Source organism: Megalops cyprinoides, chromosome 14, assembly GCF_013368585.1.
Source record: "Megalops cyprinoides isolate fMegCyp1 chromosome 14, fMegCyp1.pri, whole genome shotgun sequence".
Classification (NCBI taxonomy): domain Eukaryota; kingdom Metazoa; phylum Chordata; class Actinopteri; order Elopiformes; family Megalopidae; genus Megalops; species Megalops cyprinoides.
In genome coordinates this window covers 25,141,300-25,203,488 of record NC_050596.1, presented here as the reverse complement: position 1 = coordinate 25,203,488, position 62,189 = coordinate 25,141,300, and the positions used below count along the sequence as shown (strand labels likewise).

Below are 62,189 nucleotides of genomic sequence, written 5' to 3'. Positions count from 1 at the left end.
CTGCACTGAGAGGACAAACTCTCCCTCTGTTCCTCCCAGAGAAGAAAAATAAATAAATCATCACCCTTTCATCCTCTCTCCAGCAGTCATTATCATAATGTCCGCAGAAGAGACACATGACCGTAACTTGAAGGATCCAGCTTCTCGACAACTGAAAGCTGTGACAGAACAGTGCAAAATGTCCAGAAGACCAAACATCCTTAACTCGCTAATGAGAAAACGCGGGTCCAGAACACATCCTGACCCTCGTACTGAGATGGATGCCGACTGAGTTACGACACGCCGAGGCCCGGAGGAAAAACACAATGAGGGAGGAGTGGGGACCACGCCGAGTGCGCTGGAGAAGGCACCTGGACCGAATCAACGCGTCTTGGGTCACCAGAACCGGGATACAAGGCCAATGCGGTTGCATAGGGGTGAGCGACTCAATTAGCACTTGGCTTCCATTCGGTACACACAATCAAAGCACCACGCCTGACCTTAGAGGGAAGGAGCAAGACTGAGCTAACCAAGACCGATTGATTATTGCCCCAGTACGGATCAAGCGGCGGGAAGGCGGCATTCAAAAACAACTAGGGAGAGATGCAAGATTGACACCATCTCTTCATCAGGCTCGCTCTGTCATTGCAAATTACAAAACCGTTGGCAGCGGCAGCAGCGGCTTTGGGTTTCTTGTAAGAGGGTTTTGCTCGTGGGACCGGGCTGTCGTGGAGCCCTGGGCTGTAATTTGTGACTTCTGTGGGCGCGCGGATTCTGTGATGGGGTTTGGAGCCGTGGTGACAGGGGTGAGATTTCGGGAGCGCGGATTGAGCTGCTGCTGGCCGGCAGAATGTTCCAAATCGGTCTACTCCTCAGCCTCTGATAGGACAGTGCAGGCCAGGCCCATTCCAGGAAGATCCCTCACCTCCGCCAAGCCAAACACCCCCCCCCCCCCCTCAGATCCCGGCAGTGAGTGCGTATGTGTGGGATGCAGAGTGTGGGTCAGTGAGTGATGCGTTCGGAGCTTTGTGACAGGATTCCTGTGGCCATCTTGATCACAGGTGTCCCCACATCACCTCCTTGGACTCCTCTCACTGGGGCATGTTTTTGGTGAGGAGAAAAAAACGACAATGTTCTGGTGAGTCACACTGAACTCACGTCCCACAAATTCCCTTTCTCAGTGTGATGGACAATCCCTGTCAGTGACCTGAGGTCCAAGCAAAGCCACTGTAGTGCAAAAAGTAAAAAAAAAAAAAAAAGAAACCAGCAGGAAAGAAAATGGGCTGTAAATTTGACCCTTGAACAAAAAGCCCGGATCAGAGGGCAAGGAGGCAGGGTACACAGGTGACTGCAGCCTTGTGTGGCCTGATCTCACGTGAGGAAGACAGAGCAACTGCACGATCCAGAGTCTGGCTCCATCATGTCCCATACTGCGCAGCCAGGGTCACGAGCCAGCCATCTCACTATCCGAATAAGAGGGCCTATCGGCAAAGGGCGAGCAGCAGAAACCCAGGGAGACTGAGTCAAAAAAGCAACACAGAAGACAGTGGATGGGCGAGCATCGTGTATCTCTGCCCACGCAGCCTCTACTATTATTCCATGGCAGCTGAGCTTTGTGGAGCACGGACCCTTTCCCTTTTACCTCCCGTGTGTGTGTGTGTGTGTGTGTGTGTGTGCGCGCGTACGCGTGATGTTGCTGGACCCAGCAGTAATTTTCTAGATGAAAGGAGAGGGTAATTTGGTCTCATTATGGAGCAGTGCTTCTTGAGGGAGACTTGCGAAGTGTCTTTGTGTACGTCTCTCTCTCTCAGGTGAGAGAGGTCTGCAGCGGGACAGGTCTGTGGGCCAGAGATCCCCCCATCCCCCTTCACTCTAAACATCCACCAGTTCCATCACTACCTGTATACCGAGGAGCCTCTGAACACAAACACACACATACACTCACAGTCAGCTCTCTCTAACAAATGGACACAAACATACACTCATTCACACACGCAGTGAACTCTCTGTGATAAGTGCACACAAACACACACACACATATACACACACACACGTCTTTGATGGAGGCTATTTTATCCTTCTGCTCGGTTCTCTGTGCACCACAGCTGAAATCCCCTGGGCCCCCCTCCGCTCTCTCCTCTCCCCTCTCTCTCAGGTGTCCTGGTAGGGCAGCTCGAAGCTGCTGAAAGTGTCATCGGTGGGGCTGTCCCCTGGCTCCAGGTTCTTCCAGAAGGACGAGGGTTTCTGGTGCAGCTCCCTGCGGACGCAGCGGGGGCAGGGCTGGGCCCGCATCCGGCACTCCGAGTGGAACACTGCCCCGCAGCCCTCACACCTGCATACACACACACACACACACACACACACAAGAACACACAGGGGGGAACCATCAGCAGGCAGTGCGTGAGTGGTTACGGTACAGCAATGACTGGCACTTCCTCAACTCTGCCTTTCTTCAGCAGCTTTGATCCGACCAAACCAAACCAGATCCATGAACCGCAGGTGATCTGATTACTTCTGCGAATGATGACTTCAGTGAAGTATCAAAGATCAGAGGGGGACAGAAACCAGAAGCACAGGCCCCGGAGGACTGGAGTCTCTGCAGCCCCCGTCACAGAGTCTGGATTACTCAACGCCGGGTGCACTTCGCTTGGATTCGTGTCCTTCAGGTACACAAGGCCTGCACTGTAATGCTAATGCTTTTCACTGATGAGCTACGATTTTAACATCCAACCCAGAAGGCAGAAATGGTTACCTGATGCCACTGTCAGAGGGAATGGAAATACGACTTCACCTTCAGCGGGAACCTACACCACTCTTAGGCTTAACAAACCACAATGTGGGCTTTGGATTTAGCTCCTGACAGGTACTGCATACTTTGTGTGTGTGTAGTACAGTACACTGAAGCAGTCCACCAATCACTGACTGCATACCGAGCACATCTATGGACACACCACTTTCAGATTCAGTCTCACTGCCAATGTAGGGTCCTGCTACAGGGGTATGGAAATCACTTCAAGGAAGAGGTTAACACACGGTTCACAGTTCACCTGTCCTTTGCTTGTGCTCCCAGTAAACCCTGAGACACTCCCTGCTGGCTGAGGTTCACAGTGCACTGCAGTCTAAGTGTCCCAACCTGTCTCTGTGACAGTGGAAGGAATGTATACATGACTCTGTGCTTGGGCATGTTCATATCTTTACCTGATAAAATATGATTGCTTATACAGTATCTTCCCTCAAGGCAGAGATAATCGCACACTCAAGACCGGAGGGGATGCCACAAGCACACCCAAAGGTTTCTAGCGAGAGCTCTGTGGCATAGCGGTGATATCACACACACACACACACAGTCTGACACAACTGCATAAAGGAAGGCAACCTCTGAGGCTGCATAGTTCAATGGGTGAGGCGTCTGATGACACTAACTACTGCTTTATACATAAGCATTCCACCTCTCCCTGGTGGCTGGCCTCTGAGCATGCCTGTGGAAAGAGGATGCCTTATCATAACCCCAGGATGACAGCCATAAATGAGTGATGGGTGTGCCCTTAACTATGGGCAAAGGTGCTACAGAGGTTATCTGTGTTCAAAGAGATGCTACAATGTGTGGTAAGATGTTTACACGCCATCACAAAGCACTAATCAGTCCCGCTCAGAGCAGCCCAAAATTGGACATTACAGTTTTTTTCCCCTAAAAAGCCCCCTGTTCTCCTTTACAACACCATTGGGTGTGGATGATTACTTTTAAAATCAGTGAATCAGTGCTAACTGGAAAAAAAACATCGACTGTGGGATTGTACGTGTAAGTCAGTAGTCACCCTCCGCGGAGCCAGGAACAGACCACACTGCAGTTATTTCCATCACTGTGGTCAAGCATCCCCGTCCCACCCAGGGCCTCGGCCTCAGAGGCGGGCCCGCCGCTGCCAGCCGGCGGGGCGGGGCGTGGCTCACCTCTTGGTGGCGCTCTCCTGGAAGGGGTAGATGACCTGGCCGTTGTGGCAGAGCTCGCAAATGAAGCCCTTCTCGCTGCACAGGCTGCAGCTGTAGACGTGGGAGCTGGCGAACTTTATCACCTTGGAGAGGAAGGGGGCCAGCTTCCCATCTATCACCTGCACAGCGAGGGGAGAGAGAGACAGAGAAAGAGAGACAGAGAGAGGGGAAGATTAAAAACGAGACAGTTTGGAACAGATGGGGAGGGTGAAGGGAAGAGAAAGTGGAGGTGGAGACAGGTGATAATTGTGAGACAGGAGAGCAGGAGAGAAGGCAGGAAAGAGTTGAGGTTACAGCAAAGGGGGGGAGGCAGAGAGGATGGAAGGTGAGCCAGAGGGGGCCAGAGCACAAGACAGAGGGGACAGCGCGGATGGCGTGATGGCACAAACAGGGATGAAAAAGACAGAAATAACGGGGTAAATAAAACTAAAAACAATGATAACAGCTCTGCTTTTGTGGATACTTTCCAAAGCCCTTTTTTCCCCGTCATAAAAAAGTAAAAGTAGTACGCAATAAGCACAAGGTTGTTGTGTGACCCACGCCAAAAACATCAAAGGTTGAGTATTAATACGAATTCGGTGTGTCCACCCCTAAGCCCCGACTCTCACTGACACGCATACACAAACACAAACACACACATCCTACAGCCTTTGCGCTTTGGTCCCTTTTTCACCCATTTTGAATCGTGCATTAAGCTTGCCTCTCTGCAGCATCCTCTGCGCATACACAGGAACACTGAAAGCTGATGAATGCACCCCTTCGATATACTTGCCTGCAGCCAGTGCCTATTATTCGCACTACGGGTCCCACAATGCACCACAAGGAAGCAAAAACACTGACTCGAGGAAAGGGCTGGAGGTTTTAGTCCCCAAATGTATGCACACAGACAAGCAAGACTAACAGATTATGTTTTATGGGACTTGTACATTTTAGAGGACTTAACAAGAGTGAGGAGAAGCATGTCGGACACAGAATGCTCTGATCATGCAGAGATATGAACACATAAGCAGGCACACACAGAGCAAAGCAGCTGAAGAGGTTTGCTGTCACATTGCCTGGCTTTTTAGGGGCTGGTTCCCAGTTAGGGACCTGCTATAAGACGGCCCGGGAAAAAAGCCTCTCCTCAACCAGGATTTTAGTGGAAAGCGGCACAATTTAATATAGGTCCTGAAGGAAAGCACCGCAAAAGAAATCAACGGAATTCACACCGCGACTAATGAAGGTTAAAAAAAATGAAGATGAAGGGGGTAGTCTTTTTTTTTTATGGGAGCTAGAAAAAATAATATGTGAATGCCATTTACTGGCCAGCTAGTTAAAAATCGGCAGCGCTTTGAAAGAGGGGGCCTGAAGAAAGCGCATTGTGACCGCTGAATGGGCCGGGGATGGGGCCCGGACCTCCGGCGCACATTCACCGAGGGGGCAGAGACAAGTGGCCACACCTGGCAGAGCTGAGGCCTACCAATTAAAGGAGCTGTGAGCATTCTTCAGCCTCAAGAATGAGCAGAGAGAAAAGAGGGAGAGGGAGGGCGGTGGAGGAGAAGGAATGGAGGGAGTGGGGGGGGGGGGGTGCAGGGCAGCGAGAGAAAGGAACCCCCACCTTGTCCTGAGTGGTATGGGGGGGGGCGGTGAAAAGGGCCACTGTAGGGGCAGAATGAGGTTCCCTTGGTCGGGCCGCATTGGCCCTGGGCTAGGGGAGGTGTGGGGGGGGGGGGGGGGGGGGGGGGGGGGGTAGAAGGGGGGAGGCCAAAGGGGACAGCACGTGCACACTATGAGGATGCAGCTCCTTTACCTGAAACAAACACACCGGCTTGCCACTGCTGTATTGATTGCCTCTCTTTTTTTTGTCTTCATTTCATTTTACCTTGTTTTAGCAATGGCTAGTTTGTGGTAGAAGTCTCTGGTAAATTACAAACTAGTATAGCTAATGTGAGCTCTTTCTAACTTTGACAATTAAAAGCTGAATGCCATTCTGTTAAATAACGTTATAAGTAATGTGTTTACCCCATGTGGTAGAACTGAATGATTGGTCATTAGGAAAACATGTTTCTTGATCTGTAACTGCCTATAAATGTGTGTGCTGGGCTACATGTGTAGGAAGGGTGGAGCAGTGAGGTTTCCCTCCATGCATTGTGAATGCGAGCAATATTTGTTTAGTGTTTGAAAGGAGATCACATTTTCCATACACACGCTCTATCTTACAGTTAAATATTTTAAATGACTGATGTGGTGAGGGCAACGGCAGGCTTTCTCCCACTCAGAGCTAAGGGTTAACCAAAGAGACTAAGAGGAGGAGGAAAGTGCAGTGAGAGGAGCCAGGGCATGGAGCGCGTACGTTCACTGATGTACACTGCATTACATTCGTACACATACTGTACACACACGCAGTCCCACTGTCTGCAGGGAACGCTGGTGTGGATGAGGTCTGTGCGTGTGGGCGCACAGGGAGATGGACCTGTACCGCCTCGTCTGGTCTGTGGCCTTCATAATGCAGGTTGTAACCATAAATGCGGGGGAGCTGGGGCCCACACAGCGCGCGTGCAGGGGGATCGGCTGAGCGGGGCCGCCCGGGCGACGGAGCTCACCTCAGCCCACACCACCCTGCCTCAGAGGGACCACCTACCGGGCCCTGCCACCGCACAGCACCCACACACCAGAACCGGCCAGAGCGGGCCGGACCGGGCCAGACCCGGCACACCCTGAGTCTGCTCACCGTCAAAACAACAAGACCTCTGCTGTTTCCAAAGTGTTTGCCTGATTTGGAACTGCGGTTTTGAGATATTATATGATTAACCTCAGAGACACTGCTAACTTGTACAATAAGGCAATCCATGCCTGAAGATTTTTTGATAATCTGTTACTTTCACTGTTATATGACTATCCTCCTGTGTGGGTGTAACAAACTTACAGGCCAACCACTCTCCTGTATTTTCAGGACTGACAAAATGAACCACCAGAAAAGCACATCATTCATGTTATGAGTGCAATTGTGAGTTAGCTTCCTGTCGTCTCAATAGCCTGCCATGATTATGCATGCAGAGCTTCACCCCGACTCTGCTACAATATGTAGTTCATTACATTACCTTGCAATCAAGCCTGGCACTTCTGATTTGGGCTTTGATCAAACTGATTTGATAAACCTGCACAACGTTCGCATAAAGACATTTGCGCTGATAGCATTATGAAGGCCAGCTCAAGCAAAACCACCAGAGAAGAACTAAATCTATTAAATTTCCCTAAACAGCATCACACGGAATCAGTAATGTTCGGGAAAAGGACATTCTGAGCAGGTTAGGTTTATCCATGAGGTCCGCGTGAGGGATTGTGGGATACTTCCTGTCAGCTGCATCGGTATGGGAATACAGGCATATTTGGGACACGTGTTGGGTGGTAATTCAACCTGGGCACACTCCTCCTCCCCTTGCCCAGGGGCCGTATTCTGGCCTTTTCCCTGGGGTCCCGGTCTAAACCTCCCAAACAGAAAACGAAATAACACCGTGGAGCGAGCAGAGCCAGGGGCTGCAGCCCAGCAATCAAAGCCCCTCGCGGGAGCTGATTTATGTCTCCTCCACAGATGAAATATACACCCCCTGATCAATGCTGACAGAGGGAGTAATTAAGCGTATCAATAATTTAGCTGGGGGAGAATGGGCACGGGGCGACAAGCTGGTGCAGAGCTCATGATTTGTGCTCAGCTGACGGGTGGGCGAGAGCCAAGGCGGGGGGGGGGGGAGTTAGCCGGAGCGCTCGCGGTGCCTCGTATCGGCCTCGCCGTGCAGCCAGGAACGGCGCGGTCACAAGCGGCCTCGCGCGTTTACATATGCGGAGACGAAAATAGATGGCACTGAATCTCATTTCATGCGCGAGAGACGCGACGCCAGCGACGCAGTCGGAGATTCGCCGCGCTCCGAGTGCGACATGCTGGAATTTCTGCTGGAATACGCGTCCACACAGAAATCCAGCTGACGCAACAGAACGTGCAAGCAGAATGCGTGTGCTCATTCCAGCAGCCAGAAAGCATGCATTCTAACGCCGTGATCAGCTGGGCGGATCGCATTTTTCCACACAGAAATCAAGCAGTAACTGTTCAGAAAAAAAAATAAAACATGAGGATTGGTTCAGGTGAATTTGCGGACTCTGGATCAGACAAATACAACAACCCCACCCCCTTATTTCAACCCCAGCATTCTTCCTACCAAAAAGACCCATTCCCCAGCTATCTTCCATGTACTACTGTGAAAGTCAGATAGAGACAGGCATGCATTTAAACATAAAATACAAAATGTACATACATCAGAAGTGTAAAATTTAATTCTGTTCTCATAGTTGAATGTTGAGTAAAACAAAGCAACCCTTTCAGAGAATGGCTTATAAGCAAAGATTTACAGGGAAATGCACTGACACACTGCTGTGGGTGCTGTATTCTAATACAAATACAGACTGCAAGGGCTGAGGAATTGTAATAACGCCTTCATCGAGGACATACAAAAAAACAAGGATGTCAGTGTGATCTTAATAGTGCCTAACATGACTTAGATTCAAGACTGCGGAGAAAAGAGGATGCAAGGCATTCTAACAAACATGTAAGACATCTTACCTGCGAAGAGCAAAAAGTGTAAATAGAAATACCAAAATAGAAAAATATGAACATTTACAATTTGAAATGCAGCTGAATATTAGTTCAATTTTTTACATCTGAAAGATGTTTCCACAAATGAAAGAAAAAAGAAAACTGCAGATGTTTATTTTGTATTGGCAGTCATTAGATATTAGGTAGGTTTAATCAAGGTAATAAAAAGCACTGGTATTGTTGACAGTTAAGTAATAATAACTACAAGTGATAAACTATTTATGAAACCAATTCAGAAAATCGCTACACGTTTCCAGAGAAAACAGCAGAATGAGTTTGGAGCAGAAACAACAATCTGAAACGAAAAAACTATCTGCTCCAGGTTCGCCATTTTGATCAGCGGTTGGGTCAAAGGTCACTCTATTCCCCAAATTCTCCTCAGATTGGGGGAACGCTCCAGCTGCCGTGGCGACATGCAGGTTTTTTTTGTTTTTTTTTCACCAGCAGCTGCCAAGGCAGCCGACTCGGGGAGGACAAGCGCCCGAACCGACCCCCCCCCCCCCAACCCCTTTACCCCCTGTCCTGTGCGGGCTTTGTTGTCAAACGCTTAATCCCCTAAAACCGCTGTTTAACACCCGCTACTTTATCCTTTCCACCGTCCTCTCTAATGAAGGCCCTAATGTCCTTGTCTGCTCCATTAAATTGCTCAGAAAGGCCCCGGATTAGACATATAAAGAGAGGGTGAGCCCTGTTTGGATAACGCTCTCTTTCGGACCAGCTCAGAAAACAGGATTACCATCGTGCCGTGCGTGTGCGTGTGTGTGCGTCTATGAGTGTGCACGTGTGGTGTTAAGGATAAAGGCTGAAACGCCGTAAACGTTTCCTGTAGGCGTGATACCGTCGTGCGAATACCGCCTGGGGTAATCAAACATTTCCAGTGAACTGTGAGGCTGGCACATTTACGGCTCTCAAATTAGACTGCAGGGGTATGGTGTCTATGCATTGGTATATTACATTAAGAAATTAGACACCTGTTCGGTTTTTCTTACAAAAAGTGAAATTTTTTCCAGCTTTGCATAAATCGGGTCACTTTACTGAGTGAGTGTGCGTGTTTGCACTGGTGCTGGTGCGTGTTAGTCTGGGGCGAGTGTGACAGTGTGACAGTGTGACAGAGTGTATGCCAGAGAGTCAGTGTGGGAATTTCTGGATCCGCACGTATGTGCGTGTTACTTGAAGGCGCTGAATGCCCCTTTGTCTCTTCCAGTTGTTTTTAGGTCGTTTGCAAGACTAACATGGCTGCCCCTACAATGTGAACAATACAATTAGCATTTACATAGCACTCTTCATGCAAGCCATCTTTGGGCACTTTTCAACTGGGAAAGCAAAAAAAAACAACAAAAAAGCTACAACAAAAAGCTAGTGACCAAACAAGTCAGGTCTCGGGGAAGCCAACGTAAACAAATATACTGAAAGATTTTATTTTTGAAGACTGAGCTCAGCCCCAATTTTGAGGATTTAATTAAATTTCAATAGCCAAGTGTGCGTAGTCTATTGAAGCCAATTTTAAAACTACTTTGAGACAGTTCAGCATTCACTGACTTCCCAGTAGAAAAGCACAGAGCCATGAAGGACCTTTTATTAAGATGGATAAATAAAAGAAATCACTTCTTAATAGGGAAAGCCAATTAAGAGACTGAAGGAGGGGGCGATGTGTTGTGAATGCAATCTCTTGGCAGTAGTCTGCGATAATCCAAAAAGGTCACAAAAACAATGGCTAATATTGACAGAAATAATCAATCACCGAAATCTGTACTGCAGCTCGATTAAAAACTGAGGAAAACTTTCGGGGAACATTTGATTAATTTTGATTGGTTCATTCTCACACCTCATAAACAGAGTGCGTTGAAAGAGTAATGGATTTTTAACACTTTTTACAGATCCTTGTCCCACAGTACCACTGAAAATATGATACTGTAGAATCATTTTGGACAAACCTACTGGATGCTGACCTGTCCCATAGGCTACTACTGCTGAGGGGGATACATCCACAAAAGCTGAAAAACAATGAACACTACACCACTATGATCAAGCAGAAGGGAAAACGCAACTGTAGCCTAATACTACTTTCTCCACCTTCTGCTTTCACCCAAAGCCCATCTAAGCCATGTCAGCCACCTTTATTTCCAAGCTAACATTTATCGGAGACTTTATCGCCCATCTTTTTCTTTCTTTCTTTCTTTTTTTTCCTCCTTCTGGTACCTCGGCGCTGTGAATGCAGTGTGTGGGTTTATGAGAATGACATCCGCACACAGAGAGAGCCAGTGTCAGGGCCAGAGAACCGGCCGGGAGCTGCGGGAGAATGGGGAACTGTCACGCTTTGTTTTTCTGCCTGTTGAGTTTGAATGCGTGTAATTAGTTAGCGGGCCGGGAGGGGGGGACTCTACCCTCCCACTGAGTGCAGGACTCTGTGGGTCAACGCTGGGCTTGGCAACGGGGAAAAGGGGGGGGGGGTGGGGGGCAAGTGAGGGGCATAGCAAGAGATAGCAGGGTGAGAGAAAGAGAGCTGCTCTCGAGAGCAGGGCGCCACCTCTTTAATGTGCCTGGGAAAGGAGAGCTGGCCAGTTCCCTGCACTGGGAGAGAGAGATAGGCTGGGGGACATGGCCTGACACTGGGCACAGCGATGCACTCCACAGCACAGGGAAATATGCAGCTGAACAGACAGGGCCTCCTGGCAGGTCCATCACCATTTCTCCGCTTGACAGATGACCTCGTTCAGCGACTCAGGCTTACAGTTTTACCCACTACTTATGGTTCTGCAAACCATTTACTTAAATGTTGTTTCTTTTTTCCGGCTGAGAAATGTTTTTTTTTCAGTGAGGCACAGCTTGTACAAGGTATAAACCCACAAGGCCACAACCTCAAGGCCCACTGTCCAGTATTCAGCACTCAGCATCTTGTAATGGAATGTGCTTAGTCTGTCCAGCTAAACACTTCTCCTGGGGCCCATTTTCAAACGCTTGTTGACCTCTTGTTTTAGGTAGGCACTATGACCGCTTTAGATCAAAAGTAACGGCTCAGGAACACTTGAACCTGAGGAACAGTCCAGTCAGTGACACATGGTTTAAGTGATGGACGTGTCGGGGTAGGTGACAGGTGAGCGTGCGGTTTCTCTTACCTGCTGCAGGTCAGACAGTGAGTACAGGTGGATGTGCTGAAGGAGGTATTCCCGAGGGAAAATCCTGGAGAAGGAGAAGTAAATGCTGTAAGAGCATTCCGGTGACATGGTTTCACTTCAACGCCTGCGGAGGCTGTACAGGCCACTGGCTGACTACATGTGACCATATGTGTTTTGTAAGGCTATTTTTACTGCATCCCATTGACATTCATAGGATTTATACTTATTTGTGTAAAGGACAGTAAAGTGTGTGTGTGAATACATGTGTGAGACTGGAAACATATTGGATAAATCAATTTTAATCATTCTGCAGTCTCAAGCTGTTTCAGTCATATTTCAGTCATGAAAATTTGTATACAACAATGTACTCTATTTCACAAAGAAATGTATCATTTATATGCGGGGAAACAGAAAGGGACCAGTCCTCAAACACACATGCGCACGCACGCACGCACGCACGCACGCACACAAACACACAAACACACACACACACACACACACACACACACACACACACACACACACACACACACACACACACAAACAAACACACACACACACACACACACACACACAAACACACGCATTTAAGCTATGGAGGACTGCTGTAATACCCCGTTACCACAGCAACCCAGAGCCAAATTGTCTGGGAAATGAGGGTTAATTGAATTGAATCCGAACAGCCTGTGAAATAGGTGTTTAAAAGCACTCTTCCTTATTAGGGGTGAAGTGCAGATGCTCCATCCCGCCTATCTGGCTATTAAAGCCCTCTTCAGCACTCCCCCCGGCTACTCTGCCCCTCACTCTTTCGCCAAACCAGGCTCCCGGTAACAGCCCACGGTGAATGGATTCCGGTGGGGGAAATGGGTTCCTTGATCCAAATGGCACCACGTTGTTAAAATCAGACACCACTAAATGTGTCCCGTGCAATCATCCATGTCAAATCCAAAAGGGTATGGTTGCAATCAAGGTGGCAATTTGCTGGTTTTTGGAGTGGAATATAATGATAGAGACCAATCACAGGGGGGATCACGGTCATGAAAAAAGAGCCTCCTGTCCCCCCCCCCCCCCCCCCCCGGGTCAAAAAAAAAGCTCCAGGAGAGCCCTGAGAACTGGCGGTGCGCACACCACGGAGACGGTGGCGGGGTTTACAGTAAGGGCACCACGACCTGCTGTGAAAGGGGCCCCCTAAGACAGCCTGTTCTGCGGCTCACAGCTGAACGGCCATTTACACAAGGCAGCGAACGCCGAATCAATTAGGCATGCAGTCATTTACGCAATCAAGCAGGCCACTGGGAACAAACAAGCCCGAGCAAACAGGCACACCCTTCACCTTCTCGCCACAGTCATTCCCAACAGCACACAAGAAAAGCCACACAGCTGTTCGGGGTCACCCAGTTAGGCAGCTGCTACAGCTGTGTGAGGGGTACCGTATAGGGAAGAGTTTACAGTTGTTTATGAGGGAGAAACTGGGCAAAAAAAACGGGCAGGGCAAGCTCATAGACACAGAAATTATGTGATACAAATTATCATGTGATAATACGGCGCAGAGAAAGAATGGTGAGTCACACGCTCTGCAGTAATGCATGCAAGTGGTGGGTGCTGTCTGACATTCAAGAATCTTCCATGACAGCCGGGGAGGGGGGGCTGTACTCTACGTATGCAGCGGATGGCTAAGGGCGTGTCAGCACAGAGATGACACGCAATGTCATCCAACAGAAAATCATTATCAGACATTACCCTCAGAGAATACCACTCTGGCCTGCAGATTGGGGGGGGGGGGGGGGGGGGGGGAGTGTCAGTTCTGGTACTTTGAATGTGTTCATCTATTCCATTTCCATACCAATCTAATTCAGTACAAAACTGAGCTTATAAGGAAGTGCTGTGTAAAGAAAAAAAAAAACACACTCATTTGTGTGTGTGTGTGTGTGTGTGTTTATATCTACGTTTTAGATTTATTCATTTTCAGGCAGTCTTATCCAGAGGAAATTACAAAAAACTGCATTCAATAGAGCTAAGCATGTAGCCATACAGATACTGATTCATTAGTGCCACACACATAATCTAGCGCCATTGTGTGGAACACTGCCACAATAAGTGCTATCAGAAGAACACAAACACACACTACATTCGCCGCTTCCACCTGCCAAACAGCAGCTTCTGTCACTACAAAATCCTCACCATGGACCTTTTTCCGTAGCAAAGCCCTACACTGTCACTAATGTTTGTGTGTATGTGTGTGTGTGTGTGTGTGAGAGTGAGATTCTGCTATGTCGACTTCATGCTGGGGTCAGGACCCTGTGTGGCCAAAATCATGACCCCAATGGTGACTGTTAGGAGCCAGGGATGAAGGCTGCTTACCAAGGCCTCTATACATCAAGCCAGTGACTCCCCACTAATGCGACCCCAAAGGTCTGTCTGTTTGTTGGGGCAATTTTAAGTGTTCAGTATAATTCAGAGCAGGCATACAGCGTGACAAGACAGCCCTGACTGTGCTTCACACTGAGCCCGCATGAGATGAACAGAATGAACCCTCCAGAGCAGTACACTTGATTTTTAAATTTGGCTCATGGTTGCTTGCTTTTGTTTTTGAACAGCAGAGGAAGATGCATGTAATTTCCAGCAATTTGTTCTTCAATCTCCTGTAAGATTCTGCTTGTATAACTTTTCTGCATTAAGTTGTATAAGGCTGGGTTTTTAAATCAGGTCCACGCTGGACCTTGCCCTTCTGTTAATAATTTTTGTGGCATGTTGTATAAAACACCGGACTCACATGGTGGTTTCGAACAGGTACGCCAGCTCCTCTTCCTTATCATCTGTCTAAATGTTTACCCTTTTTCACAAAGCACACGGAGTCAGGCTCGGGCCTTAATGAAGGGAATGCTTCAGTACATTGCTGTTGTGTGCGCTCTGCTTCTATTCAATTTGCCCTCCGGTGCCAACATCCTCCACTAGCAATTGACACGTTGTTGGTACCTCACGTGTTCCCTGTGTCTCTGATTGGCTCAGGGGTGTCCTCAGTCTTCAGGATTCTACATCTAGAGTCTGGACATATTGGATCCCCCTCGTCTCCTGTTCAATCCCAGCTGTCACTGCACATTGACCGGTTGAGTCTTGACAAAAGTCACGTTGGGTGTGGTCCGCAAAATGCCAAGGAGAGGGTTACACTAGGCTAGGACTACACTAGACAAAATTGAGCCGTTTTCTCATATGAACTCCAGACAATGCCCGGAGAATCAGGTCCAGACATTGTCTGGAGTTGCCCTTTCACACATGTAGCACACAACAGGAGATTACTCCGTTTGGTTTAGGTGGTGCCTGGGTAGAGCGTGCAGGAGGCAGGACATGATGCAAAAAGTACGCTGCGGAAATCACAGTGTTCTGTTTACAGCACATCGGTTCGTAATTTGGTCGTAACATTCGAGTCTCTTGCCGTTCCTTGAATTTGTGTGATGATTTTGGAGTCAGCCCTTACCAACAGAAGTTCCTGAATCTCTCTCATCTCTCCAGTTAGACATTTTCGTTGGCGTCACTGTAAATGACCCTTTTTCTTCACCCTCGGATGTTTGTATTCTTCCGGTTTTGCGCCAGTCGCATGATAGAAATGTCATCAACACGCCCACTCACCCGCTGGCTGTGAATTCTCTGGACAATCACCTGCTCTATTCACACATGGACTCAATCAGACATTACACAGACTTTGTACTAGGGAGCTGGCAGGGTAAAGTCCGTTTAATGTTCACTCCAACCGATTCGGACATTTGCGTTCTCACATACAGCTCCTCCGGGTAATATCTAGATAAGTTCAGGGTTGCAGTGCATGTCTGAAAGGACCTTTAGTCTGACTGAACCAAGCCTGTGCTCACAGGAAATGGAAAATCCATTCTGGTGTTTATTCCACAAAATACGTGCAATTACATACAGTTTGAAATCTGCTACAGTTGGCTAGGTAAAATATTCAACAGAGTTACAGCTAAATGCATTCAGACAGTGATCAAAGCAGAAATAACCGAAAATGTAAATTTTGTGAATGGATTAACTACTGTATTGTAACTGCTAGTTTTGCAAAGTGGCAGTGTGGAACCGCACAGAGTCCAGCCCTGCCTTATGGGCTCGTTCCTCCTGTTGTGGGTCCATGTCACTTTGTCATTCCCAGTCCACCGTACACCACTCGGATGACAGGTTCCATGTCCCCTATAATGCTCTCTTGGAGGGGGGGGGGGGGGGGGCAAATAGTACTTTGGGCTTGAGTGTTTGCCGTGGTAATGACTTCAGATATCAGGCCTGTGGACAAACAGAGCATTGCTATCAGTTGGTGACTTCCACAGGGGCTCGTATCAGGTACCACGTTTACCGACTGTGTTTATTCTTCATATGTGTAAATGTTGGTTTTACTTCTTTGAGGACAACACCTCAGTGTGTAGGTGGCCTTATCAAACCACTCTGCAAAGACGGCTTTACCACACCAGCGACGCTTGGGGCTGAGATGATGAACCGAAAAGGAAAATTCGTTTTGACGTGAACAGATCAATCATGATTTAAACCAAACAATTCCTTGTCACTCAAAGACAATTCCACAAGAAAGATCTTTTGCCTGCCCGTATAAGAGACTGAATCTAAGAATTAATTTAATTAAGTCTGGATAGTAAACCATGCTGAATGAGAGATATCTGCCTTGTGAATGGACAGTCCAGGCCATTCTGTGTGTTGTGTGCTTGCAGGTATTTTTTTCTGTTCATGTGGTATGTGCAGACTGCACATGCTCGTGAGTATGTGTTTGTGGGCGGGTGGCTACAGAATTCTATGGGTACAGCCATGTGTAGTATGTCAGCCTGTGTGTGTGTATCTGTGTAAGAGGAGTTTGTCAGTCAGTGTGTGTGTGTGTGTGTGTGTGTGTGTGTGTGTGTGTGTGTGTGGTGCAGTTGTAAGTCGGTCAGTGCATGTGTGCATTATGTGTAGTCTACATGTGAGCCTGTGTGTGGCTGCAGTAGATCAGCTCTGACAGACCCCCCTTCTCTCGGGGTCACAGTATAAACACACCCTGACTTATTCAGAAATGGCGAGCACTACACTTCCCACAGAATGGATGGCTGGGGTAATATTTTAGCGCCACCACCATCATTAATTCTCCACTGTTTTGAAGTGCGGGGCATTAGCCGCCATTGGCTAATGGCGGAGCAGTAAACACTGGCTTGAGTGCACTCTCTTCACGGGGGTCGGTGTGGCTGCCGTAAACAGAGCTGCCAGATAAAGCCCTGCCTGTAAAGCAGCTGCCACTGCTCACATGCTGGAGACCCGGAAAAGCAGGACCCGACAAATCTTTTCCATGGCTTCCAAAGCAACCAACAGGTAAAAGAGCAGGTGAATTAAGACGTCTGCCTTTACAGCAGCTTCATACGGGACACTAAACTGCAACGGGTCGGACTGGAGGGATTAGGTGCTAGGCACTTTTAGTATTCGTACCCTAGTAAAGTAGGTCTGAACCGGGGAGCATGGACCCCTAGAGCGTACATTAATCCTCATTTGACACACATTTGAGTGAAAGGTATAATTGGTGGACACAGAATGTGACATATGTCCACCAAGTAACCCACAGCGAGAAGTATCCTGTGATTATAGGCAGAAAAATACCATGAATGAAAGGTATACACAAGAAGCTAAACCTCTTCATAAATTAAGGTTTTTGAATCCTTGCTACAAGAGATATAATAACAATACACACTGCACTACAGTACATTTCTCCCCCAAGATATTTGCTTTCTAAGTTTAATCAAAGTGAAAATACCCTGACTTCATATTCACATTTATGATATGGTCAATATTCTTACCTTTGTGCTTGGATTTATTGGAAGCTTTTCTTTCCACCTACAATCAATTCAGCTGAATGACAGCCTCCTGTGGGTTCAAGGCTGGAGAGATACGACTCAAGCAAACCTTTGGTTCAGCGTATTTCAGCCCCTTTACCATTTAAAATAATTATTCCATAAAAATGACCAGGTGCTAGACTACTTCTATCTTTTTGTGGAAAAAAAAAAACTGAAACATGCGATACACTCAGCATTCAATGCTCTATGTATTCATTATTGCGCTATCAACTGCATATTTTCACATTTTGATCTGCAATGTTTTGGAGTAAGATCTCCCTTAAGCAAATTTAACACGCACCCATTTGCATACAGATATGTTGTTAGGTGCATGCACAACACTGGAATACCTGTGACAGGGTACAAAAGATTCAGGAAGCTCAGATTCAGTCCTTGTGGTTATATTCTAGGAAATAACAGTTTTGTGGGTTTTTGTAGCCTTCCAGAAAAAAGCCACACTAATGAAAACAAGTGAAAAGTCGTAACACATGTGGATAAAAGAGGATGATCGTATGTCAAAATGAGCCGTCTGCAAGAGCGGTTCCAGGCCCTCAAAACAGTGCTTAGCCATTCTGACGATTTGTGCAGTAACGGGGCTTATGGAAAAAACAGTGCGAGCCCATAACGTCCGAGATGAAAGAGAGGGGGACGTTTGGCCATGTTTACTGTGCTCTGCCTGGTTTAGCGGTCTTGTGGGCGGAGGTTGTGGCTTCACTCTCCAGCCAGGTCATATCAAAGACTTTATAAATGGCATCCTTTTCCTCTCCGCTTGGCACTCAGCATTAAAGAGATGGATTGGGGTCCTGTCCACAGAGGCTTATTTGTACACCAGGCTGCCTCATGCCACAGGCATGTCCAGGCGTGACGCAACTTACAAGACTGGCCCTGCAAGTCATGGATAGAGCCATCGCTTCTGTTCCAGTAAAACAACACACATCAGGCTTATTGATTTTTTTTTCCTAGTACCTATCCACCGCCACCTACAGCAGCGTGGGCAGAAAAGTATTATACTGCAGAATGGGACGGAGACATTAGAAAGGAGAAAAGCGGGATTGCTTCTGCAAGCGGTAGTGACCCTTGTGGGAGCGGACAGTGTTTCATCACAGAGACGGGCCTTTCAGCAGGGCCCCTTTGTGTAAACAGAGTTGCTACACATTACCACTCAGCCTGGGCCTGCAGCATTATGGGATATCCCTACACATTACCACTCAGCCTGGGCAGTGCAGCATTATGGGATACCCCTACACACTACACTCAGCCTGGACCTGCGGAATTATGGGATATCCACAAACATTACCACTCAGCCTGGGGAATACAGCATCATGGGATATCCCAACACATTTGGGCTGATTCCAATCCAAGTGTGAGAGGAGGACGTGTGTTGAGGGTCATGGGTCACAGTGCCCCTGTGTATATATCCTTTGTGATCTCTCTCCCACTACAAGGGAGGGTCAAGGGGAAGGGGGCACAAAACCACTTGGCCCCTAGGCCACATTCACAGACAAAAAGAGGCCGCTCGATTCCCATGCCACCTGGCCACAGCACTAAGGGTGGAGGGGCTGCCGTCTGCAGAGGGGGCGATCAGCACTGTCCCGAAGAAAGGAGCTGAATCATCACATAACTTATTTTGCGGTGGCAGTATAGCATGGTGGCTAAGGAGCAGGACTCGTGACCGAAAGGTTGCCAGTTTGATTCCCCGCTGGGGCACTGCTGTTGTACCCTTGAGCAAGGTACTTAGCCCACAACTGCCTCAGTAAATATCCAGCTGTATAAATGGATAACATTGTAAAAAAAAGTATAACCTATATAAGTCACGCTGGGTAAGAGCATCTGCTACATGACCTAATGTAATGTAATAATTTCAGATAACTGTACTATTTGGCAGCCACTGGTAGTCTGTCTGTAAGTGTGGTTGTGTGTGTGTATGTCTGTATGTTTGTCACATCAATGGGAGTGACATATAGCAATGCTTATCTTGTTATGTTTACCACAGTGATGTTAAAGAGGTTTTCAGGAAATCCACCTCACTACTCTACGACACAACAATTAATCAATAATGATGCAATTTCCTAATGCTTTAAACAGGAAATGATTGGAAAATACTAGAAATGTGTAAGAACAGAGGTTACGCACCACTAAAGCATTGGTTAAATTTGTCACACAGACCTCATCAGCTTCCTGCCAAATGCTGTGACACCAGGGTATTCCAGTAAACACCCTGGCATCTAAGAAACCATTAGGATGTGAAGCTGGAGAGGCAGAGGAGCCAAGGACAGATCTAGAGCCAAACTCTTCCCTTATTTCATCACTCCATCCTTTCCCCTCTAACATCCTTCCCCGTCTCCCTTCAGCCTCCTCGGATCCTCCTCGTTTGATTGGCCCCTCCGTCCCCGTCTCCTCCTCTTGCCGGTTTGACTCCCCACTGGAGCACTGCTGTTGTACCCTTGGGCAAGGTACTTAACCCAGAGCTGCCTCATTAAATACCCAGCTGTATAAATGGATAATATGTAAAAACTGTAACCTATGTAAGTCGTTCTGGATAAGACCGTCTGCTAAATGGCAGAAACATAATGTAATGTAACGTAACGTAACCCTGCGTGTAACGTAAGGCCTCGCATCCCCCTCCTCACCTGCGGCGCAGGTCGTCGGCCACGGCGGCGCGGCAGCTGAACAGGTAGGCCCTGAGGGACTGCAGTCGCTGACGGAGGCGCAGCACGGCGGCCAGCGCCTCGCAGTGCTCGTACAGGCTGGGGTTCAGCTGCTGCACGTCCAGCAGCGGCTCCTCGTACACAAACTCCAGGAACTCCTTGGCCTGCTTCGACACCTGCGGCCGGGAGGCAGCACACACAAACACAAATCACCCCACCACCCTTTTCATTTTCCAATCTGAATATTATTTAACTTAAAATATGAAGAGGATGCTAATAATTTTCTTAAGCATCGTTTATTCTAAACAGAGATTTTTTTCAAAAAAAAGATGAATAAATGTGTCTCCTTTTTCTGTAACGTGACTTCATTCTTCAGTTCAGAATAAACACGTAGATGAGAATAAAAAAGGTTTGATGCAATTATCCACAGGAGGCAGACCCTCTGACACTGACAGGCCCAAACGTGAGCGTGAGCCGGGGTGGGGGTGCGCGTGAGCCGGGGTCTGCCTGAGCGTGAGCCGGGGTGGGGGTGCGCGTGAGCCGGGGTCTGCCTGAGCGTGAGCCGGGGTGGGGGTGCGCGTGAGCCGGGGTCTGCCTAAGCGTGAGCCGGGGTGGGGGTGCGCGTGAGCCGGGGTCTGCCTGAGCGTGAGCCGGGGTGGGGGTGCGCGTGAGCCGGGGTCTGCCTGAGCGTGAGCCGGGGTGGGGGTGCGCGTGAGCCGGGGTCTGCCTGAGCGTGAGCCGGGGTGGGGGTGCGCGGACGCTCCCCTGCGGCCCCTCCCACCTTGTGCCGGGTGGTGTCCCAGTTGTGCAGCAGCCGGGCGGGGATGAGGAAGAGGTCGTCCTCGTGGCAGCTGTGGCAATAGTACCAGCCGCTGTAGTGGCACACTTTGGCCTTCCCCCGAGAGAGCCCCACCGGCCTCTGGCAGCCTGCGGGGGAGAGAGGGCACACAGGGGAGAGGCACCTCACAAACCGAAGCTCATTCAGACCGGACATGGGACTCCACCAGAAGATACAGCACACAGACACTTCCCTGCTGTTGAATAATAAAAAACCATCATAAGTGAGCCATCAAGAATAAAGCACCAACAAATATCGAATAAAGGTCCTTTTAACGGTCATATTAGCGGTTTCATACTTCAGAGTGGTTGCCAACCCCTTGTTTTCACACAGACCCTGGGTGCAAAATTCTTGATCAACAGCAAACAGTTAATGTGATACCTACTGGTGTGTCTTCCTGAAGAAATAGCATGTATTTAAATTCATAAAAAGTGTAAGTTAAAGATGACCACATTAAAAGGAAAAGCAGATATAGTGAAAGGAGTTCATTTGAAAGAGATCCTACAGCAACAATTGAGTATTAACACAGTTGTCAAAAACTGAATACAAATAAACTGGGACCAGAGCTCATGGAGAAAAGAATTTCTGGCAAGGGTGTACGTCCCATGGGCACGTGGGAGTTGAACCCATAACACCTGCATATAAAAAGGGCTAAGCTCTGACCCAATCAAGTATGCGACTCCTAGAACTCAGAAACTGACATTACCACAATTACCATCATTACTGTAGATACCAAAGCGGTTGTTTACCTGTGGTAAATGTGACCAGCACACCTACAGACTGCTGCTGAGGGGTAAAACCCTCAGTGACATTGTGGTTTAGATGTTGCAAACTTTCAAACAGGCGATAAGAGGGCCAAATGGCAATGCCCGCATGCACTGATAGCGCCTCAACGAAGAGCTGTTCAGAGACACTTTAGGGCTAATGATTATACGAGAGCGAGGGGGTCGCCGCAGTACCATTAATGTCCTGTTAATATAGCGCAGGCTTCGGTGCTCTCCTTGGGGTGATCTCCCACCATTTCGAGCTGAACTGTAAAACTCTTCAGTAAAGGAGGAGATGCGTCGAGATGGTCTTTGTGTGCGTATACCATTAACCTTCTCACATGCAATCAAATCTCACTGGGAGATCAGGGGAGATCCTCTGTAGTTCCTGCTGCAGCCCCAACACAAAGGACTGCCATACAAAACTGTGTCTAATAAGCACAAAGAGAGAGCCTGAGTCTTTGCTCTGTGAAGTTCCTCCTAAGATATCCCATGAAAACAGGCTGCTTTGTCTATCTCAGGGGTATTATCCCCGTTTTTCTCCAAACACTCAGGGTTCACCAGAGGCGGGGCACAGCGAGAGTAACCCAAACAGGTGACCGCGGGGGGACAGGTGTTCCCTATCGGGGAGATCTGGGAGGGGGCCGGCTAGGAATGCCATTGAGGAAAAGGGCGCAGTGCTCACGGGACAGCGGGAGAGGACGGATACAGACATGCAAGGCTCTTCCCAAACAGAGCGCGGTGCCTCCTAGCTCCACAGAGACACAGACACACAAAGAGGACGGGAGCAAAACAGAGAGGGAGAGATCAGAGATCAGAGGTCGATAGGGACGACAAAAACAACCTGCAAACACTGTGTCCAAAGGCTGAGGCTCGATTGCTATCAGACAGAGGACTGCGCCGGGAGAAACCACACGATCAAAATAAGCCACTGATGAGGGAGCCGGTGTGTAAGCCTATGTTCAGGCCATTTTCAGAGAGGGGTGGGGAGCCAAACAGAGGGAAACGTGTGATCCAACTAACAGCAGATTTTTACAGGAAATCGGGTAACCGATTCATGCACAGCTGTTAAATTAAAATGTGTGGGACGCAAATGCAAATGCGGTGAATTACAGGTGAACACGGAAAGACATAAGGTGTGACCAACTACACTCCATGAAAATACATTACGAATGCACCGCTCCAACAAATCCGAGAGGCTGAGGTGATAGGTGTGTAACTTCAAACACAGGTCCATAGTCACCAAAGGTTTCCTGGCATCCCTGGATACCAGGTCAGCCCTGATGCTGACAGGGTGTAGTGCCCTGGTTAGGGTCAAGGTGTGTCTCAGGGACACACTTCTGACCTTCACACATTCTAAGACTGTATAAGGCATGATAGCCACATGGGCAGCATAGTGGTTAAGGAACAGAACTTGTAACTTAAAGGTTGCTGGTTCAAATCCCCACTGAGGCACTGCTGCTGTATCTTTGGGCAAGGTACTTAACCCACAGTTGCCTCAATAAATATCCAGCTGTATAAATGCATAACATTGTAAAAAAAAAAACTGCAATTGATGTAAGTCGCTCTGGATAAGAGCATCTGCTAAATGCCAGTAATGTAATGTAAAAATGTAAGGTATCAGCACAGCAGAGCGGAGCCGAGCATGTAAACCTGCCTGTTACCCCTCACACATCACAGGCGCTCGGAGCGGAGCACCGGGGGACTGTCACCTCCTGGAGGCCCGACAGCGGTGCACGCACGGGCCCTGCTTAGCCAGGGACAAAAGAAGGGGGGGAAGAAAGGAACGGAAGAAAAACAGGGTTAGCGGAGAGGCGGCAGGGGCCCAGAAGATGCGAGTCCGCGGTGGGGCACATCGGCAGTTGGCGGGGAGCTCTTTCATGTTCCCTGAAGGTCTCTTCACAGAGCCGCTCTACACAAAAGAAAGGGGGAGAGGGGGGGACCAGACAAGCAGAGACAGCACAGGGAGAGATGGGGAGATAGAGGTGGAGAGGTGGAGAGACGCTGAGAGAGAGAGAGAGAACGAGGGAGGGACGGCGAGAGGGAAGGAACCACAGGATGTTGTCTTGGAAACTATCGCACACACATACTGGGCGATGAAATACATCATCCATTTCAGCAGGTCTCAAGTAGCCTGAATCCATGCTAATCACACGGCCCCGGACCTCAGATCAGCTCCCGCTCATGGGCTCAGGTCTCACATCTCAGATGCAAAGATGGCTGTTGCACTTGTGCTTCGGCGCTAGCGTCACGCCTCTGAAACACGCACAGCAAAAACAGTGCCAACGCTTCCATACACTAGGGCGAGATCTTCTTTTTCTTCACAGATGGAGGAGAGAAACACATCTCCTGTCTCTCTCTCTCCCTCTCTCAGAATCAGAATCAGAATCAGGCTTTATTGGTCAAGTATGCTTTTACACATGCAAGGAATGTGACTTTCATACAACGTCAAGGTGACAACAGCAAATACCACCCAGCAGCAGTGATACAACAAACAACAGCAGTGCAGGTCACATACATGGAATAAGGAGGGAATGAATGAGGTGCATGTGAACAGCTGCTGCAAGATGAGTTGAGTGAAAATGTACACGAGTGCAGGCTGTAAAAATGTACAACTACTAGTTATGCACAACTACTGCACTGTGTTGTGTGTCTCTATGCGCGTTCGGCCGTGACTCTGAAAAGAGTAGGGGTGTGCTGAGGTTAAAAGCCAGAGTGTGATGCTGGCAGGTGCCAATGTAAGCTTGGGGGTTTTGGGAAGAGGCAAGGATCCAGGCTATAAATAGCCTGCGGTCGTGTCTCCCATCGGCCCCCTCCCCGGCCCTCCCCCCTCCCCCGGCTGATGATGAAGCCCCGCGGGCTGCCGTGCGGTCAGGTGTCGGGTATCGGGATCGCCCTGTAATCAGCGCACGAGCTCCCCGCAAGCCGCACGCCCGCCCGGCCTCCAAAAATAACAGACCCTGCCCGGTTCCCATCCACTTGCTGGAGAGGCTATTTCCAGCAGGGCTCGCAGTCACTGGGCCTTCTTCAAAGGGCCCCTCAGTTTGTTTTCTTGAAATAATGACCAATACTTTCTCTTATAACTGTAATTATTTTACACATTTCTATTTGGAGTTTGATTTTCTGAAAAAAAAGGCATATGGACAGAGTCCATTCATACTTAAAAATTAAATCATTCACAACACTGGGTTGGTGGTATTAATGATGTTCCAAATGGATGGTCATTATTGAAGCTTAGCGGAGAGGAGCATGAGGTGCACCTTATGTTGTCTTTCACTGTCTGAATGTAGCACCATGAGTCCCAGGGAAACGTTATCTCGACCTTACTGTATACTTGTATATGTATGGGCTGACAATAAAAGCACTCTTGACTCTTGACTTGACTCTTGAATGGAGTGGATGTGGCTGGAGTGGAGCTGCCCGGCAGCAGGACAGAGCCGTAGCAGTGACGCTTCACCCGCTCCGCCCCGCCCAGCCCCCATCCCCACCCCCCCGCCTGCTGCGTACAGAGCCACGGGGACCCGGAGGCGGGAGTGTGGTCAGCGGCCACGCTTGTGTCACTTCTGGGAAGGAGCTGGCCACCGGGAAACCACGGCCTCCGCGCACAGCGGCCAGCACTGACGCTGCCAGTAAAGAACACCCTCACACACACACGCACACACACACGCACGCACGCACGCATACACACACACACCATCACATACACACACACACCACACACGCTCGCTCACTCACTCGCTCACTCGCTCACACGCTCACTCGCTCACTCGCTCACTCACTCACTCGCTCGCTCACTCACTCGCTCACTCGCTCGCTCACACATGATCACATACACACACACTCACACACACGCACACATACAACAAAAGACTGGTACACACACACGCATGCACGCACACACACACACATACAACAAAAACATGCACATGGACACACACAGCCACAAATGCACACTCTGTCAATAACAACAAATACTTAAAAGCACCCTAGAGTGTGTAGTGTAAGAGAAATCGATACATACTAAACATTTATTAACCAGAGTCTGACTTTGCCAGACTTTGTGCCTGCTTGATACGTCCACTTGAACACTTTCCATGGATTTAAATATTTCTGGCTTTTTTCCAGAATACTTAAAATCATTTTCAAATTCCAAATTGCTTGTCATTTTTTATAGGAAAGCCAAACTGTAGTGTATAGTGAAGATCCTGAAAATACTACAACTTCAAAACACAGACCATCCTCTAGGCACACGGAAACTCTTCTGCCTGATGTGTGCGCTTCCTCTTCAAAGCCTAACCAGTGTGCTGTCATTGTCAACTCCCCCCCCCCCCCCCCCCCCAGCCCAGCTGAGATTGAAGGATTACATTGTCTCGCGACATCAAACAAACCCGAGGCACACCTGGTAATGCGCCGGTGCTGCAAAGAAAAGGCCGCCGCATGCCAGCTCAAAGCCGGCTGCTTCTTTCAGGCATGAAGAAGGAGCAGGAGCACAGGGGGGCTGGGAGCGTCTCGAGAGCATGTGACACAGCGCGAGAGAACGCAGCAACGGGCGAGCAGAGAGTGTGGGAACGGCAAACGGCTCAAACCTGGGCCCGGGACTTCAGACGTACCTGCGCAGGCCCGACCTCTCTTTCAGACCGGGGCCCCTTCTGTTGGCTCCCGATCGCCGCAATTAATTAAAGAGAAGTACGGGCCCACTGGAGTAGCCTACTGTACAATAGGGCTCTGGTGTCAGAGCCGAGCATGCTCCGGGTAAAGACACGGTCCCCGGTTTTCCCCGGCACAATGGGCGGGTCAGCGGATGAACAGCACGCAGTTATGTCCTCAAGATGCCCCCCCCCCCACCGCTCCGAGACACTTTCAACCGCCCGTTTATTTACACAGAGCGCCTCAAAGAGGGAGAAACTTCATAAGGGGGGGGAAGAGACAAGAGGCTGGCTTTGATGTGCCTCATTCAGGCCGACGGGCACCCTAATGAAGATGTACGTGCCGCCAGGAAGGTGGGGTGGGAGGGGGGACACCTTTGATGTGGACGCCGCCCCAACATCCCCAACGTTACCCAAAATCCCCTTCTTCCCCCAACCCCGACGCCAGCTCCAGCATTGTCCCGGGTTCAGTCGGAACCCTATTGATCTGGTATCTCTGCGTCCCCCCCATCCCTCCACATACACCCCGAACAGGCTCCTTTGTACCTCCCTGAATGAGAAACACTTTGAACCGCAGAGGTCAAGCAAACTATGGGATGTGTCTTAGGAAAAGGGGGGAGACGCGTCCGGCGTGCACGAGGAAGGACACTCGTGCATGAAACGGTCACCACCGACGGCCTTCTTGTGAAGCCCCTGTTATTCACCTACTTAATTAGCTGAATAAATATCGCTCATTAAACGGCGTTCAGTATGTTTTTGATGTCAGCCGGAACAATAATTCAGGTGGGCGGGGGGCCGGAGGGCTATATATGTAAACACTTATGTATACCTTTGTAGTGGAGCACCCGCACCTTGCCTTTGGGCTCCATGCAGTTCAATCGGCTGGAATCAGCTTGTTCACGCGAAACTGAATCCAGGTCCAAAAATATGAAGAAAAAAAAAAACAAACAGGGCTAAACATTCAGTTTGTGATTTTGAACCTCCGTGGCTTATGATTGACAGATGCATTGCTCCCGCCCTACTGTAGGAGGAGCCAGGCCATTTACCCCCCAGGAAGAAAAGCCAGCGAAAGGCCATCGGAGGACAGAGAGGAGTGCAAATGACAAGACTGTGCTTGCGGAGCTCGGTTCTGTGGGAGCGGAGGTGGAAAAGTGCTTTTGGCCATTTTACATACAGCTCCCTACTTCTCAGCCCTCAGTGAAACCAGGAACACACTTCTCAGATTTCAAAATGAGTACCTTTCCCAGAGGGGTCTCAAGAATCAACACACTTCAATACAATTTTAAAGAAAAAAAAATGCATATTTTTCAAAAAATGACAGTGAGGAAATTTCTGAAATGTCACAGAGGAGTAGGCCTGCAGCAAGACAAAACAGCTATTTGTTTCCAAAGAAGGCCATCTTTACAGACCAAAATGATGCACTAGGGACATGCCATAGTATAGGCGGAAAACACCTCAAACACCACCAATGCTGAACAGATCTGACACATTTAGGGTCTGAGGTTTGGGTTTAGGCACTTTCAGCCTTCTTTGGCATGAAGGGTGTGGATATGAAGTTCTGGGCTGTACCTTGATGAATAAAGACAGGGGTGTATACATGCAATGGTGCAGTAAGGGATGCCTCTGTGGAAAAGTGGTGCATTCGGCCGTCAGCTTCACAGGACCCAGAACACCACTGTCCCTCTAACATTCAGGAGCCTGGCCCGTATCACTATCACTCATTTAGACTAATTCAGGAACAATGCCCAAGTCTTGCATAGTCCCCATGGTGTTCTCGCTCCATACTTACACATGGCAAAATCAACAGGGCTTGCACATAAAGTAGAGCTGTCAACCTACTTTTTTATCTGAGAAGAAACCAGGTCTCATCTGTGAGAAATGTCGCACCTATTATAACAAGTGATAAATTTAAGATACCATTAAAGTTTTAGAAAAATCTCTATTTAATGATGGAGCTTGGTATTGCCCCTTCAGAGAAACCACCCACCTCTTTGGGAAATGCTTGAAAACTGTCAGTCAGTTGAGTCTTCCAACCCATTTTATATAGAGCGTGGGGGGAGGGGCGGGTTTGACAAGGGGAGGAGAGGAAAAGTATTCTTTTTTTGTTGTGTTGCATTTTTTTGACATTGTGGTTTCCTCTCCTTGCAAATTCCCCAGCCATTAAGTTGCTGAAGTCCAGTAATTAGGAGCGGCGAGGCTGCGGTGAATAGGGTGCCGATGTAGAGAGGGCGCCCCCCCAATGCGTACCACACAGGGGGGGAAAAATCCAACCCTTTGTGGGGGCTGACAAATTGGGGCCAGGGGGTGCTGGGGGGGAGGGGGGGTGCTCAATCAAAGCCCTCGGACACAGAGGGAAACGCCACGGTAACAGCCCCACCCTCTAAACACCCCCGACCATTGTCCCCCGCACCTACTCCACAATGGCAGCTTCCCCCCTCTCTCTCTCATTCTCTCACTCCTGTCCTCCAGCTCCTCTCTCCACTAATCCCTCTGACAGCTCCTCCGAGGCCACGGATATTTGTTTAGGGAAAAGCGATTAAACTGTGTTACAACGGCCTGGCCCCTGACTCCCCCTCCAAGGCTAAGTGACTGACAAGGAAAAGCAGTCAAAGGAAACTGGCAAGTTACCAAAGAGGGGACAGAAGGGGGGGGAGGCAGGAGAGGGCTGTAGAGGTCTGTGTGAAAGTGGGGAGAAAGAGTTGGAGAGAGCCGGAGAGAGTGAGAAATAACATGGTTCGCGTGTAAGACAGAGAATATAGAGTGTGAGAGAGAGGAGGGGAAAAGTGCAAGGAGTTGTGTGAGGCAGGACAAACAAGGAACGACTGAGAGAGAAAAAGAGGGGGACTGACAGAGAAAAAGGAAGTGCAGAGCTGCAGACAGGACCGCCATATCCAGCTGTTCCGCACTGTCGCCATCCGGGTCGATACGTCTCAATTAATAGCAAAGCAACACCCCCGAATCAAACAATTAGGCCCCGCTGTAGCCGCAGCGTCCGGGGAGCTTTTGATAACAAAAAGGGTTTTTTTTTTCGCTTTTTACTGGCCAATTATCATCAGGTGCCTGGTCGCCTTGTTCTGCAAGGCTTTGAAATCCCCCCCGCAATAATAGGCTAGTTGTTACAATTGAGAAGGGCCGCTCATTCATTTCCTTCATGAGACTGAATATTTCACACTTGCCTGCGGATGTTAGGAGAAAGTCTGATTACGTTATTAACCCAGGGGGCTTGCAGGGGTTTGGCGGGCCAAATGAAACTTTAAAACCAAGAAGCAAAACTTCCACAAAGAAAAGAGGTAAGCTAATAAAAGTGAATTTCATCTCAGCGGACACTTTCAAGAAATGAGTAACGATGGACAGGCAAAACATTACTTTTTCTAAGTTTTGTTCGCGCGACTTCTCTTCATTCAGTTTGTTTGATTGTACAGACGGTAGCAGATGCACATGCATTTTGGCACATCAGTGCTGGTCAGTGTCAGTGCCTGGATGGTGCTGGGGGACTCAGCGAGAGCGCCACGCTACCCCATCTTCCCTCTCCCGGCCCAGACTACCTGCGAACACCCCAGACACCCTGATCCCCAGCCGCCGCCCCGCTGCCTTTGATGTTAACCACAACACAGAGCAGACCAAAGGCCAGCCATCTTTACAAGGGACCCTGGGTAATGCCATATTGTTGCACTCAATCCACACGCACTGGGGGAGGCGATGTGGTCACGTTAAATTACAGACCGAATTTGCGGAGCAGCAGTTATGTAACGACATGTTTGCAGGACTTGATTTCTTAACCAAAGCCTTTATCTAGGGCATCTTAATTGAGCACTGCCTCAATTATATTTTACTTAATACTGTTTTGTAAAGCTGGACTTCTATAAGACTAATCAGTATTAAATACACACTAAAGAATGGTGGTGTTACAGCCAAAATTATTACTTATACTTTTTTATAGTTACTTATAAATTATTACTTATATTCCACCCTGTCTCAAGTCTGCCCCGACCAATGCTTCATCCCTCTGCCCTAAATGCCACTGAGGATAAGAGAAGCCACTCCAACAGCAGCAACATGACACTGACACTGACAATACTGCATATAGGTCATACCCCTTGAACCCAAAGTCACACAATGGGCCTCATTATCAGTAGAGTGGAGTTTTTACAGCATCATTTTTCAGAAGGTCACTGTGTGTTGCAACAGGACAGCGTCTGCATCTTGAGTGCTTCACGCCAGTTTCTGAATATGTAACTGCCCTACAATCCTGTCAATGAGCTGAGGTCTTTTTAAAGAAGGGAAATGGCTTTTTCCCTCAACACAAGAAGGGCTGAGTGGAAAAAGATTTGGGGCACTGGGCTTACGGACAATGGAACACAGCCGTTACACCTTTAGGTGACATACTTTATGTAGATTATTCCACAAAATATCCCGCTGTCTCAATAGGATACAAAGCCTGACTCAGAGTGGTCAAAGTGCCAACAACTTATGTCAAAAGAACTCAGTGAAAGTCTACCTAGAATCTTCTCTCCATACCATATGAATGTGGGAAAAATGCAATGATGCCTGCCTTTTATCACACACACACACACACACACACACACACACACACACACACACACACACACACAGAGCCCTGCCTGAAACACACACCACAGGACTGGGTAGTCAACCCTGATATTTTATTTTTATTTTTTGCTTGTGTGATCCTTCCCTCCCACATCATATCAGCACACATTGCAACAGAAGTGTGTCACTTATCAACGCATGCAGGTCATCATACGGCTCTGAGAATGATTAACACCCCGCTATCTGAGGAGGTGAGTGAGGCCTTGCACAGAACTGACAAATACGCGACCTGCTCCATGTAGGTCAGCGCTGAACAGCATGAGGCAAACAGGCACCTATCCGTCGTGATGGGGGGACTGGCAGATCCGGGCCTTGAGTTTTCTCACTGCGCCGAGCTGCAGACTGCTCGTATTTACCCGCTTCTCAATGATAATCCGCTAAGCCTCCCCGCGTTTCGTGTCAAAAAGTCATCCGTCTCGCGGAGCACACCGAACCCCCGGCTATCATTAACGCACCATTGTCCAACTCGGGCACGGCTCTCAAGGCCAAGGTATTAAACGCGGATTAATTCTGGAGTAATTGGGTAAACGCTGGGGGAGAAAGACATCAGTAACGTGATTAATGAACAGCGTTTCGCTTTCTGCCAATATCTGAGTTCCACCCAGCCAGGGCTGTAAAATTCCATGCCTCTGCGGCTCTGAATTGGATTATCGGCGGCGGTGGGCAACGCTGAGTCCAGCGGATTTAATGAAGATCGGTCCCAAAATCCACGCTGAACGCTACGGTGCAGGACAAGTCACTGTGAGAGAGGGCACGCAAGCATGAACTCTGCAACCTGAAGGTCATATTACTGCAGGCAGATGAACCTCTCTGACTACCAAGGTTAGCCAATAGGGGATATATATTGCTTTGGGGCCAAATACATGTGTTTGCGCGTCAGCGTGTTGGTTTGAGTAAGTAATGTTCAGTTTTAGTCTGGGTCAGGCATAATTGCTTAGACCCTGTATTTAGAGACAAAGTGCCGATGATACAGTACATGTAACAGTAGAATCTGAGAGTATGACTAAGTGTGTGACCGTGAAGCATGTGAGTGTATGTGGAGTAGGAAAGGGTGTTGCGGGAGGGTGTGGAGCTGCATGTATGTAGTGCTGCATTGCTGTAACGTCATGAAAGTGTGGATACCTGAATTGCTGCAAACAGTCTGTGGGGGGGGGGGGGGGGGGTTCTGACCTGCACAGCGGAAGCTCTGAGCGGTCAGGCCCTTCTCCACGGCCAGGCGGGTGAGGATGCCCAGGAAGCTGGTGGTGACGGACTGCCGCTTGCTGCGCTGGGCGTCCCTCTGCCGGCGCTCCCGGCTGGGCTTGCTCCGCAGCACCACGGCCGGGGCGGGGGTGGGGGCGGGGGCGGCGTCGCCCTCCTGTGGCCGCTGGGCCGCCGCGGCCGTGCGCAGGGCCTCCACCCAGTCCTGGGCCTCGCGCTCAGTCTCCGCCCGCAGGCGGAGCACCTCGTTGGGGAAGACCACCTGGAAGCGGGCGGTCCCCCCGCCTCCGCCCTCCGCCCCGCCGTCCCGCTGCACCGCCAGGCAGCCCGACAGCGGGTAGCGCAGCACGGGCTCGGAGACGGGGCCCCGCCCCTCGGTGGGGAAGGCCTGCAGGCGGGTGGCGCTCAGCACGAAGGTGAACGCCCGCCAGTTGTTGAGGTCGGTCAGCTGGTAGAGGAGGCCGGCCTTCAGCAGGTCCCGGCAGCGCTGGGTGAAGAGGGGCAGGGCGGTGGGCCGGGTCAGGGGGCGGGGGGCCGACACCGAGGCGGAGACGGGGGCCTGCGCGGCGGGAAGTTGCTGCGCCGGCTCCTCCCCCTTCCGCTGGGCGGGCCGGGCCGCCAGCACGCGCTCCCACAGGCTGCGGCGCCAGTCCAGCGCCTCCCACTGGCAGGGGGCGCGCAGCTGCAGGCGGGTGCTGCTGAAGAAGAGGGCCTGCAGCACGCGGGGGTCCTGGGGGAGGGGCGCGCCCACGCCGTGGCAGTGCGACAGCGAGTAGGCCGTGCACAGCTGCCGGTTCCCGCTGCTGTCCAGGCTGTAGAGCCGCAGCTCACAGGGGGTCAGCTCCACGTGGCAGGACGTCCAGCGGCCGGACGTGCCCTCCCGCTGCTCCATCTCCCCCTGCTTCACCAGGCTGGGGCTGCTCACCTTATCCACTGCAAACACAGCCGGGGACAGCGCATCACTTACACAGCACAACCTACACACAGTCACACAACAAAACATCAATACGCTTACACAGAAAGACTGCTTCACACTTCAGTACAAATACAAGGCAATATTTCAATGCAATAATACAGGAACAAATCAATACACGGCAATACACAGATATACAGGGATATTACATATTACGTAAGGGCACAATATATTGCACTGGGGTGACAATTTAATGACCCAGTGCTGCTGAAACACAGGACCCTAAGATTGTATGCTCCTCCACACACACACACTACACACCATCATACAGGCCCAAGGCTGACCATCTCCTCACTGAAAAGCACAGTGCCTCAAAGACCCGTTTGACTGTGCGCCTGCTCCGTGTCAGAAAGAAAGGAAGGCTTGGCTGCTCCATCTTTGTTGCGTGTCTGGGTAGAACACAGCCACTGACATCACCAGCCTAACAGCACCATGTGACCGCTGACATCACCAGCCGATCAACCAATGCGACTGCCAACATCACCAGCCTATCAGCCCATGTGGCCACTGACACCGCAGACAATGGCCGTGTTTGTGTCCCTGCGATGACATCGCTAGCTGCTGCTAACTCATTAAAAAGGAGCACCGCCGCAGCTGAAATAAAGGCCTGTGATCACTGTATTATTGCACGTAGCTACCAGGTTTTCTTTTGCTCGCTTGCCTTTTGTGACCTTAAAATGATTCACCTACAGGGAAATAAAGGTGCACAGTCTGACAAAAATGAATATCATTTAGCCACTATTTTATCTGTCATACCGCTGACTACTGTTGAATTCTTTTGGAAAAAAATGAGCGCCTCACAAACGGTACAGTAGGAGTCTGCCTGGGTACATGTCTGCAGGTGCATGCATGCGCGCCGGAGGCAACTTCAGCTGGCTCACCACCACTGCTCGCTTAAGCGGCCATTCCTTCCTACAAAGCTTTCCTTTACAGTGCACATCTGTCTGCGTCCACCGCATGAATAATTACAGATCAAAGATTCAATATTTAGAGCACCCCTGCATCACCCCTGCATGCAGACCGCTGTGAGATTTTTTTTTTGCTCACATAAATTGAGAGATGTCTGTAATAGGCCATTTTTGCCCCAAAATTTTGTACCCTCTAAGAAGTTATGAACCTCAGCTTTGACTTTCCAGCACTGCCTCCAAATCTACAAAGGATATTAATAAGAGAACCTCCACCATTCGAACTCAAGAAAACAGTAAACAGAAGAAAAGAAAGAAATCTATATACATCTGACATTACAATGGAAGCCGTCCTCAATCAAGGTGCTGGTGAGGAAATGGCCGAGTCTTAAGGCAAAAGCAACATAATTGTAACATTTCATTACCGTTTGTGACACCTAAGAAAAACATAATTCATAATTCATAAAAATTCATAATTCATAAAAACATAATTCAGTCAGAGCTTTCTGTGATTCACAGAGCAAAAAAATTGTTGCTCTTCCCAAAACTGACTGAGAGCCCAATCACATGGTTCATTAAAGACTATAAAACCCAGGGCAAGTGCCTGGTCAGACATACCGAGTACCAACAAAATCAGCAATGTAAGGACCCTGTGCAGTGCCACCGTATTTCAAGAAAATTGTACTTTGTTACCAATTTTCATCAAGGATACCCAACGTGGCATCATCTGGCTTTTGCCACCTCTCCTTCTCAGCCCATCTCTTTCATTTCTTTTATTCTTCTCCTCACGTTTCACCAGCTTTCCACTTCCACAGACCCCCCCCCCCGCCTGTTAGCGCAGCGGTGTGGTATTTAAGCGGAAAACGCCGGAACCAGCGCTGCTTTCTTTAGCCTTATCTGCAGTGTTCCAGCACGCAGTTCACCTTTCGCACCCGCGACATGTAATGGGATCGGAGGCCAACTCAATTTCCCCCCGATGCCGATAAGCCGGGGGGGAAGCTGGGGCTGGGCTAATTTGTGTCGGCTGTCGGGGGGGGGGGGGGGCGACCCCGGGCCCGGAGCGGCTGCCGGGACGGGTGCTGGGCGCGGGGACGTGGGAGCCCCCTCCTGACTTTTTTTGTCCGCTGGGCTTCAAAGGCCTGTCTAAATGCGCGGCGACAGGGCAGGTCACTGTTAATTTCATGCTACAGAGGAAGAACGGCGCTCTGACATGACTCAATTAGCGCAGCCACGCTGGCTGGCCAGGCTCCTCCATCAAACCAGAACCTGCTGCACAGCTGGTGCGTAACGCTCTCTCTCAACGGCCCCCGCCACATGACAGCACTGACACCGCATCACAGATACACCGTTTGAACGTTCTTTATTCAGTTAACCAAGTATGAGTTCTAAGGCTTTATTACGCAGAAGCACAGATGATGATTGATTGGCCATGTCTGTGTGACACGCGCGCTGTCGGTAATTTTCAGTGAGTCACAGTAAATGCCAAACACTGAAAAGATCACAACGTGAGGGCGAAGCGGCAAGCGCACGCAGACCACGGCACGCGAGTCACCCGTTATCATGGGCACGGGGGCTTGATCACATGACCTGCGCCACGTGATCATCCCTCCTTTTTACCATGCATGTGAAGAAGTTTAATTCCAAGCATAACCATCAATCTTCACTCCTAAAAACAGCTGCCAATCCATGCACCACTTTCAGTGTCGGCCCAGATAAGTGCTGTAGAATTATTTCAGAATGTATTAATATGTAAATGTGTACGCCCCTCGAGAGTCACATTCCAGTTGCTGTGCACGGAATGCAGATCACAATTACAGAGCTTCATGTGATTACATCAACACTGTGGTGATGATGTCACAGTCAGAGATAAAAAAAAAAAAAAAAAAACGGGCCATCCAAATACACAAAACGAACCCTGCAATCAAAACCGACATTCTGCTAAATTACTGTGCTGTCAACCCTGTCAAGCCCAGAAATATCAAGCCATTTAAAAGAGGTGTAATCAAAAAACAATTTTTACTCATGGTGCTATAAGGTTGAGGCCATATACGCCGGTGACCCAATGCCTACTCTGTAATTTTGGAGTGATTCTACGGGGAAAAGAAATAAACACTCGCACTGTCACTGGCATGCCCTTAAAAGCCAGATACAGTGACTCCACTCCTTCTGGAAGCAATCATAATCGCGCATAGCAGGGCAACAACCAATCAATCACCGTGACACTATTTTGCTTTCAGAGAGACTGTTCCTATACACTGCGTTCATTCACCAGTTTTCCACACATTACCGTGCGCTCCAGCCAAGACCAAAGCGTTGGGTGGTTCGATGCCAGTCGATCTGACCTTATTAAGAAGGATACAATGCGTACAATGCGAGACACCCTGCACTCGCCTTTCTGGAGTACAAGCAACCGACCTGCACCCAATCTCTGGCTCTACTTTCTATAAAAATAAAAGGGACATAGTTCAAATCTGCACACCTGGTGAGCACTACCTACCCTTTCCACTGCACGTCATCCACTAATTTACCTGCATTAGGCTCTGAATTGAGCCTAACTCTTGAAATATCACTGGGGACACACCACCCCCATGTGCTACCAGATTGTGTCACAGCAGAGTGTTGCGGCCTGGTAGAGGATGCCGATTGGCTGCCCCTTTTCTCGGCTGTCTGTCACCGATGCTCACGGGAGAGACGTGCGGTGACAGGGCCTGACAGAGAAGGAAACAGACAGCCGTACTCGCACCACCTGAGAGGCACTTTGGAGCCGTTTACTCAGTTCAGCCTGTTTCAGTAATAATCTGTTTCTGAAACAATGTTGTCTTGGGAAGATGATGCAGAAACTAGGCAGAACGTTGGGGAAAGATCATCTGCATACACAAGAAAGCTGCAGCAGTGACATTACATTTCTTTCATTTGGCAGATGCTCTTATCCAGAGTGACTTACATAGGTTACAAGTTTTCCATGTTACCCATTCATACCGCACGATCTTTACTGAGGCAAATCTGGGTTAAACACCTTGCCCAACAGCAGTGCCCCAGCAGGGAATCGAACCAGCAACCTTTCAGTTACAAGCCCTCCTCCTTACCACTATGCTACACTGTCACCCCAGGCCCAACATCACTGATCTGTCTTATGTGACAGATTAAACTGATCAAATCTCTTTTGATAACAATAGCTCTCTCTTATCCTGTTCAGTAAATGTCCCAATTCTCTGCCAGACCACCTTCTCCTCTATACTATATGAATATTTCCACAATAGCTTTGGAAACATAAAATGACAAGCAAAAGAAATCACCTCGAAGGATTGGATTACTGGAACAGTAGGTTATCCAATCATTCACAGGCCCTGCCATTGCTCCCTCCTGAATACTCTCCCTACCCTCCCTACAGCCAAACAATGCTTTTCAAATATATGGTAATCCCTATAATATCAGGGATAATTATAGCTCATTCTATTAGCTGATTGGGATTTATCCATGAATTACAAGTGGTATTGTAAACCTATTTTGCAGAGGAGGATCTCTGTCTGCCAGTTTTCTGTCATGTAAACAGACTCACAGAGACAAACACAAATGCCCCTGTCCCTGAGGGTGCCGCACTGCGAGGGTTCAGCTGCTCAGAGAGAGCCTGTAATATTGGATGACCTCTCCCTCCCGCTCTCCTTGGTTAGTCCCCTTCACTGCCAGCAAACAGAGAGGTTTATCTAGTCCAGCTCGTCTCTTTATTTCTCATATTCCTTTCCTTTCGTGTTTCTCCCCAGTAGATAAGGCCAAATTTGGGGGATAAACCTGTGTAGGCCAAAAAAAAAATTGTGCCTCTATGCACTGATCCTGGACCAGTATCTACTGCTTCCGCAAAAAGGCACAAGGTCAGTTACCATGGGGTGCAAACACTGATCTTGGAAAGTACCTTCAGACCTTGGCAGGAGTATCAGTCACTGAAGCTTGGTTCCTAATTTCACAAGCTATTAAAAACTGCTGGCAAATCGAAAACCGGTGCAGTCCTGGCCACTTCTCAATTTGTGTAACTGACATAAGCTTGATGGCTGGTGCACAGAGGGTTACAGAATGTACATTATAATACATCACACATTCCTGAGAAGGGCGAATACAGTTATAACCCATTTTATTCCCTTCGCTTACACATTCAACACCACCAAAATAAAGACTGAAGTCTGAGACAATAAAGAGGAAAAACAAACAGAGTAGGGAAGTGGAACTAATGATGAAGCTAGGTCATTTCCATTGCTTATTGCAACTTCCTCACTACTTCATCGCCCTCTTGAAAGGACAACAATGCTGAGAAACTAACTTGTCCACTTTCCAACGGCTTTTAAAAATAAGACTGGGGGGAGCGCAGAAAATGGAGTCACACGGGTCTGTATTAAATCTGCAGCGCTTCTACAGATGAAATCATAACATGATTTAAAAAAAAAAAAAGCCACCACATTTACATGCAGGTGTACTTCAAATACTCAGGAATGCTGCACGCTTGAATTCCACATGAGAATTTGAATGGGGCAGGATGGAAACTCACGCCAGCTGGAACATGCTACTCAATGGCGTAGCACACAGCTGCCTGTGATAAACTACACTGTTAGCAGTCACAGTCTCGCACTCTACGAAAAAGCAGTACGCTGAAGGACACTCGCACTTTCGTTTTTAGTCGAATTATCGATGAGGCGTTTGCACAATATGCAGGCTTCTTATTTACATAGTGTTGCTTTCCAAGTGTTTATGGAGAATCGAGAAATCCGGCTTGCTTGCGCTATTCCACATGCACGTGAATCTAATGGCCTACAGGACCTTTTTAATCCTGACAATAAATCAGTAGAAGGACTACCTTTGCTATAGAAAAACTAAAGGTTTAGCTGCCTGACAAAATGCATTTTTCTACAGGGATGGAATTCCTTCAATGACTTTATTTGTCTGTAACCACCTTGGTTTGTGTTCTTCACGTCTTTTGTTAATTTGTATTGCCAACAGAATTCAACTGGAGAACCCCACCTGAGGGATGCTATGAGAGATGGGCTCAGTCAGAATCATGATGTAAATCAACTCTCTGCAATTTTTTTCAGGGAAAAGGTATAGGTGCACTTTAAGTCCTACTTTGAAAAAGGAAAACGAGAAAAAAACTGAAAAGGCAGTGTTCAACAGCTGCGACTATTTTGGTCAGCTTTTTGTCCTATAGTGTAAAAATGCTAGCGAGTGAGGGATTGCAATGTTTCTATGGCTCAGTCCTCCAGTCATTGTTATAAAGCACTGAGAAGGGTGAAAACATTAAGAAGAATGCACCATACACACAATGTCCTTGAAACATTTCTGTAACATTCTAGGTGCATTATTATATTGAACTGAACTGTCACAGCAATGTTATGTGCAAGCTAGGAGATTGCCAGCATAAGCGAGGGCCTGGGGGTGCTGCTCCCGCTCTCCCTACCTTCTCTCTTGTCGTTGAGGGCCGCCATGTTCTTCAGCGCGTTTTTGTCCACGGCCGGCACCCCGTTGTCGGTGTAGGACCTGTAGTTGGCGTCGGAGCGGGAGCGGTTGTGCCCGCGCTTGAAGGCGGCGTTGGAGGAGCCACCCTCCTTGGCGTGGGCGGCCAGGTCGTTGGTGGAGCGCGCCCGGCTCCGCTTGCCCTGCCGGCTGCCGAAGAAGCCGAACGAGGACGGCTGGTCGGCCCAGGCCACGCTCCTGGGGGACACTTCCAGCTGCTCGGCGGCCAGCAGCCCCCACACCCCGCTGGAGCTCAGCCGGCCCACGGCAGACACATCCTGCAGCTTCTCCGGCGGGACGCCCTCCAGGCAGTGCAGGAAGTCCTCCGTCACCTCCAGGGCGGGGCTGATGTCCTCCACCTCCAGCCCCTCCATCATCTCCAGCGCCAGGGCGGCGTGCGGGTGGGACGACAAAGGATGCAGCAAATGGCTCAGCCTAAGAGGGCGGGTTTTTTTTTGTGTCTGAGAGTCTGGGCAGGAGAGGATCCAAATGCCTCAGGTCCAGGCAGACGGAGCATCTGCCACCCGCGTCCAAGAGGGATTCAGCCGTCGTCTGCTGTTCCTAGAAGGCCGGGTCTCTTTCCAAGCCAAACAATCCCTCTATCAAGAGACTCTGGTTTACCAATTCTGCCAATGGGCTAATGAGAAATGTTTCAGTGTGTAAGCAATAGCGTTAGGGTTTGAGGAACTGGCTCGTGCTGGGCCCTTGCATGCCATTAAATTCAAATACCGCCCTGCTCTCCCATAATTCCCAACGTGCCAACTCCCATGTTCCTCCTGGTATCTCTGGGGAACAGAGGGTTGGCCCACAGCTCTCAGAAGAGGGGGTCCACAAAGGAGGCACAGGGCAACCAGGACAGTGCTCCCGGCTGGAGTCAGGTCATGTCACCACAGGGAGATCTGTTGTGCACAACACATCAAAGAGAGAAAAGTATAAGAGGCAAGTCAAGATGAATCACCTTCCAGTACTCAGCATCATTTTGTGACAGCAGGCTGAAGTATCAAATGAGATTCAAGTATACTTACAGAACTAAAAATTGCCCCAGACAGCTCAGAGTTTCACATCAGTTAACAAATGTCAAAGAATCTTTCCAACAGAACATTAATCACACTTCAGTCACAGCACGAGTACATCAGACTTCATTTTCACATCAACAGGTAACTCACTGAGAACGCTGCCAAAAATGTCATTCCACTCCTACACTACATGAACGCATCCTCATTCAGATACACCACCGCACACACAAATCCACCTGCCACACTACAGGCCATGCAATTAATCTCTCTACCTAGCGGAGTGAGGATGCCCTTTGCCCCCCCCCCCCCCCCCCCCCCCCCCACGTCTCCACCATATGCACATCTCTAAAAGCTGTGGCCTCCGTCGAACAGGTTTGCATCCGGCATCACCCAGGTCCATGGAAAAGAGAAGCTCTCCTGCTGCGATCCTTAAAACCCCGAGGAGACCTGGTACAGGAGGACCTACAGCTAGCCGGGCTGCATCGACATCTGCATACGCGCAGACAGACCGGGGCGTGGTTCCCAGCTGCGTAACCGAGCTGCTCCTGGTTCTGAGGGATGCCGCCTCCGTCTCCTCATCCCTCCTGCCTTCTTCTCCTCTCAGTGACAGGGCATAGACATTCCTCCCCTGCACTATGGCTCAGGGTCTCTCACTTTCTTTAAGCCATGAATAATTTAGACGCCATTACATCACCACCAGCCAATCCTAGGACAGCAAACAGTCAGCACTTCTAAACAGGGGGGGGAGTCAGGTTCTCCATGCTGATATGAGCCCTGCACAGGAATTCACTGTGACACAAACCCCTGGAGAGAGCTGGGGTGTGACTCCAGCCCTCCAGATACAGCATTTGACTCATTAATCTCTCCACACACACTGCAGAACTGCTGTAGCCTTTACAAAGCCATTTAGGAAACACAACGCAATCTGAAACTATTACTTGCCGTTATAAATCTCCTCTCCCCTGCCAGCTGCCGAGAGCTCTTAGAGAGCTGTTGATTGGAGGGAAGAGGGAAGACACAGGCTTGACAACTCCCAAGGGTATACCCACAATGACACATGATTAGACCACGTCTCAATGTCATTTCACAGACTGGCCTGGGAGCAATTTACAAAAAAAAAAAAAATTAAATCAACATTCTATTTTCAGACTTCACTGCAGGGACTCTGTGGTGGGTCTCCAGGAAAAGCCTTAACTCAGGGCAGCCTGCAAGTGTGCAACCTGTTCTCTTGCGCATTCTCTTCCTTACTGTATAAGGCCCAGGGCTGCTTCAGTCAGCGTACATATGTCCCGCCTCCTGACACTACATCAACAGCACAGCCAGCCAGCTCTTCCACTGTAGCAGCAGCAACCACCCTACAGCACAGCACAAGCCCCGATGCATCCAACAACATCCAGTCCAACCTCTGAGTTATGTGCTTCTGTGTGTAGGGGGGGGGAGCTCCACAACAGGAAGCTGTCACTTCAGATCAATCAGATCACTCTGCCTGAACGTCAGCTCCATTTTGGCTGTCAATCTCCAAAAACCACCGACTGCATGGATCCCTTCCTGCAGGCAGAAACCTTCACCTGCAGGAAGTCACTGTGCAACAGAAGTCAGCCTGTAATTTACACAGCTGCTCTGTGCTATCTGACTGACAGTCACAATTTGACAACAATGAGTATGATTCTTACTGCAAGGGAGGTCAGGACAGATCAGCATCTTATAGCAGGTCATATTGACTTCACTCATATAGCATTTAATCAATATATCGTGTCTCCACTTTAGACACCCACTGTTAGTCCCTGGCGCTTTTGACTACTGTAGTATCTTACATCTATATAGCATTTGATTTACATTATGGGCATCCAGGTTGAGTTGATGAAACTTAAACTAAAAAAGCAGAGCTGTGTCCCGGGTTAACAACGAAACCTGAATGATATTTCAGATTGACATCTAGTAGTCAGATAACTACGCTTCAATCGGAAAGATTACTCATTTGATGTAAAAGCCTTCAACTAAATAAGTACCTATGCATTATCTTTAAATCGTATTTTGCTTTAAATAAGGGGACATCGACGAAGAAAATTAAACTGCATAAAGTGTCGATTACACTGAAAGTAAAATGGACAATCAGCTTTATAGGTAGATACCTAATGAGACCACATCATGGAACAACGACCTCGATCGAACTTAGTCGATCTTAATAATACTGAAGAAAATATCATTTTGGATTTTTTCCAGTGCTGGCCATTTATTAAGACATTAGCAAGCTAGACTGGCTACCATACAGATTGGAGGCCAAACCACGTTATCTCTTCATGCTGCCAAAAAATATGACGTGCATCGCGCCCACAAGACTATACGTTAGCTTTCACAACGGCAAAATAACTGAGCCAGCAATGAATTGCTGCTGAAGTTGGCTAACATTACCTAGACAGACAGTTAGCTAGCTATGTGTCACCAGCGCTGCTAGGTAGTTAGTGTGCCATAAAACGTTTGATTGCTAGCCAGTGATATATTTTCTAAAACTGTAACATAAAAACAGACGGATAACCCGCCTCAGAAATGTCTAATTTATTTCGGTACATAAATACACTGCTGAGTTAGCTATCTAGCTAGCACTCAGGTTGCTAGCAAACTGACTGGTCTATCAAGCTGGGTAGGAGCATTTAAGAATTCAAACATTCTGTGCGACAAAGAAAACCCTATCTCCACAAACCCAGCAGCCATCTATAAAGATCATTTTAATGCTATGAGTATTCACAAACATATAAATAAAACGGCTAGGTTAATTACTACCCCACCAATTAATTACCTATAACGAACGAGATTACCGGAAGGCTAGCTAGTTAGCTACCTAGCAAGACGATACTCCAGCTAGCATAACTACCTCCACCACCATGAATTGTTTCATTAGCTAGCTGGCTAATTGCTATTTTTAAACAATATCATTTGTACGGATTGAATATGGCGTACTTTCTTAATTTTTCTTCAGTTATACTAAATGAGTCCGTATTATAGAGAAAAAACATTCGTTTAAATCACAATTTTATAAACCGTGACTCACCTGATTCTGTTTACAATCTGTCAGTTTCTGTTCCGTCAATGAAAGTGTTCGTCGACTGAAACCTGGACTACGGCTTAAAGGTTCCGCTATGAGGACTCACGATGACTATGCGGAATCGGAAGACAGGTTTTATTGTTTGTTTATAGGTATGTTGCACTTATTAAATCTTTTTTTTTAAATGGCAGCCCTCAGCTTGCTCTAACACGAAAAGTAAGCGGCCTTTGACTATTCTTAATAGGTAAAAGAAGAGTTTTGAAAACACTGACCCCTAAAATTCGGGATCTGTCGTTGAAATGTACCTTAACAATTAAAAATAACGCAATGGTGTTTTATTTGATTGTAGATTGTTTTGTTTAATCACACTGTTCTCATTGCCTTGCAGCCAAAAACTAGTGCACATTGATTTTTGTCACATATTCGATTGATATTGATAGTTAAATAGCAGGGAAACCCCCTGTACATAGATTGTAAAATATAATTTATTCACATCCTTTCTCTCAAGTGCTCAGAACGATTATGTAATCCCCACATGAACTCTACATTAATTGTAGCTGCATTAATTTCCTGATAAAAGGACAGAGCGTTCCCTCTATAGGCAACCGCAGATTGCCGATTAAATATCCTAAACAAAAACTGGGCCGTTAAAACTGATGAATTTTGACAGTGCTCTACAAAATTGTTTCTCAGAACACAGTGAACCCTCTTATGTCAGGATTCATTAAAATACGGTGACGTGGGGACGCAGGACAGAGCAGCGCCTCCTTCGCGCTTTGCGCCAGTCCTCCTCCTCCCGCATGTTATATTACACTGTTACGAAAACAGAGCCTCCTCCACCCGGGCGCGCTGCAAACCCAGCGCTGCGCAGGTACGGGTCGCGGCGGGCGCCCGGCAACGGGAGCCCGCTGGGCGCCGCTGCTTGTTGTTTACAGCGTAATTAAATCTGTTTGGACAGTAGGGTGAATATCAATGAGGTGAGAGCAGGTGCAAATACCGAGCCCGCTCTATACGGTTCTTATTCAAATACGCTGAATCCGGGGGCGTACTTCACGTCCTCCTCCTCCTCCTCCTCCTCCTCTCACCTCCACAGCGCTGGACTTGTGCTGGAAGCGACTGGATGCCTATCTAGGTGAATCCTAGAATAATGATTGTTATGGCTTTTGTTACAATCCTCAATACGTGTTATACAGCCGTGAACTCGTTTAACATACTATTTGTACTATTTGATTAGGTTTAACATGTCAAACAACACTTATGTAAGGAAACTGTGTTAACATTTTGGACCTATGTAATTGTAAAATAGTTTAATGGGTCCTTTCTATATTTTATTTCTTGCTCCTCACAAGACTTAACATTTAACAGGTTAAACATTCTCTGTGGCACATCACCCCTCTGACCAATGAGGAGATGAAATAGGCCTACATATGTGAAAGTCAGTTGAACATATGACAGTCAAACACAAACAGCCCTTGAAAATATTAACATTTCAAATAAAAATACATGCATATTAATTAATTAAATTAATTTACTGAAAGTCTGAAAGTACTCATACATATCCTAATCTGGCTCATCCAGTTCTGTTCACACTATTTTTCTAAAAGTATTCACACATAAATACAGTAATACTGTGGACTCATGGATAGACAGCATGTAATAATGAAGCTGGGCTTGCAGTTTCACTTTAATTTTTGTATCTATAAATGGTTTGTTATATGTATATCCAAGCGTTGTCAATATAGTCATGGCAACTGTGTGCCAACCTGATTTTTCTCTGTAAGGAAATCTTAACCCTGGCTGGACAAGGAGCAAATGTGGTTGACATCATTGACCTACAATGTAACAAGTGGTGGCTGAAGTTCTTCAACACTCAATCTTTTATCAATCTCTCAATTAGGTTGTGTATTTTTGAAAGCATGTATAATAATAGAGCTTTTCTCACACTCACCCTCCCTAACTGCCTTCTACAGGCATTGACTGAAGGTAGTGTTTCCCCAACCTCAGCAATAATATCTGTAGCAACATCGGTGAATCGATACTCACTGCCTTTAACCTGGAGCGGTGACATTGAGTGAGACTGCAGTTGTGTGTGGTGGTGGTGGTGCTAGGAGAGAGGGGGGGGGGTGTGGTTCTCCAAAGCTATAACTACAGAACTAACTTTCTCTCTTGTTCTTTCTTTCTGTCTGACCCTGGCAGCACTTGAACACACAAACAGACACTTATACCAGGCGACAAATCACAGCATTTCTGCTGGTATGATGATGGACACTACAGCCAAACCTGTTTAGTGCTCTGAACAAACAGACAAGAGCAAAAGCAAACAGATTAATTAAAAAAACACAAACAAATTTCAATCTGTTGGGGAGAGAGGGGTGCATGGGAGAGATAAGTATGTACAAAATATTTTCATATAAGTTTGAGATTTTTTAATGAATTTGAGTGGATGGTGGGAGGGGTTTCAGAAAGACAAGGCAGCGCATTTTTTACTAATGGCCTAGCTAGCGGTGCTTGAAGCTATCCAACGTCCATTGTTCCGACTGCACAGAAAGAGAAACATTATTCAAGTCTCTTTCAGGCCGGGGAGAGAAACACAGTAATTATCGTGGGCTCTCGGCTGAACCTGCAGCCCCCACCTCCCCACCCCTGTACCCCCCTCCCTGCTCTCATTGTCTTGGTTTGTTTAAAAAAGCCTTCCTTAATGAAGGAGGAGGGGGCCCGGGCTAATGGGCTCAAATAAGTTCCTCTCTGGCACATTGTTTTGGGATAATGGCAGTATGAGTCCCAGCTGTAAACTTGTGGATGCCATATTGTGTGTGACCTACATAAAGCCGCATGTGAACCCCGTTAAATGCTAATCTGCCCCAGAAATGCTGTTTTTTTTTTTTTGTTCAGAGTCAATTAAGGGAGTCAGTGGTTAGGCTGGCCATTGAATTGACAAGTATTGAAGGAGGGCTGAGGAGGGACCTTTAAAATGTTCATACTATTAAAAAGCAAAAATACTAGATTTAGAAATAAGGTTGTTTCGGTTAGAAGGTAAAACACATTTTGTGGTCAGGTTAAGCCTGTTGCTTCCCTGGCACTGTAGACACACACACACACACACACACTTGACTGTGGGGCAGGAGAGGTGCCCTTTTAGATTTCAGATGACACCCAAACACTGGGCACCAGTGGAATGTGAATGTCCAACTGGAATAACTCAGAACAAAAGATTCAAAAATGAGAGGGATACGTGTACAAAGAGACTAGTATTGCTCTCTGTTTATATAGGAAGAGACAAGGATCACTCTAATATCCAATCATCCACTGGGATGCTAGTTGTTCACAACCCAAGGGACAAACATTCTCACAGTCTGGATGTGTATCCATCTGGTAACAGCAGAGAACACATATATCCAATGATACTGTCAGGTGCTTGTCTGAGAAAAAAAGTAATCAGAGACAGAATGAATGGCCACACATTGTGCTGGTTCCCAATATTTTTTTTTAACAATAGAGGACAACATATCAAAGAAGATCTGTTTCAGACCAAAACACAACACCATCTGACAATGCACTGAAAATAAGATCGAATGCGAATGATATTTGAGCACAAATTATTTTCCCATCTCTGTTTGTTTCTTTCAGACCCCCTTCTCTTTTCTTTCTCGCTCTTTTCCTTCCCTAAACCCCCCCCCCCCCCCATTCCCCTCCCTCCCCACTTCCCTCCCTCTCTCTACTTCTACTCCATTCTCTCTCTAACTCCTCTCCACTCTCGGTCTGTTTCTACCCCTAGGTTGTGATTATGCCCTCCTACATTGATGACTAAATTATGATTGTGTTTAAGGATGGCAGTGCTTTCATCTGCCCAGCGTTTTTATGTTCTTCCCTCTCCAACACAAAGGGCCCGCTACCTCTGTTAGTCCGCCTTTGATGAGGAGAACGATTGTTGCGTCTCCATAGAAACCCCTGACAGAAGCCGGTCTCGCTCTCTGCTGAAAGCAAGGTGCTCTCGCAGGGAGAAAGTTAGGCTGAGGCAAAAACAAAACCGCGTACTGCCTCCAAACGTATTTTTGGCGGGGAACGTTCTCATATTGAAACGCGCAAAGACTGTCCAAGCTTAAATACCTGTGTCCTGTTCGCAATGCGTGACGCACATTCCGCATTTTATAACAAGTGGTTGTACACTTTTTTAACTTTCATTTATATGCCTTTGGAGCAATAGCAGAGATATGATCAAAATGTTGGCATCCTCGCAGTTGATTCTTGTTATATTATTTATATTATTTCTGATATCACATGACGGTCCGCGATGCATAGTAGTCAACATAATAAAAAACAATAAATTGTAACTTATACCTGAATGCAATTTTCAAGAAATCATCGGGACATGTACAGAGAAGGTATTAAATTGGCGATGTATAATATGCAATCAACATAGCATGTATGAGTATGAAATATGGCAAAAATAAATAAAATAAATAGGCTTCCTCAAAACTCATGCCACGGTCGGCAATTTGAAGAACAACACCGGTATATGAATTTGATCTGTTTCAGCATGCACCTCACGGGGCATTTCGTATCATGTTGCCAGAATCCTTCACCGGGGAAGTGCACGTGCTGTACTGTGATCTCTAATAATATCTACCGTCCTGCGGAACACAAGAGCGAACCTGAGAACAACGGATGCAGGGGGGTAGACAGACGGATAAATAAATAGACAGGCAGACACAAACAAACAGACCCGCGTCATGAATACGCGCTCAATGGTTCTGTTCTGGATTAAAATAGTAACCAATGCTCCCATTCAGCACTAATGATGCCGGCTTTCAACAGCACAGTAATCTGTGTGGTGCTCGGACTGCCAAATGAGACTCCCTTCTTCCAGGCGAAATCCAATTACGGCAGGACAATGGTGGCAGACCTAAAAGCTTTGATACCTATTGGAACCCCTCGCCTCCATCAGAGGACCGGGCGCCTCCGCTGTCCCCGGGTCTCCGCTTCCGCTAAGATTAGTCGGTCGGATTCCGTCTGGACCAGGGAGCTCATCAGGTAAAGTGGGTGCATAAGTGCACGTGCGACTGTGGGTGCACTTGTACACGTGTGTGCATATAAGCATTTGGGACCACTACTGCAAAAAAATCCTATTGAAAGGTCAGATATCGAAATCTCACTACCCGAGCAGATATGTACATTGTATAGCGTAGCAAACATATGTACAGCTGTGCACGTCCACATCTGGACACATATGCATCAATCTGCTATAATAGAGTGCTATTAGAGTACTATTCGTATTGTGAGATTGGTCGTGTTGTACCCCTAGTTCAGGTTCGAGAGAATACACACTTGAGAAAATTCGGAGCAGCGGTGCTTTCATCTAGGCCTACACTGAAATCACCCAGATTGCCCTGGTGATACACAAAGCTAACTGATACACTGACGCATAGGTATAAAACAACAGGCGGTGAGATGAATATCAAGACTGTCTGTACAGAATGAATTTTGTACGTTGTGTTCTGTTCAAAAGCATGAGATACTTATCCATCCATGATTCACACGCTAAATCCAACGGTTTTAGCGACAGTGTTTCAGCGCCACCTTGTGATGAATGACTTCTCACGATGCGCGCTGAACGGTGCGGGACAGATGTTACGGTTGCACCCTTTTCAGCTTGAGTCGACTTAATGTATAAAATAACCATGATAACTATTATTTTAACGCAAAAACAATGACAATGCAAGAGACAATACAAATTCGCATCAGTTGCTAAACAGAAATTGCGTATGATATTCAATTGTCAGTTTCTCAATTTAAAAAGTCGAAAACGAATCAATCGTTATAAAGAAGCTGTATCAAATGAAAGTCAGTAATTCTCTAAATAAAGTGTCATAACCCATAAGGAAAAACGGCTCTTATTCCAGAGTTTCTGTGCATATGGTGACAAATGCAATTACACATTCTTCAAAAAACCTATTTATTAATGAGGACATCATCACATACCTCACACTCATGACAGAGTGAGAATCTACATCCTTCCACATGTAGTAACATAAAAATCACAACGGCTTCATGAAGGAATGTTGAACTGTCTAATGTACGTGGGGACAGTGTTACTAGACTTGACCCAGCAGCAGCGACATGTATCTCACCTTTGCATACATCGTTCATAGTTTTAACCCGTATAAAAAAGGACAATAAAACGTCCATATCAACTGTTATTGTAAACACTGGTAAATCCCCTGGTTTCAGAGTACACAAGAAGTCCTCCTCTGAGCTGGAGGTAGACGGCTACATATGAGACTGATTTGCACAAAACACATAAGGCAGGGTACCACAGAGAGAGTCCAGAGACCCTCCCAAACGCCGTCAGGATTCTCCCACACTGCTGCTCCCCCACCACACTGAAGACACATCGGTAACAAGGGGAGCCAGCGAAAACCAGAGCAAGTGGGATTGTTAGGCTGTTCTGGAACTTGCAGGTAGTAATTGATACTTTCAACTGAGTGACTGAGCCATTACAACATCCTTACAGAGCCCAAACCCCTGTCCCCCACATCCCCCGCACCCTACAGCACATGCACTGGCCTAGGGGGAGCGAGGAGTCTGACTGGGGTATCTCTGCGAGGTTCTGGTTCTGGACGGATCTGGTCCGCTGTGGTCCGATGTCAAGCCGAATGCTTAAATTCTGCTGCGGGTGAGAGCTCCTTCATGGGTGCGTGTGAGAGAGTGAGGCAGGAGGCAGGAGTCACAGCTTGGGCTGGCTGGACAGCTTGATCTTCAGGTTCTCAGCCAGCTTGTCCAAGAACTCAAAGGTGTTCAGGTAATCCGAGCGTTGGACACTGGACAGAAAGAGAAACATTAAGGGTCTGACTAAAGTCCAGTAGCAGCTCTATTCTTCGGAAGTCACAATCCTACATATTTTTCAAGTTCTGGACAAATTTACAGACTTTCTTGAACCTATGGTCACCAGGAGCAGTTAAATTTAATATGAATGTAATTACAAGCAAAGTTCCTATATGGACTGCAGTGTGGAGAATTAGTTTGGTATCTGGAATTGTAACCAGAAGCAGCTGCAGGATTGAATCTCAGGGGGGCACTGCTGTCATGCAGTAAATTAGCCTGAACTGCTTCAGTAATTTTACAATCACTGTACATCAAACAACCTCAAGGAGTGATGTCGTTGCACTGAAATTGGCTTCACAGAAAACACTGCAATAGAAAATAAGTTTACAGTGGTAGAGTATGTGATTAATTCTCTGAAGTGTTTACAGTTCTTCATGATTCAGATTTTTTTTTACCATAATGAAAATATTTGTTTCTTTTTTTTCTTGATTTGAAAAAAAAGAAGCATCAAAAACATTTCAGAAAATAAACACGCATCGCTTCAGGATGAATAATGTTTTGATCTAACTTTCTTCCTTGCAATGTGGATGTCCTCATAGGAATCTCAGCTTTTATGGAGCTGACCTGTTGTACCGAAGTTCATCCCCTCTTCAAAGTTCAGTTTGTCAGAACATTTTTACACAGAGAAATCCCCATGAATGATTGACTGGATGTGGATATAGACAGCAGGAATAAAATTTCAACAAACAAAATTTGTACCTGCTTCTTGTGAACATTTTTCAGTTATTTATTTATTTTAAATTATTATATTTCTTATAATTGATATGAAGTTGTTCACAAGAAGAGTAAAAATCTTCTGTAATACACACATCTGTAGACTAACTGTATAGTGAGTTGTATTGTATTGTATGATTGTATGGTCATTATGTTTTGCAGAGTTGGTGTCGTTGCAGACGGTGCACTCACTTTGGCAGGCCCTTGATGCAGGCGGCCAGGTCCTTGGTCATGAAGCCCGCCTCGATTGTCTCGATGCAGACCGCCTCGAGCGCCTGGGCGAACACGCGCAGCTCGGCGTTCTTATCCAGCTCCGCCCGGTGGGCTAGTCCCCGCGTCCACGCAAAGATGGAGGCTGGGAGAGGAGGATGAGGTCAGATCAGCTTACCCACACATCTCATGGGCTCATAAGAAAACTTAAAAAGAGGACCTTTGTGTAAGGCAGGGATGTGCTGTGACATTTTCCTGTGGTTTGTTTTGTGCAAGGCTGTCTAACCAACACTGTTTCCCAAACAGGGTAAACCAGTCAGCACTGAATTCATTGCATCAACATTTGTGTAGCCATTTCAGTGGTCAGTTGGAACAATAATTTAGTCAGTCAAAAGCCAGGATCTTGAGCGTAGTGTGAAGTGTGTCTCTCTGTGTCCACTTCTTTGTAAATGTGCGTGTGTGTGTGTGTGTGTGTGTGTGTGTGTGTGTGTGTGTGTATGTGTGTGTGTGTGTGTGTGTGTGTGTGTGTGTGTGTGTGTGTGTGTGTGTGTGTGTGTGTATGTATGTGTGTGTGTGTGTGTGTGTGTGTATGTATGGCTCAGTGTCGCACCGATGGGGTTGGTGGAGGTCTCTTTTCCCTGTTGGTGCTGGCGGTAATGCCGGGTCACTGTGCCGTGGGCAGCCTCAGCCTCTACTGTCCGGCCGTCAGGACACACCAGGACACTGGTCATCATGCCCAGAGAGCCGTACCCTGGAGACGGACAGAGGGACACTTCAGAGCTCCTGCCACTCAACACAGAGATATCTGTAGCTACATGAACGCAGTTAAAATACTGTCACAACATCGCATTACATCAGCATCAGGTCAGGCAGCCAATCACTACTCTCCTTAGACTTTGAAAAGTGCAGACTGAACAAAGAAAACTTTATGAATGCAGCTTATGAATAAGTGAAGAACAAGGCTGTACAATTGGCTCCTTACAGATCACAATGCAGTGATGACAAAATATTAAAAAGCAATTAGTAAAACTGGATATACATACATTTAAATGTAAGTGATTGTTACAGGGTACACTATTCTCATAAGGCTGTTACTGCCTCAGAACTAGACATGTGGACCGGTCCCACTCACCCTGGGCCACAGAATCGGACTGCACGTCCCCGTCGTAGTTCTTGCAGGCCCAGATAAAGCCGCCCTCGGACTTCATGGCCTGGGCCACCATGTCGTCGATCAGTCTGTGCTCATACCAGATGCCCTTGGCCTCAAACTGGGCCTGGTATTCCCTGCAGGGGACATAAGTGACTGTCACTGTTCTGATCCGCTGCTGCAGACTGCTGATTATTAATTCCCACAGATAGAGAAAAAGAGGTCCCGTTGAAACAGGCGGCGAAGACGTGAGGATTGATCTGAGCTAGTCCAAACACAACACTATGAACAATCAGGTCAGTATCATGAGTAGAACACCATGGCTCCAGGCATTAGGTGGTGCATGAAGCTCCACTGATTCAATGCTGCTGTGACAGACAAGGATTCAGACATTGTTATTCTTACATGATAGCTGCTTTCCTCAAATGGCTTGAAGAAAGAGAGAGACAGACAAATAGAGATAAAAGACAAAGTGGGAGGGGTTTACTTTTCGTAGATCTCCTGGAAGATGTCCTTAAATCGGCCATCATACTTCTTGAGGATGGTGTTCTTGGTGCTGAGGTAGAGGGGCCAGCCCTTACTCAGGCCCATCTGGAAGGAGCTGTGGGCGAAGTCCCGGATGGACTTGTCGGTGTTGTACATACCCAGGGCCACGCCACCGGTGCCTGATGGTAGAGACAAAAAGACAGACACAGTATGAGCTCAAGCACTCACGTCATTTTAATCACCTCCTATCTAAGCCTACTGCCACTTTCAGCTGATTCATCCAAGAAGCACTGCAAACTGTACAAGAGTCCAGCCAAATCAGGGCGGTGTTTCTAAATACGTTCAAACTATACCATGTTTGCCCTGGCAAGTGATTCTCCAGTTTACTCTGACTAAAGTGAAAACTGTTTTTGCACTGTGCAATTTGGAGTTAATGTATGTGATAATATCCCAGAGATAAAATGAGGTCTTTTGCATTTCATTTTGTTATGTTTTTACCTTCAAAGTCATGGACAACATATGTGACAGGCTCTCCACCCTTGGGTGTGTACGTCATTTCTACCCTCCCTGGCCCGGGTACCACAAAGTCTGTGGCTTTGTACTGTAAAGAGAAGACACAGGTTTCTATTATAGAGGGCAGACATTCTGGAGCGCCATCTGGTGGAGAGACGCACAACACATCTTGTTTGGGTTTTAAGAAACCTGCTTTATTTTCAACATCAAAATTTGGGAGCCAATATGGACCATACCAAAACTGAGAAAGAAATGTATACTTTTAGCTAGTGAAAAGTGGGATGGTAGTAGCCTACTGGCGTATGGTAGAGGGACTGTACTATAGAAAAAAGTGGGGCTTTGCCATTGTGCAGCACATTTCACAGTAGCCTCCAAGTGGATGGTTGTGTCCACACAACAGTATATTCAGTATATACAGTATACCCAGTATATTCAGTAGTCCATTGACACTTTCTGCTGAGAATTTCAATGCAGCTGAAGGACATTCTGCTAAAGGTTTCAGCACACTGAGCAGTGTCAACAGCATGTGTCAGGGGACAGAGACCACACTCATTTGTACTCTATGAATGATGCAAGCTGCTTTTAAAGTTTCAAGCGTGTAATTCCAGCACTGTAGCCTAAAAGGCATTTGCATCAATTTGTTGAGTAACTCTGGCCAGGCCTAGACTGACCAGGCTAACACCTAGCTAAAGAAAAGTGAGCAAGAGCATGGGGCATGGTGCACAGTCACTTCAGGCTGAAAAGGTAACATGGCTGTACTGAAAACAGCCTTTCTGACAGAGGGACATGGATAGATAGAGTGACAAAGGGATAACAAAGACACAAACAGAGAGAGAAACTAATCATGAAAATTGTGAAAATGAGAGAGCGACATAATGTACATGGGGAGATACGTTCCATAACAACTCTATAACTGTGATCATATCAGTTTTTATATTAACATTGTTATTGTTGTTGATGCCGTACAAATAACTTTCCATCTGTGGCCTTGTTAAGGCTACACTGTACTTTGTATGGGCATGTCAGTAAAGTATCTTTGAATATGGAAAACATAGAAAAAATGAAAAAGGAATGTAATGTAATTTGCATCTAACAGCCACTCTTATCCAGAGTGACTTTCAGCACAAAAGAACATTAGTGTATCCATTCAAGTTGAACGAGCAACAGCAACTAACCAGCAACTAACAACACTCCCAGACCAGCGAGTGTGAGCATAACTCATACATGGAGATGCTGTGGCAGGGACTGACAGGACAACAGAGACCGAGAGAGAAACAGAGAAATAAAAACAGAGCGAGAAACACTATGAAACAGAGAGAGAAACAGAGAGAGAGAAAGAGCAGGTGAGCAGTACCTGGTCGCCGTGGGCGTGGCGGCCGATGATGATGGGCTTGACCCAGCCGGGCACCAGGCGGGGGATGTTCTTGCAGATGATGGCCTCGCGGAACACGGTGCCGCCCAGAATGTTGCGGATGGTGCCGTTGGGGGACTTCCACATCTGCTTCAGCCCGAACTCCTCCACCCGCTTCTCGTCCGGCGTGATGGTGGCGCACTTGATGCCCACGTTGTAGCGCCGCACCGCCTCCGCCGCCTCCACTGTCACGCAGTCGTCCGTGGCATCGCGGTTCTCCATGCCCAGGTCATAGCTGCCGCGGAGGGAGAGCAAGAAGAGAGGAAACGGCAAAGGATGAAGGTACTGGCATCAATATTACTGCTGTCACTGTATCCTAACAGATACACCTCCATGCATTCATTACCATTACTAACCAGACAGACATCACTGGGAGGTCACCTCCTTTATGCAGTGACCAACCGGAGTAAAGAATGACGTCCCCATGCTGCAGGAATATGCGATTATGAATTTTGCTGTGAAACTTTGGGAACCAGCAACATGATGCTGCAGGAATGTTCAATGTTACCACTCCTAATCTGAATACATTAAAGCAACGTGGAATTAGGATTTGCTGATCACATTGCAAGAATAAGTGATTTCATTGATAGCTATTTGTTTGCAAAGAAATAAACTGTCTGTCACTTAGACTCAACATTACATGTATTCCGCATGTTTACAACATGATTTTGTAGAATCTTAAGACAAATGTGCACAGGCAGAAATATTCATGTTTCTAAAAATAATATTTAAGTGACATTAAATATAAGGTTGATTATCAGTATTAAGAAATGGTGCATGTGATAAACGTGAAAAATCGAATTCTTATAAACATTTAATTGCTGCCAAATATACAAATTTGAATGTAAAATTCTTAAAGAAAAAAAAAAAGTCATTCCTTTTAAAAAATTTTTAAAAGTTGTAAATGACATTTGTAGGTTCCTAACAGGGCTTAGGCTGATCTACATATACTCAGTGCTCTTCAGATGCAGAATAAGTTATGATTAGCCAAATGACAGGGAGGTTCTTTGAATTCAGCTACGGGAGGCCAGCTACTCCCAGCTGCACAAATTGGGACAGTTGAGCTGAATCCACACAAAGATGATTCAGGCGCGGCGCAAGCAAATTGAGTAATCAAGTCTTCATGGCCCAGCACTTCCTTCATTGCTGAGAGTCACACAAATATTGATGCAACCAGGAAAAAAAATCTAGTTAGTAGGGATTTTAACCCCAAAACATGTGTATGCGTGTAACTGAGGCCAAAAAAGCAGAGGTAATTGTTGAGCCCCTCCGTTTTGTCTTGTGAGTCCCAGCTTCACTAATCGTTAGAAATAATCACTCACACACACACACACCAGCTCTGTATGGAAGCTATCCATTGTTCTGTGCTACCCCCAACCTTTCACCCAGTTTTTCCTCCCCCAACTGCTGCAGCATCATGAGGCAAGACTTTAACACACTTCACACACAATTTTACAACTTAGACTTTATACTGCAAACAACTGTCATTCATTCTTCTTCAACTCAGATAAGCGACATACAAACGGGGAACCGATTCATCTACAGTATGTGATTGGTGTAACACTGCAGTCCTGAGAACCACTCTGACTTCTGATTCAGAGGATAGGCAGCAGCGTGGAAAACCTCACCATGGCCTGCGGTGAGATGGGTGCATCCTTGTCCGTATACTGCATTCTGATCTCCAAGGAAACACCCATAAGGTCATTGAGGTAGTATCAATTTAATGCAAAAATCATTTTCACTTTAAACCCTTCTGAGACCCATGGGTCACCTTATATTATAAATGCAAATCGTTGTTATCATAGCAATCGTTGTGAATCATTTTTACAAGTGTGGCAGAAACTGTGGTAGGAACAATTTAATTCAAAAATAATTTTAAAAGAGGTGCATGAAAAAGGTGACATTAATACTCATTTATCGGCATATATTTATTGGTAACTCCACCATTGGTGCCAAAGTCCAGTGCTGTTAATCTGTCAGTTTGCAGTGCAAAGTTCTGACAAAAATAAACTACAGCACATGCACATTGATAAAGATACTGTAAAGAACCACATGTTTGACTGAACTATTAATTCAGACAATTGTGGATGGGACAACTCTTGAGTTATTTTCAGGTAATGGGTGAAATAAATGTGTTACTATTTGGCTGGTTCATTGATATGGCCAAAACAATTCAGTGGACAATGCTACACTAATTCCATTTACTGCAATACAACATTTTCCTGCTCAAGATGATTTAAATAGAATTCAAGAGGTTTGTTGCCTAAATTGCAGCCCTAACTCAATGTCAGTGCTGGATTCTGTAAAGCATCTTAAAATCACATTTTATACAAAGATATATGAATATCTTGAACAGAGGAAACACCTGACGTACTATGACATGCGCCAGATCCAATTAACACAATGCCTGTTGTGCTAATTGGATCTGGTGATGTGTGAGGCTCTTCATCAGCCGGGTGAGGCCCCTGTGAATTCTGCCCTGACAAACAGCCTCACCTTCCAGCAGGCCTCACCTGTGCAGGTCCAGCTCTAGATAGGGAAAGACGAGTTTCTCTTTGATTAGCTCCCAGATCACCCTGGTCATCTCGTCCCCCTGCATCTCCACCACGGAGCCGGCCTGGATCTTCTTGGACATCTTCGCGCCTAAGAGACACGTGGTTTATGATGACGTAGCAACAACCTCAACCAAGACAAAGTATTTGAACTAGAAGGCACACTTAAATATCGCATATCCTCGGTTTTTAAAAACGTCCAGCGGGATAATGCTTTTCTCAGAACTTCGTGCTACACGCAAAAAAGCCTACTGCGGGGTAAGAGTTTTATTTACAAAGCAATAATAGTGAAAAGAGCTGTTTACTTGCTCGCTCACTGAAAAAAAATACGAGTTCATTCATTCAATACTGTTTAAATGGCCCCGTTAACCTTAGGCCTCTCAGCACACAGTTCTACAAAAGTTGTCATACAGGTTTGCGTCCACATTTTTTGTCATTCATTTCCTCGTGTTACATTTCGTCCAACCGGCTTGTAAATGCTACTGTAAAAACTACAAGTCAGCTATGTTACTGTTGTCACTTTTCTGCGGTGCATTTTCTATTGATTGAAAACCAGGTCGCCATGGCGTTTCCTCGAAAGGCATCTTTGTGAATATGTTCACTGGTTACTGCAGTGTTATTATGAGCATAACATTGCGGTAGCCAGTGAAGTTGCATAACACAAAACTTGAATGGCGTGATCACAAGCCAGTTATATGGTGGCGTTTCGAGTTCCGTACACGTTATTCTCCTTTGTTCCTGACTTAACCTATTGACAAACATTTTGACAGACGTTAACGCTTGTATAATTTCAAGCATGACACTTGTATGAAACATGTAAACATCTAAACATAAGTGCTGACCGCTACTTTTGTCTCAACCGACGACAATCTCACAGTGTCTACGTTTATAACAAGCAAAAGTTCAGTCTGTTCAGTGCCATGTAAGATGAATGCTATAACAGCTTCTTCATATACCGCGTTACTCGTATAATTCGCAGAGATGTGTCGGCTACACCAAAAGCTGTCCGGTATGAGGTCCAATATATAACAACAATCTAACGAATGTAGCTGTTAGCCTATTATAAAGTAACTCATGCTATGATCCAAATGTAACGCGTTGCACGCCCACAATACCTTTGCTAGCTTTACGTAACCACAGAAATGAAGATTGAGATGGTCCAGATATTTGTTCTTCTCCGGAAGGGTCTGCTATGATTTCAAGACAGCGGCTCTATTCAAAAGAGGCGTACCCCTTGCTAAAACCCACCCGCCCGCCCGAAAAAGTCCTGTAACCAATCACAGAAAACCAGGAACCCCGTTAAACCAATAATGAGCCCCCACCTCTATCGGCACAGATATCGGAAGTGCTAATTGGCCGGCGAGTATGACCAGCATTTCACCTTCTTGTGCGTAAAGCCAGCCATACTGCAGAAGGTTGTAGTAGTTACAGAACCTGAGAACACATTGCTTATCGGCTTAGCTGCAGCTTTGTCTTTAATGAGTCGACGTGCGTTGGCGGGTATTGACTTATATGCAGGCTTGTTTCATTACAGTTTAGAGTTTAAATCATGGGACTTCTGTTATTTATACAAAATGCAGACTAACCTCCAAAACGCAGCCGATGTGTAGTGTTGAGCATATCCGTTACTAAAGAGGAGGAGCGTCGCGGGTGCGCAGGTCACCTTATTAACATATGTAGTTGAGTTGTGTATTCCAAGTGTAACACATTATCGGTTTCCTTTACGCAGGCAATCAAAACTTTGCTATTGACTCAAATTAAGGAATGTGGGTAAATATTGTGATTGTGATAGCTACTGTTATTGTTCCCGATGAAATGTCCCCATTTCTCAGTCGATTATTATCAATTCTTTGCTTGATGAAACAAGAATATAACTTTCAAGAAAGATTAGCCTGCCCCTAAACTGAAGTTGTAATTGGCTTTTAAATGTGTTGTCAGTTCTGTCCCTTTCTCTTTCTTTTTGCATATCAAATGTATAAATGGTTACAACTTAGGATCCTCACTGTCCATGTTTATCAACAAATATCAGATTTTTGTGTTTTTAAACGAATTCTTTGAACTTTCTGTTCCAGAATTCTGTTCCAAAACTGCCTTTCTTAGTTTCACGAATTCAACATCATCCATGATGTCTGTGTTGACTGCATTAAATCCAAACAATGAATCAGCCCTAAATTAAATGAATGGCCATATGTCCCAATAAGTTTTTTTCTTCATTTGCCATGACAATGGAAACGGAAGGGATGCGCATGTAGCACTGAAATCCCAACACATATAATTGCTTTTTTCTTGAAGAGCCAAGTTCAAAACACTCACTGTTGGTTCATCAAGGTTCATGATAAGAACATATATATGGATGTGTGGAAGGGAGTGAGCCTTCTGAATGGGGTGGGGTGTCAAAGGGAGTGAACACCCAGCTGAACTCTTTTCCGTGACACAACCATTGATCATAGTATGTGGTGAGCATGTGGACTTCTGCCCACCACTCCCAAGTGTCAATGAAATGTCATGGGTTTTGAGGATTGATGCTTGTTTTAACATAGATGAACCTCTGGTCCCACTGGAGTGTCCATGGAACATCACAGTGGTTTGAGGAGAGCAGGAGTTTTCATACATGTGAATTTCCTGCAAATACAGTGGCTCTGGAATGGAAGAAACGCACAGTAATTTAAAAGAAACACTTTTATTTTCATTGCTGTAACACAGCAGTTAAGCTTTTGGGTATGCATTCTAAAAGAAATCAGATTCACGATGCATCTCTGGGGATTGGCAGAGAAAATATACATTATACCTGTCTTTGATAGGACACCATAAATTAGCTTGCAAATATCAAAGCTGTTGATGCTCATGTGAATTTGCATTAAATTGATAACAAGTGTAGTGAAAAAGAATGATCAAAGTATGACACAAGAGTGGTGTGTCCTAGATTCACATATTGCAGTCTACGTGTAACTTCATATTACTGCCAAACAATGAGTTCAAACAGCAGCAGTGGCATGCACATGGGGGTATGGTGTAGATGAGTGTAGATGCTGTGAATAAGAAGCCAACTTCAGCCTGTTAAATGCCAGAATAACAAGGCTATGCTTCAGTGGCTACAGTGATGCTGTCATGGCCTCTGTCTGCCACAGGATGTCACTGTGTGTGATGTTTCAAATGTTTGAAATCACTATTTCTTCAAAACAATATATTTATATATTTTATTTATTTTATTCTTGCTTAAAAGTCTCATTTTCTGACCACCATTTTTAAATTACCTTTAATATTCTGGTAAAGAAGAAGGGAGTGACATCATTTGACTGTTATTGTCAGTCCTTCATGGTTGGGATGAAAGAGTTTTTGTTAGCAGAAAGGTATAAATGCAGGTATCTTATTTCTGTTAAATTTTTCCCCTTAAACAAGGCTGTAATATAGACTGGCTTAGTAAATAAGATTAACTATTCAAATAACTGTTTTAGGGCCTAGAACAAGTAATTAAGCAACTCATTACAGTCAACTGAAACAACTGTCCCAGATTTGTACATGGAGCAGATGTTAACCAAACGGTGTTACATAAACTCCTATACCTGAATGTTTTCATTAGCAAAAACACACCCTCAAAACAACATGGAACAGTACCCAATAAATAATTCAATTAAATCTAATTTAAAAAAAAAAAGCAGCTGGGATAAAAAAAAAAATTGCCATCACTGCCTCCAGGACGAGGGTTTACAAATGGGTTTAAGTTACCAGTAAGAGAGAATTTGTCCAGGATATGGATTATCTGCTTGGGGCTCGAACTGCTGTACAGGGCAGGTGACGTGACAAACCGGCGGCGCAATCAGTCCCCGAAAGTAATTTGTTCCCATTTCTGCAGCCAGAGCCTGTGGTCCTCATGCTGTCTCCAGGTGTAACGCAGTCCAATTTATCAGCCACAATTCACAGAGAACCGCGGCACACCGAGTCTGTCAGGCAGCGTTATAATTTACAGCCCTGGACTCCTCGCATGCATGAGGAACGGCATGCGCTTGTTCACTTCAGTCTGTTTCATTTCTCAAAATGAGAATGGGAACAGCAAGATACCTGCTCAAGGTTTAATTCTCATCTTTTTTGACAGGTTAATCCTGTCCTTTGATTATTTTTTGGAAGTAAATGTGTGACCGACTCAACCATTATATAATATGTGATGTGACGCTTTGGTCAGAAACTAAAGCTTATTTAAGCTCACAACAGAGAAATGTGTCCAGCCCCAATAACACATTAGGTATACATTATTGTTCAAGGTTCAGGTTCATCACAACTTTGTTTTTAACCCACAGCAACCCACGTCACAGCATTAAATGGTGGTTAAAACACCGGTATGTTCAATATTTGTCTTTAATAGCTACACCTATCACTAGGAATCTCAGGAGTCAGAACAGCCTGTCGCCGTCGTATCTGTGAATAAAAACTTACAAGGTGTTTAAAGCACTTTGTGTTAGCAAAAACGCTTTCGTCCATTCCTCAGTGCCAGAAAGGTAAAGCACATACAGAACTGTATCTCCTTTTCCGTGCAGGTAAAGTACAAACACTTCCCTAGATTTCT

General features: G+C 46.9%; 2 protein-coding genes across 3 annotated transcripts; both read right to left on the bottom strand.

Annotated features, from left to right (window-relative positions):
* Positions 1–1,632: 1,632 nt before the first annotated feature.
* plekhm3 (pleckstrin homology domain containing, family M, member 3) lies at positions 1,633–43,757 on the bottom strand. Its single transcript, XM_036545143.1, has 8 exons — positions 43,720–43,757; positions 39,599–40,553; positions 32,251–33,213; positions 21,003–21,148; positions 20,204–20,397; positions 11,710–11,773; positions 3,928–4,085; positions 1,633–2,311 (listed from the first exon to the last, which is right to left on the bottom strand). The coding sequence occupies exons 2-8, from the start codon at positions 40,029–40,031 to the stop codon at positions 2,131–2,133; spliced, it is 2,139 nt and encodes a 712-aa protein (XP_036401036.1). The 5' UTR covers positions 40,032–40,553; positions 43,720–43,757; the 3' UTR covers positions 1,633–2,130.
* Positions 43,758–49,762: 6,005 nt separating this feature from the next.
* Positions 49,763–59,248, bottom strand: idh1 (isocitrate dehydrogenase (NADP(+)) 1). 2 transcript variants are annotated; one of them, XM_036544743.1, is made up of 9 exons: positions 59,215–59,248; positions 57,590–57,719; positions 55,020–55,311; positions 53,651–53,753; positions 53,154–53,331; positions 52,652–52,803; positions 52,130–52,270; positions 51,502–51,664; positions 49,763–50,531 (listed from the first exon to the last, which is right to left on the bottom strand). In XM_036544743.1, the coding sequence occupies exons 1-9, from the start codon at positions 59,246–59,248 to the stop codon at positions 50,438–50,440; spliced, it is 1,287 nt and encodes a 428-aa protein (XP_036400636.1). In that variant the 3' UTR covers positions 49,763–50,437. The 2 variants fall into 2 exon arrangements, with proteins under 2 accessions (XP_036400636.1, XP_036400637.1); XM_036544744.1 differs by lacking the exon at positions 59,215–59,248 and adding an exon at positions 58,744–58,821.
* Between the last annotated feature and the right edge of the window lie 2,941 nt (positions 59,249–62,189).

What these genes read in the sequence shown, in the direction of transcription:
- plekhm3 (XM_036545143.1), bottom strand. Translation starts at nt 40,031, where the DNA reads ATGATGGAGGGGCTGGAGGTGGAGGACATCAGCCCCGCCCTGGAGGTG. An exon ending in CCTCAACGACAAGAGAGAAG is followed by an intron (nt 33,214 to 39,598) that starts GTAGGGAGAGCG and finishes CTGTGTTTGCAG; the next exon opens with TGGATAAGGTGAGCAGCCCC. An exon ending in GCCGACGACCTGCGCCGCAG is followed by an intron (nt 11,774 to 20,203) that starts GTGAGGAGGGGG and finishes CTCCTTCTCCAG; the next exon opens with GATTTTCCCTCGGGAATACC.
- idh1 (XM_036544743.1), bottom strand. Translation starts at nt 59,248, where the DNA reads ATGCTCAACACTACACATCGGCTGCGTTTTGGAG. An exon ending in ACATCGGCTGCGTTTTGGAG is followed by an intron (nt 57,720 to 59,214) that starts GTTAGTCTGCAT and finishes CGTGTCTCTTAG; the next exon opens with GCGCGAAGATGTCCAAGAAG. An exon ending in TTCCAGGAGATCTACGAAAA is followed by an intron (nt 52,804 to 53,153) that starts GTAAACCCCTCC and finishes TGTCCCCTGCAG; the next exon opens with GGAATACCAGGCCCAGTTTG.